Raw genomic sequence first — 63,671 nt, forward strand, 5'->3', positions numbered from 1 at the left:
GCCTGTAGTTACTGTTTTTCTCTTAGCAGAGCCTCCCTTGTGTTGTAGACTGGGTCCAGCTGCCCCGGGCCCTCAGCCAGTCGGGAGAAGTGAAGAGATGACAAGATTTGCCTCAGCTCTAGAAGATGGACACACACATGTTGGAGAGTGTCCCGGGGGAACCAAGAGCCTCACAAAACACAGTGCAGTTCTTGGCAACAAACTGTTTTTCTACCGGTTCCACCCTCAGCTCGTGCTGACCCAGGTCTCCTTCAGCTTCCACTGAAGCCTGTTCTTCTGAGGAGAAGGGGATGTATACTCAGGGTGTAGCTTTGAGCAGAAAGATTGTGTAGGGCTACAGTTACATGTGATTTCTCTGCTTTGAAGACTTCCAAAAAGTCTCAAGGATTCACCTAGGACAGTGGTTGGCAAACTCATTAGTCAACAGAGCCAAATATTAACAGTACGATTGAAATTTTTTAAAAAATACATTTCATTTTATTTTTTAATATATTTTATTGATTTTGCACAGAGAGGAAGGGAGAGAGATAGAGAGTTAGAAACATCAATGAGAGAGAGTCATCGATCAGCTGCGTCTTGCACACCCCCCACTGGGGATATGCCTGCAACCAAGGTACATGCCCTTGACCGGAATCGAACCCAAGACCCTTCAGTCCCCAAGCCGATGCTCTATCCATTGAGCCAAACCGGTTTCGGCTGAAATTTCTTTTGAGACCAAAATTTTTAAACGTAAACTTTTAACGCCACTTCTTCAACATAGACTCGCCCATTTTGTGGAAGAGCCACAGTTAAGGGGCCAAAAAGCTGCATGTGGCTCGAGAGCCGCAGTTTTCCAACCACTGCCCTAAGATGTGGTACAAGGTGTACCTCAGTCATCTTGACTGACGTAGAGCTTAAACTCTATTTTCACTGGGTTACATCAATCTCAGCGAGGCTCTCATTGTATTTATTTTGCTAAGTTATTGGTGTTTTTGCTTATATCTCACAACTGATTCAGTAACTGAGCTCTACAGCCTTCTCTTGTGCTGCTTGGATTGCCTCGACACTGGGAAAAGTGTCCCCACTGGACTTCATTGTTATAAATCTTCTCTTTCCTCTACCGGCTTCTTGTCTTTCTCCTCCACACCTGATCGGTACCTAGGGAACGCAAGTATGTTTGCCCCGAGACATCAGGTCTGGATGTATATTTGGGGGAAGAGGGTGATCAGGACTCTTGGGGAGGAATCAAATTCTTCCCGGATCCCCTCCACACCCCTGTGCTTCCTGTGGGTCTGTTGTCCTCCTGGCTCTGAGCGACCCTGCCATTCTAGTGTTTTGGTTAGGGCTCCTCCTGTAGCACCAAGAGGGAGAAAAGCCTCAGTGGTACGATAGGGCACAGAAAAACAAAAAATAAATGAGGATGAAGTCTTTAGGTTCTCTTTGGTTCAAGACCAGAGCCTAAGTCTGGGTGGAAATTTGAGTTGTTTCCAACTTTTTGGCTATTATGAACAATGCTGCTATGAACATTCATGTACAAATATTTGTGTGGACATAAGTTTTCATTTCTTTTGGGTATAGATCTAGCAGAGGAATTGTTGGGTCATATGGTAATTCTATGTTTAAACTTTTTGGGGAACTGAAAAAGTTTTCCAAAGCGGCTGTTCTATTTTTGCATTCCTACCAACAATGTCGGAGTGTTCCAGTTTCTCCACATTCTTGTCCACATTTTATTTGCATTGCAGCTATCCTAGGGGCTGTGAAATGGTATCTCATTATGCTATTGATTTGCATTTCCACAAAATGATGTTCTGTGTTTTTTCATGTATTTATTGGCCATTTATACATCTTCTTTGGGGAAAAAATGTCTCTTTAAATCCTTTTCCCATTTAAGCCCTGCCAGGTAGCTCAGTGATTAGAGCATCATCCTGATACACCAAGGTTGCATTTTGATCTCCTATCAGGGCACTTACAAGAATCAACCAATGAATGTGTAAACAAGTGGAACAACAAATCAATGTTTCTCTCCTCTCTTTTCCTCTCTAAAAAAATAACCAATCAATAAATGCTGGAAACTAAATCAGTATCACTGAAAAAGAGATGTTGACAGGAAGCCAGGAAGGCTGGTCAACAACCTTAATTGCTCTAACCTTTAGTTGAGATTTTGTTACCTGAAGCAGAATCTACCTTGTCCATGAAAGTTTCTGTTATTTCCTGCCTAAGGGCTACATGTAAATTTCTATTTATGTTGCCTAAAATGTCTTCCCCAAAGCCTCAATAAAAGGGATGGCAGGGCCAGAGCAGGAGTAGTTCTACCACTAGAGTTGGACTACCGCCTGGCCCCCCAAATCGCCAAATTGAATTTCTTCAAGTCTCTTTTCATTTGTGTGCGGCCCTTCTCCAGAACCTGAACCCTGAATTGGAACTCTTTCTACGCGGGCTGTGAAAGAGAGTCCTATAAATAAAAAATAATTTAAAAATCCTTTTTTCTATTAAAATAGATTGTTTTTATTATTTTAATTATTGAGTTCTAATAAATAAATAAATAGATTAAAATCACTGTGTGACCTTAAGGAAGTGTTCTCTGGGCCTCAATTTTCTCACCAAGAAAATAAAGGGACCCTTCCTAGCCATGGAGGAGCATTTTTTTTATTTATTGGCAAAGCTGTCACCATTTAATTGGTATCAGATTCTGACTTGCACAAGTAACATTCTTCACTTTTAAAACCCTGGAGGGTGCCGGGTTATTGCACAAAGTTCTATTTCTCAAATGTTTCTGCTAAGTTTAACTAATTGTTTCAATCGGTGATGGAAAACAAGGGATCGAGAAATCCATGATGTGGGTGAAGTCTCCTGGAGCTTCCTGCAGTGCACAGGACAAACGTGATTTCAAGTCAGCTGCTCCAGGATTGAGTGGGAAATGTGATGGGAATAAGACAATGTTCTGGAAACTACAGAGGAAGTATTTTCAGTATAGACCTGAATTTTTTTTTAAAGTAGCAAATGAATGTGTGGTTATAATTAAATAAAGTGCTTGATTCATCTGGGGGGAAAAGGGGGGGGGGGGAGAAGAAATAAGTCCCTTCCCAGAAGAAAATTTCACTGTTTTCTTTTGCACTTATTGTCCCGAATGAACAGAAGGCCTATATTAGGGAAACAGCTTTCTCTGCCCAGCATCTGAGGTTTATTGGGGAAGGAAACTAACATGTCAGAGTTTACATGTGTTAGATCTTATACCACATTTATGCAAATTGCCTCATTTAATCTTCACAATAACTCTTTGGAGGAGATATATTTTCCTTGCCCTCATTTTACCAGAAAAACCTTGCTCTTTGTGTAGAAAGAGATAATTAAGAAGCAATAAAACGTTTTCATTATTTGTTTCCCATTGTTACTTGTTCAAATTATATTTGTTGAGCAACTACTGTGAATACAAATCATGGATCCATGAGACCCAAAAAGTATGCAAGACACAGTCCCATAAAGGATCAATGGGAGCTGAAACTGGTTTGGCTCAGTGGTAGAGCATCGGTCTGCGGACTGAAAGGCCCCAGGTTCAATTCTGGTCAAGGGCATGTACACTGGTTGCGGGCACATCCCTGGTAGGGGGTGTGCAAAAGGCAGCTGGTCGATGTTTCTCTCTCATCAACGTTTCTAGCTCTCTATCCCTCTCTCCTCCACTCTGTAAAAAATCAATAAAATATATTTAATTAAAAAAAAGGATCAATGGGAGAAAAAAAGGGGACATATATAATACTTTCAACAATAAAGATTTATTTTATTTTTTAAAACATACACACACACACTCCCAGCCTTCCTGGAGTGGAAAATCAGCCCAGCTCAGGGGAGAAAGTTCAGTACCTCATCACATTTGCAAACACAGTGCTGACTTAATGTTCCTCTTTCCTGTTATGCTGGGAGCCCCTAGAAGGTAGGACTTAAGCCTTTGCTGATCAATGTCATTAACTCACTGCCTAGTACAGTGCTGGGCATAGAGCAGATTCTCCCAGAGTATTTGATGAATAAATTAAATGACACAATAAGTGACTGAATAAATACCAAGATGAATGGGAGAGTTGTGAGGGCCCAGTGAGTTCAGAAAAGGTCTCTGGAAAAGGGAGATTGTGAGCTACACCTTGAGGGATTCAAGTCAATTGTACACACTCATCTGGGCTAGAGTCCACATTCTACCTGTTCAGACTTTAGACCTCCCTAAAGATAGCATTCCTGTCCCCCAGAGAACTCAGCCCTAAAGTGCCTCAGAAGGAAAGGACATCTCAGAATTCCTACTACATTTGGATCTGCTGACACCAGGGGTGTCAGTGACTTGGATGGAGGGTTGTCACCTTAGCATATCGCATTAGGGAAAACAAGAATCTTGTGTGGTCCAGGTTCAGGAGGGCTGACACTTTAGAAAGGCATAGGCCTTTGGGGGTAAACTGGGGAGGGGAGGCAGTTTAGGGTTGAGTTTTATGGGGGACAAGAATGTCATCACTTGAAGTGTTTGAAGAAGGTAGGCATACAAAGTAATGGAGTTCCCCTCAGAGTCAGGCCCAGGGTTGGGTTCCCTAATGTGCTCTGCTATTTAACTCCCTCAGCAACTCTATGAGACAGCTAGAATCATCTGTCTAACAGTAAGAAGATAGTTAACTCCACCGTCAAGGAGAATATTATGATATTCCCAATGAAATTTTATACTCAGAAAACTTGGCAAAATATCTCAAGAGTCTTAAAATATTTAAGCCTCTTTGTTCACTAATTTCTCTCATAGGACCCTATCCCAGGAAAATAATTAGAAATATGAACAAAGACTTACAGTTTATAGAAGAAAATGCACCAAAATGTTCACAGTGGTTAACTCTAGATGAGGACATTATAGCTGACCTTATTTTCCTCCTTATAATTGTGTACACTGTCTTAAAAATGCAAAATATTTGTAATAAGAGGGGAAGAAACATTAAAAACCAACCATTAGCCAAGGAACACTAGTTCCCTTCGGTTTGTGGAGCTGGTGGTCATCACGCCTTTTCTAAGGCGCCTCTGAGACGATTCAATGACCCTCTGGTTGTGCACCATCTCCAGGTGCTTATAATGTGAAAACTTCAGAAGTATTGAACGAACCAGTATCCTTTCAGAAGTCACAAAGACTTAAAAACCAAAAAGAATCTCAACAAAATCTTACTGTTGATAAAGATACTACCTTGCCTGCTTCAGCAAAAAAAGTTAAGACTTGGAATTAAAGATGGAATTTCAAAAGAATGATAGAGACTTGAAGCTGTTGGAAAAAGAGAAACGTGTCCTCTTGCAGGAATGCGGTACTCAGGATCTGGAAGCTGAGCTGAAGATGAAAGCAAGGCTCAGCGCTGCAGTCAAGGGGAAAAATTCTGTCTGCAAGCAATGCTACGCTGGAAAAGCAGCTTACTGAATTAACCAGGACTAACCAGCTACTCCAATCTAAGTTTTCTGAAGCTAGTAACCAGAAGAACACGAGAATTGTAAGCCTTGAGCTGATGAAGCTTAGAAACAAAAAGAGAAACTAAGATGAGAAGTATGATGGCTAAACAACAAGGCATGGAGGTGAAAGTGCAGGTTGCCCAGAAGAATCTGGAAGAGTCCCAAGGGAAAGTGGCACAGCTTGAGGGGTTTTACTCTGGTCGGTGATGTCACTGCCTCGGCTAACCCTGATTGGCTTCTTAGGACAAAGAACTGGCTGTCCTTATCTGTTCCTAAATCCTAAAGACTAAATTCTAAAGACTGGGGGGAGCCTGCAGGGTTGGTTCCCAGTCACACCTTGCTGGACATTGGAATGTGGCCCTATCTTGCCCATAATACAAAAGCAGAACTAAAGGTTATCTATAGTTTCTACCCCTGAAGCTATTGAGTCAGTGGGAGTCAATCTCCTGTAACTACCCTATTGTTTAAGCAAGTAAAGTAGTCGAAGTCAGATAGCAAGGTTAAAATTCAAACAGCAGTTTTTACCCAAGTATGATTGCTACCATATTTCAACCTCCTGGTTCATAGGTTGATGGTCAACCACTGAGCCATGCCAGCCCAGCTTAAAAAATTTTTTTTAAAAACAATCCAAACAAAAGTCTTTTTAAAATGAAAATATAATTGATTTTTTACAGAGAGGAAGGGAGAAGGATAGAGAGTTAGAAACATCAATGAGAGAGAAACATCGATCAGCTGCCTCCTGCACGCTCCCTACTGGTGATGCGCCTGAAACCAAGGTAGATGTCCTTCACCAAAATCGAACCTGCGACCCTTGAGTACAAAGGCCAATGCTCTCTTCACTGAGCCAAACCAATTAGGGCCAAACAAAAGTCTTTATGGAAAAACTATAAAGATTTACTAAGCATTTAAAGTGGTTAAGATTGCCCAGCCTAGCATGGCTCAGTGATTGAGCATTGACCTATGAACCAGAAGGTCACCATTTGATTCTTGGTCACAGCACTTTCCTAGACAGGGTACATGCCTGGGTTGCAGGCTTAATCCCCAATGGGGGCATGCAGGAAGTAGTCTATCAATGATTCTCTTTTATCACTGATGTTTCTATCTCTCTCCATCTTCCTTCCTCTCTGAAATCAATAAAAATATATTTAAAAAAATAAAGTGGTTAAGATTTATTAAGTGAAAATAACTTGTAGCTCTGTTTTGATGGTGACCCAAAATATCTATATCTATATCTATATCTATATCTATATCTATATCTATATCTATATCTATATCTATATCATCTATATCTATATCTATATCTATATCTATATCTATATCTATATCAATATCTATATCAATATCTATATCTATCTATATCTATATCTATATCTATATAGCTATATCTACATCTATATATCTATATCTATATATCTATATCTACACCTACATCTACATATCTATGTAGATGTAGATATAGATATAGATGTAGATAGAGATAGAGATAGAGAAGAGATACATAGATATAAAAGCCAAGTGACCGGAATGACGAAATGAACAGTGACCAGCACACTTCAGCAGCCAACCAGCCAGATTGGGGCCCCAGTAGGCCCCCACCAACCTCCCACAGCCCTTCCCCTGGCCAGCCCAGCCCCTATTAGCCCCCATCTGGATGGGTGGCTGGACCCCACCTGTGCACAAATTTATGCAGCAGGCCTCTAGTTTATTTATAAATTGACAGTGCTTATTCTTGGGGTGAAATAGAACTAAGAGTGACTTTCATTTTCTATCGTCACATTTCTGTGATTTTTGTTTATAACAAACATATATTACTTTCATAAACATAAAAATATTTTAAAATTATAGTTACTTACAGGAGTGGGCAAAAGTAGGTTTACAGCTGTCAGTATGTGAAACAGAGTTTATTTTTATATTTTATTAATTATTGTATTACTTATTTGTAGTACAACTATAAACCTACTTTTACCCACCTAGTATATGCAAGGGCTAGCAGCCAGCACAGAAAGGTTCAAAGATGATGTGTTACAGTGATGGTTGTTAAATCAAATTATTATTAAGGCTGATTGTGTCAAAAGAAAATTTCTAAAATTTCAATGTGTTTTTTTCTGTTAATCCTCACCCGATAATATTTTCTTCATTGATTTTCAGAGAGAATGGAACAGAGGAAATAGAGACAGAAATATCAATAGAGTGAGATATCAATTGGTTGATTGCCCTGACCCAGGCCAGAGATTGAGCCTGCAACTGTGGTATGTGCCCTTGATCAGAATTAAACCTGAGATCCTTCAGTCCCCATACTGATGTTCTATCCACTGAGCCAAACCAGCTAGGGATCAATGTTTCTGTTTTAACTAACTAAATGTATGTTGGTTTTTATCCAGCAATAGAAAACTGTAACATCCTCTAACATGTTATCTGTTTATTTTATTGATTTTAGAGAGAAGGGAGAGAGAGAAATATTGATGTGAGAGAGAAACATTGATGGATTGCCTTCTGTATATGTGGTTTTACTTCATGTAACATTACAACTGGCAAGGGTCAAGTTTATCATCTTTTTTTTAAATATATATATTTTATTGATTTTGTACAGAGAGGAAGGGAGAGAGAGATAGAGAGTTAGAAACATCAATGAGAGAAAGCATCGATCAGCTGCCTCTTGCACACCCCCTACTGGGAATATGCCCGCAACCAAGGTACATGCCCTTGACCAGAATCGAACCCGGGACCCTTCAGTCCCCAAGCCGATGCTCTATCCATTGAGCCAAACCGATCTCGGCAAGTTTATCATCTCTTTCCTCCAAGTCAGCACCCTCAATTAAATATAACATCCATGTCTATCTTACCTATTTATATGAAAGATTCCTGGGATAGATGAAGGTTAGTTAAAAAAAAAAAATTACCAGAAGGGAAAAGGTGCTTACAAGGAACCCAAAGAAGGAAGAAACAATGGGAGACATGCTGAAGAGCTACAGATATCCTATTGATTAAGCAGTATTTATTCTGAAAGGAAAGAGGAATGTTTGCCTCCCTAAGGAAGCATATTGGTGATGCTTAAAAATTGTGGCAATATCCTTCTGTATGGAAACATTACTTTTAAGGATCCTACAGGGCTGACGGAAGCCAAGGCTGTAGGTTCCACCCTGAACCTCTGCCCCATACAAGCAGAACACAGAGACTTTTAAGGCTACCAACTCAGGGAAGCTGCGGAAATGCCGAGACAAGGAAATAGATCACAAACAAGAGTGCCCATTGGAGGAGAAGCCAAGATGGTGGTGTGGGTGAGCGACTGGTCTGCCGCTCCCACAACAATTTAAAAATATGAAGGACATCTGTCATCCAGAGCCGAGGGGGGAGGTACTGGGTAGTTAATAGTCAACAATTAACATGATAATAAGAGCAATGAGGGACCAATGGGACTCTTGGGGTGTGACCGGCTGGAAAAATGGAAGAATGGCAGGCCCTGAGCAGCCAGGCCCGGAACAGCCAGGCCTGGAGCAGCAGCAGCCAGGCCCAGAACAGCAGCATCCAGGCCTGGCGCAACCAGGCCCAGAGCAGCAGCAGCCAGGCCCAGAACAGCAGCATCCAGGCCCAGAACAGCCAGGCCCAGAGTGTTGTGGGGTCGAACCCTGGGTTCAAAATGAAAGGAATGAAGGAGCAATGCAGCCAATTCGGGTACCAGAGTGTTATGTCCATCATCATAATGGACTCAGAGAAGGTCCTGTGTCCCTTCACCCAAAAGGACTGAGAGTTGCCCAGATGATAGCAAAGTGGGAGAAGAAAACTGAAGGCTACACAAGGGACTGAGGTGCCAACATAGAATCATCTGAAGAAATTAAAGACTGAAGTGGAAGCTACTTCTTTAATCATGTTCCTACTCATGCTAGCATTTGTTAGCTTCCAGTCTTCTGCAAAGTCCTGTGCAGCAAGTCCAAGGACTCTGAATAAATCTACACCAGCAACAAAAGAGACTCATTTAGTAGCTAAAAATATTAATATGTCCATAACTCTGAGTTCTCATTTGGTTGTTATGCATTGGCATTGTTGTATAATAGCCAGAGTTTTGCTCTTGACATTCAAGTTTTGAAAATTCATGTATGTGGTTTAGTTTTTGCATTGGCATTGTTTGCAATTGTTTTTAATTTTAGAGCCCTATTATTGATGTTTAAATTTTATTTTAATTAGTAAAAAAGGGTGGGATGTGGAGAGCCGCCTGGGAAGGCACATGGACATTCTTTTAATTCTTATCAGCTGAGCCCGAGAGCACTGGCAGAATCCTCTTATTAGTACTGATTTCTTAATCCATGTGCTTGAAATGAGGAACAAATGGGATCTTGACTCACCCAGGTCTTGATATGCTAAATATTTTACCAAGGAATGGGGAGCTTACCCAGATTTGGATGAGTGGGATGTGGGCACACCCGAAGCTCCTTTTGACCTTAAACTCCCCTTTGGAAACCAATTTAAAAAAAACAAGGGAATTAAAAAACTGATGAACAATATTAACTGTTGAATATAATATAATCAGAGGTATGAAAGGGGAGTGGACTGATGATTCTCAGGGAAAAGAGGAGTGGGGGGTGCGGGAAGAGACTGAACATAAACTGTGCACCTATGGATGAGGACAATGGGGGGTGGGGAAAGGGCAGAGGGTGAGGTAGGAACCTGGTGGAGGGGGAAAAAATGAGGAACTTTTGTAATAATATGAACAATAAAGGTTTATTAAAAAAATAGCCGAACCCGGTTGGGCTCAATGGTAGAGCGTCGGTCTGCGGACTGAAAGGTCCCAGGTTCGATTCCAGTCAAGGGCATGTACGTTGGTTGCAGGCACATCCCCGGTGGGGGGTGTGCAAGAGGCAGCTGGTCGATGTTTCTCTCTCATTGACGTTTCTAGCTCTCTATCTCTCTCCCTTCCTCTCTGTGAAAAATCAATAAAATATGTTTAATAAATAAATAAATAAATAAATAAATAAATAAATAAATAAAATAAAAAGAATGAATATAATCCACATGTACTGACATTGAAATATATGTAAACCAAGATGTGATCCACTTTTGTAAAATTAAATCCATGTGTGTGTAATATATATATATATATATATATATATATATATATAGAGAGAGAGAGAGAGAGAGAGAGAGAGAGAGAGAGAGAGAGAGAGAGAGAGTCTGTGTGTGTGTGTGCGTGTGTGTGTGTGTGTCTGCAAGGATAAACTCCAAATCATTAAAAAGGGAGGCTTCTAGGAAAATTGGAGTTTGGTATGGTAGGGATTGTAGGGACATCTGTTTATCAGCTGAGTTGAATCTCTATTACACAAGAGAATAAATAATCAGCAATGCCAAGAAAACTAGCATAGAAACCCTACATACAGCCAAATTAACAACCGGTTGACCAGCTTAGCAACTAAACAAAGAAAATAACGAGGTACAAGGGCCACAGGGTGATGGAGAATATCATGAAGAAAATGCGGCATCACTGTGGTTAGGGTATAATTGCCTTTGGCGCTCAACCCCCATGTGTCAGTTATCTGCATTCAGGTTCCATCACTGCCCTGAGTCTCCTTTCCTGCCAAGTGTGATGTGAAATGAGATAATGTGGTAAAGCTCGGAGTAATATGATTCTTCATGACATTTCGCTGACTAACGACTTGCCAACCCTGTAATTTCAGAGATGAGATCAAATAGGACCATACTGTTACTCCCAGATTTCGTGCTCCCCAAAGGCCACCAGGGAGCCGAGTCCGATGCAATAGCTGGAAGCCTGTGTTCCATGCTAGCATGGGCTCTGTCCCACTTACATCGACTGTGGCGGGGCGGAAGAGAGCGAGCTTCAACAGATCCAGGGGTTATAGGGGTGGTGATGTCACTGCTTTGGCTGACCCTGATTGGTTGGGTGAGGGCTAGGGTCCAGTTACACAAAATGGAGGATCAGGAATTCTGCCCTGCCCCACAGTACAAAATGGAGTTAGGAGTTAGCCCCACCCTGCCCTGCCCTTTCAATACCAATGTGAATGCAGAACTTGAGGAATAGTTAGGGGACTCTGAAAAAGATTTGTTTTTAAGTATATTTTTATTGATTTCAGAGAGGAAGGGAGAGGGGAGAGATAAAAACATATATGATGAGAGAGACTCATTGATTGGCTGCATCCTGCACACACCCTACTGGGAATTGAATCTGCAACCTTGGCATGTGCCCTTGATGGGATTGAACCTGGGACCCTTCAGTCTGCAGGCTGATGCTCTATCCACTGAGCTGAACTAGCTAGGGCTGGGGAAAAGATTTTTTTTTTTTTTTTTACACAGAGGAGGAGAGAGGGATAGAGAGCTAGAAACGTCGATGAGAGAGAAACATCGACCAGCTGCCTCTTGCACACCCCCTACCAGGGATGTGCCCGCAACCAATGTACATGCTCTTGACCGGAATTGAACCCGGGACCTTTCAGTCCACAGACCGATGCTATACCACTGAGCTAAACCGGTTTCGGCTGGGAAAAGATTTTTAAAAGAAGCTGACATGAAAAATTTTTGAACTTTTAAAGCCTGGGAAAAAAGAAGAGAGTAAAGGAAAGGACTCATACCCTGAAGGAAAGGGAATTAGCAATTTAAGGTAAGGATCTTAATTGATTTTCCCCTTTGGTAGAAAACTTCAAGATATGAATGCCAGCATGGCTCAGTAGTTGAATGTCGACCTATGAACCAGGAGGTCACAGTTCCATTCCCTGTCAGAGCACATGCTCAGGTTGCAGGCCTGATTCCCAGTGTGGGATATGCAGGAGGCAGCTGATCAACGATTCTCATCATTGATGTTTCTATCTTTCTCTTCCTCTCTGAAATCAATAAAAACATTTTAAAAAGAAAGAAATGGATGCTTTAAAAGGATTCATCAAGAGAGGTGGTCAGTTGTAGAAGCAATAATTAAAAACAGTGAGACTGGAAGAGAAGTGATCTGGAAGAGGTCACATCTAATGGCATGAGGTCTAATTAAACCAGGCATTAGATAAAGTATTGTGAGAATTACTAGGGGGTGAGTATTTGACAGGGTTTTTAGATAGCAATATACTACCAAAGGCTGAGTAAGGCCGGAAGGAAATACTTAAATCCACATTTTTCTTTAATTTTTAAAATAAATCTTCATTGTTCATATTATTACAAAAGTTTCTCATTTCCCCCCCCCCCCACCAGGTTCCCATCCCACCCTCTGCCCTTTCCCTACCCCCATTGTCCTCATCCATAGGTGCACAGTTTATGTTCAGTTCTTTCCTCACCCCCCACTCCCCTTTTCTGTAAGGTCTGAGGGGCAGGAAACTGACCACTAAGGAGTTTTAAAGTAAAGTTTATTCCCTAGTAATGAACGGGACTCATTACGGAGGTAGAGAAATCAGAATTGAAGGAGTTGGGAGGGGGGATGGACCCAGCCAGGCTGCCACCTGGACATGGAGGATCAGCAGCATGTGGCTGGTCTGGGGGTCTTTTTAAAGGGAGGAACAGGAGAGGATTGGACCCAGGGCAGAACAGGAAGGGGTGGGCTCCAGGACACTTTGGCACGCGCTGATTGATGGCTCAATGTCTTGGAGATGTCTCTGTGACAGATGCCAGTAATGTCATAACTCTACCCACCAGTTGGGAGGAGGGAGAACCTTATATTCCCTCCCCCCCTCCCCCCCGCGAAAATCATCAGTCCACACTCCTTCCATACCTCTGATTCTATTATATTCACCAGTTAATATTGTTCACCAGGTTTTTTAATTCCCTTGGTTTTTAGATACACTTGTTGATAGTTATATATTTGTTGTTCATAATTTTTATCTTTATTTTCTTCCTCTTCCTAAAGAACCCTCTTCAGCCGAAACCGGTTTGGCTCAATGGATAGAGCGTCGGCTTGGGGACTGAAAGGTCCTGGGTTCGATTCCGGTCAAGGGCATGTACCTTGGTTTCGGGCATATCCCCAGTAGGGGGTGTGCAAGAGGCAGCTGATCGATAACTCCCTTTCATCTGACTCTCTCTCATCGATGTTTCTAACTCTCTATCTCTCTCCCTTCCTCTCTGTACAAAAATCAATAAAATATATTAAAAAGAAAGAAAAAGAAAAAAAAAAGAACCCTCTTCAGCAATTCATATAATTCTGGTTTGGTGGTGATGAACTCCTTTAGCTTTTTTTTTTTTATTATTATTATTTGTGAAGCTCTTTATCTGGCCTTCGATTCTGAGTGATAGCTTTGCTGGGTAGAGTTAAATCCACATTTTTTCAAAAGCAAGGTTAAAATAGGACTTAATTGTTCATAGAAACTACCAGGAATGATAAAAAAATATATATATATATATATTGTTAGAACTTCTTACAGTAAAAAATCAGTTAAAAGAACTAGAAACAGCTCTAGCCCGTTTGGCTCAGTAGATAGAGCAGCGGCCTGTGGACTGAAGAGCTCCATTCCGGTCAGGAGCACCTGCCTGGGTGCAGGCTCCATCTCCAGTGGGGGGGGCGTGGGGAGGTGCAGGAAGCAGCTGATCAACGATTCTCTCTCATCATTGATGTTTCTATCTCTCTCTCCATCTCCCTTCCTCCCTGAAATCAATAAAAATATGTTTTTTAAAAAGAATTTAAAAAAATAACTAGAAACATGAGGTAATGCTGTAAAAGGACTGGCCTAATTTAAAAGGACTCAGGAAACCCAAAGTCCTCTGCAAGGCAAGGGAGCAGAAGAAGGAAGTAACCAAGGTAAGCCTGAGGGATGAAGAAAGCACAGATAAGAGCATTCAATTCCTTTGAAAAACAGGGAGGGTCATTGACTCAATTCAAGAATAAAACCCAGTTCCTGGGAAACCACAAACATAGATAAGAACAAAGATGCGAACACAAAAGAATTAAGGAGAGGTGCCAAAGACTGCCCTTTGACATTAGATAAAGAAAAAGACTAATTGAAAAGACCCAAAGCATGCAAACAGCTGACTTCTCAGAACCACTGGTTTCACCCCACAGTTTTTCAGGCCTCACAAGTGACCCCTGGGCCCATGAGGTAACACACACCCTGCCCAGGCTGCCCAGGGGTCTTCTAAGGGCAAAGGGTGGGATTATAATTGCTTGGAAGTGGCCAGCCCTTCCCTCTCCTTATTCCTGGGAATAAGCTGCAGCCAAAGTCTTTCTGCGGAGGCTCTGACCCCTGAGGATCCCCACAGCTCCACCCCAGTCAGTCTTGGTGAAGCCCCCTTGGGGGCATGCTCCGCAGCTCCACCCAAGTAAGACTCCAGTTTTAACCAGATACTGAACCACCGTGTTTCCCCGAAAATAAGACCTAGCGCATGGAAAGATAAGACATCCCCTGAAAATAAGACCTAGCGCAACTTTGGGAGAAAAAATTAATCTAAGACACTGTCTTATTTTCGGGGAAACAGGGTAGGTGGCAAGCCCTCCCTCCCTGCTCCCGCCCTCCCACCAACCCCCCCCCCCCCCCCATTTTCCTTTTCGATCCCACTGGCCTCTTCCTTTACCACCGTTTCCAAATGCAAGAGAGCTTTTCCTCTAGTCTGGCCCACCACAAGACACGGACAGGATGACAGAAACTCTGCAGCCCACCATCCCAGCAAGATCTGTCTTCCCCTTGGAAGCTTAAAGCCCTCTGGAGCCTGTTCTGGGAAAAGGCAAGATGACTTTAGAGGACCACTGAGCAGGTGCTACTCATGGTTCTCATTTCAGGTGTACAGCAAAATGTGGGACTTTTAAAAATAGATAAGTGTTTATTGATTTGGGAGAGAGAGAGAGAAACATTGATTGGTTGCTACCCACACCCCAGGCATGTGCCCTGACCAGGAATCAAAGTGGTGACTTTTTGGTGTGTGGGACAATGCTCAACCAACTGAGCCACAGCGGCCATTGTAAGATGTGGGATTTTTTTTTTTTTAATACATTTTATTGATTTTTTTTACAAAGAGGAAGGGAGAGGGATAGAGAGTTAGAAACATGGATGAGGGAGTCATTCTAATATGGCTGACAGGTAAACACCCAGCCACAGCCGCACACAACAATTTCAACAAAATACAACTAAAATATAAATGGACATTACCCAGAACTACAGGGAAGTCGACTGACTGGAAATTCTACACGAGAAGTAAAGAGAAAACCAAAAGGAAGCTTGGAGGAGCTGTAAAAGCCTAAGGTACGGAGACACGCGGCACGCGTGAAGAGGATGAAGCTGGAGAGGACGGAGCCGGAAAGGAGGGAGGCTGAGTGCCTGGCTGGCGTTCCCTAGCAGGAAGGAGATAAACGCTCCGACTGTGCTGGGCCCCAGTTCTGACTGCTCTGAACCCTAGTTCTAGGTCAGACCCAGGGACCCAGGGAGCTGGGCTGTAAGGCGAAACCCCAGGGGAGCGGCAAAAGGAGATCCTGGAGGCGGGCACACTGCGCGCAGAGAAGGGATGGTTGGCTGTGCCATGGAATTGCCCTGGCAAGAAGGAGATAGGGGCTCCAGACTGCTCTGAACGCCACCTCCAATCCTACTACCAACTGAACTGAACCCCAATACCGGGCTCATTGGGGGAGAGCATAGACCAGGGGTCCTCAAACTTTTTAAAGTGGGGGCCAGATCACGGTCCCTCAGAGAGCTGGAGGGCCGGACTATATGAACTACTAATTCCTACTGTAACACCTCGGCTGCGCTCACTGCCCAAAAAACCTGGCGGGCCGGATCAGACTCCTCTGCGGGCCGCATGTGGCCCAGGGGCCGTAGTTTGAAGATGCCTGGCATAGACTGTTTGGCAGCAGGCAAAAATTGAGGGCACCTTTCTCTCAGAGGTGCTGGCAGCGAGTACTGAAGGACCCGCCTAGGGAGGGGCTGACAGAAGCCAAAGCTGCAGGCTCCACCCTGAAACCCCGCCCCATCCAAGCAGAACACAGAGACTTTTAAGGCTACCAACTCAGGAAAGCTGTGAAAATGCCGAGACAAAATAGATCACAAACGAAAGAAATGGAGGACAAAAAGCGACTGGATATAGAGTTCAAATCTACGCTTATAAGGTTTTTCAAGAATTTCCTAGAAAAGATGGATAAGACCTATGAGGATATGAAAAGGGGTCAACTAGAATTATTAAGGAATCAACAAGAAATGATAAGGGACCAACAAGAAATAAAGAATATATTGACTGAAATAAAAAAATATTATACAGAGTCCTAAAATCAGAATGGAAGATTGCAAGAATCAAGACAAAGATCTAGAACACAAAGAGCCAGAAGACACTCCTCCGCAGAAGCTAGAAGGCAAGAGAATCCAGAAAATTGAAGATAATGTAAGAAACCTCTGGGACAACTTCAAGCGAACCAATATCAGAATTATGGGGGGCCCAGAAGAAGAGAGAGAGCAAGATATCAAAAACATACTGAAAGAAATAGTGACAGAAAACTTCCCCCACCTGGTGAAAAAATTAGACTTACAAGTCCAGGAAGTGCACAGAACTCCAAACAAAAGGAATCCAAAGAGGACCACACCAAGACAAATCATAATTAAAATTCCAAGAGCAAAAGACAAAGAGAGAATATTAAAAGCAGCAAGAGCAAAGAAGGTAGTTACCTATAAAGGAGCACCCATATGATTGTCAGCTGATTTCTCAACAGAAACCATGCAGGCCAGACGGGAATGGCAAGAAATATTCAAGGTGATGAACAGTAAGAACCTACAGCCAAAGATAATCTATCCAGCAAAGCTATCACTCAGAATCGAAGGTCAGATAAAGAGCTTCACTAATAAAAAAAGCTAAAGGAGTTCATCAACACCAAACCAGAATTATATGAATTGCTGAAGGGGGTTCTTTCAGAAGAGAAAGTACCGTATTTTTCGGACCATAAGACGCTCCGGACCATAAGATGCACCAGTTTTTAGAGAAGGGAAATGAAGAAAAAAAGATTCTGAAACAAATAGTGTCCTAAAATATTTTATGTGCATTAAAACCCAACATCACAGTCATAAACACATGTAATCAACCCTGTAAAGTAAACAGCAGCATTTAGAACCATTTTAGAGCCGGGCAAGCACACAGAGACCACACAGAGCCGGGCAAGTAAAAAAACTTTTTTTTTTAAAGTATATTTGTAGGCTATATTTGGACCATAAGACGCAGGGACTTTTCCCTCCCACTTCTGGGGGGAAAAAAGTGCATCTTATGGTCCGAAAAATACGGTAAATAAAGATAAAAATTATGAACAACAAATATGTAACTATCAACAAGTGAATCTAAAAACCAAGGAAATTAAAAAAAATCTGATGAACAATATTAACTGTTGAATATAATAGAATCAGAGGTATGGAAGGGGAGTGAACTGACGATTCTTGGGGAAAAGGGGAGAGGGGGATGTGGGAAGAGACTGAACATAAACTGTGCACCTATGGATGAGGACAATGGGGAGTCAGGAAAGGGCAGAGGGTGGGGTGGGAACCTGGTGGAGGAGAGCAATGGGGGGGGGGGGGAGGAACATTTGTAATAATATAAACAATAAAAATTTATTAAAAAAAAAAAAAAAAGAAACATGGATGAGAGAGAAACATCAACCAGCTGCCTCTTACACACCTCCCACTGGGCATGTGCCTGCAACCAAGGTACATGCCCTTGACCTGAATCAAACCCAGGACCCCTCAGTCCGCAGGCCAACACTCCATCCACTGAGCCAAACTGGTCAGGACAGATGTGGGACTTTGGTATGTGGCAGCAGGGAAGCCACGTCTGGAGTAGCTCCTAAGAGCTCTGGTGAAGCCTGTGCTGAAGTCCCAGCTGCTTCCCTGAACTTGTCTCCACTCCCCAAAGGCCCCAGCTGAGTCACTTCTTCACTGTGCCCCAATACACTACTAGTGCCTTTTCTTCTTAGCCTTTTCCTCATTCTGTTCCCTCAGGTTATCTGTTGTCCTTCATTCTGCTTACTAATAGCTTTCCGGAAAGTTCTTTGGAATCATCAATCCTTGATGCTATCAATGCTGGCAGTCTCACTCCCTCCCACCGTATAGGTGACAAAGGAGATGATTGACATTAGCATTCCTGAAAGCACACGGCAAAAACATGCAAACACACTCTAAACTATATTGTTAGGCCACGGAAGCACAGCATTAATATATGTGTGACAAGAGATTAAAAAAGTAATCTGGCAATTATATTTGAATCACTCACTCAGAAGACCAAGTTCCTAAAGAGTCCTAGAAGTTGCTAATCTCTTGAGGTCCAGAGAGTACCAAATCTGTATCTACGGAACTACTCCAGTTTATTCTATGCCACATGGATTTGCATCTACTTGAGAGCCCAGAGCTGAAAAAGGAACACTCTATATACACCACCTTCACTTCCTCTTATCGATAGTTATTGAAGTTTGGTGAATGGTACAGAGTCCCCTGGCGTTGAGGCTTGGCAGAGTGGGCAGAGTCTTCCAGGACAGACTCATTGATGGAGTTCACAGCTCCACGGTACCCCAGCCACAGTTCCTGTGAACCCCATGCCATCCCTACTGCCTGTCCTGGCAGTAGTCCCGGAGCTGGAAGGGACCACTGAGTTCACCAATAAGGACAAGAGGCCTGAAGAAGTGGTGACCGGTGCAAGATGGTGAGGCCCAAGCCTCCAGCTCTCCGAAGGCTGGCCTGAAGACAGACAGCCTGTGGCCTCATGGCACCCCGGAAAGGGGCCCGGACTCCAGCGTCCTCCCACACTGTACATGTCGTGGGAACCCCCAATCTCTTAGTCTCAATACCAATATTTTGTTTTCTTATCTAAGCAGGTCACTTTTAAGATGTATGTACCCTTCAAACCCAACTATTTTCATTATAAATATAACTTCAGGAAATACATCAGGAGCACAAAAATACATGCACAAGGATAGTCATTACAACTGTATCATAAGACCAAGGCCTATACACTGTCCAAATAACCAAAATATTGTGAATTGCACTGTAAATGATGGTGTATCCGCACAGTGGGATACAGTGGTTATAAACGATGTTGTGTAGCCCTGGCCAGTGGTCAGAGTAGCAGCCCAAGCACCTAAGTGTCGAAGGTTCCATTTCCAGGCAAGAGCACTGCCTGGGTTTCGGGTTCACCCCCCATCCCTTGGTCTCCCCTGGTTGGGGACAGTGCAGGAGGCAATCAGTCTATGTCTTTCACATCAATCTTTCTCTCTCTCTCTGTCCCTCTCTCCCTTCCACTCTGAGAAGCAATGGGGGAAATATCCTCTGGTGAGGATTAAAAAATCAAACAAACAAAAAGTCGCTTTTGCCTAAGCCAGTTTGGCTCAGTGGATAGAGCCCCGCATACCTGTCAATCCAAAGAGGTCCTCAGTCCCCCGTAAAACGTCAGTGCTGGAAGGCCAGCGATTTTTGACCTTTTTCATCTCACGGCACACAAAAACGAATGACTAAAATTCTGTAGTACACCAAAAACATATTTTTTGTCAAGCAGGTATATTTTTTATTCATACGTGGTTATTGTTGTGTTGGCTGTTATCATTTTTTTTTTTAAATTTGGCAATTTAAGGGAAAAGAGTTCAGTGCTCCTGACTAGTCAAGTTATTGCATATTTAAAAAATTCTTGCAGCACATTGGTTGAAAGTTGCTAATAATAGCCCAACACTGCCATTGAGGGAGATAACCAAGGCTTGGATTGAAGTGACTTGGCAAATCACACAGTGAGTTGGTGGTGGGCCCAGGTCAGATAGGCCTAGGAATCCTGGCATTGAATCCTTTAAAAAATATATATATATTTTATTTTAAAAATATTTTTTATTGATTTCAGAGAGGAAGGGATAGGGAGAGGTAAATAGAAACATCAGTGATAAGAATCATTGATTGGCTGCCTCCTGCACCCCCCCTCCCCGCCCCACACACACTGGAGATCGAGCCTGCAATCTGGGTATGTGCCCTGAGCAGGAATCAAACTGTGACCTCCTGATTCATAGGCAGACGCTCAACCAGAGCCACTGACTGGGCTGGCATTGAAGCCTTTACATCTGCCTCTCACAGGCCTCATGGGTCCAAGACCAGAGGACAGAGGCTTCTTCCCACCCAGCAACCACAAGAAGCTCCCCCAGAGGGTAAGATTCAGTGAGCAATCTCTTGGCAAGAACATCATCCACATATCTCATGCCACTGTCAGCGGCCCAAGGAAGTGCCTCAATATCTGACACCGTCGGGGCTTTAAGGGGAGGGAAGGGGGATGAGGGAGGCTGCGGGAGCATCACTGTGCAGTTCCAACATGGCAGTGGCTGCACCAGAAAACACCTGCTGCTGTTTTGAAGGCACTTCCCTCCAGCCTCCTTCTGCATCCTGTTTTTCCGGAGCCCTGGAGGACCTGGGTGTGTGGAGGGGGACAGGACCATGGAGACCTGCCTGCCACCAAGGGATGTGGGCCCTGCCCTTTGGTTTCTGTACTCTAAGCCTAGGCTGAGATCATGTGCACAGTTCTGGGAAAAGGTGAATATCCAATCCTATCTGCTTCCCCACTCCTAACTCGGGACCAAGTAGCTTCCCGTGGCCCCCTTTGTTCTCCCAAAGGGAGCAAAGCAGGAGCCAGGAAGGAAGAGGCAGGACTGTGCTGTACTGTCAGTCTGGAAAGGCCCTAGAACGGGGGACTGGGAGGCCAGAGGGACTTCACGTCAGCATCTGCTGTAGCAAAGGTGGACAGCAAGTAGGAGTTTCCAGAGCCAAGCCCGCTTTTTCCTTTGACATCCATAGTGCAACCTTCCCCTTCCACCCTTTTGTCCGAGGGGACTGGGGTGGGGCCTTCTTTCCAGCTCTCCACCCTTACACCCTACCCAGTGCTGGGAGTGTCGGCTGGGTGGGGTCCTCAGTGTTGACTGGAAGTGAACCAGGTGTCAGGCACCTGCGACAGAGCACACAGAGGCTGGCTGGGCCACCCAAGCTCGGGGAGTTCATGGGAAATTTGTGTTTTGGTTCCGGGACTGATTCAGAGTCCAACAGTGTTTATTGAACACTTAGGGGTGGTGTGAGGAATGAGCTCTCTGTGACCATGGCTTTTCCCCCGCCAGGTAAGTGTTGGGATGAGTTCTTTGGCTTCCTGCAGCCGCTTTGAAGCAGAGGATGTGGTCCAGGGAGCCTGGCAGCACCGACTCAGGCCCTCTCACCATCCCAAGGACGGACTTGGTGGCCCATCCACACCATCTCTTGCCACCCTCTCTGCCCCTGCTTGGGAAGCTGTGAAATCACAGCAGCTTAGAGCCCCTCGGGAGATTTGGAAACGGAAAAGTATTCTTTTACCTGCAGTTTCATTTTCCACTTGCCTGTGTGGCTATTCACCTTGCAAACACAATTAAAATCAATAAAAACCAGGAAACGGAGGCTCCCAAGACATTGACGTAGAAGACCCAGCCCAGTTATTGTGTAATAAGTGACATCTTCATCCTGGTACTCCTGGCTTTCCAGGGTCCCCTCTGAAGCTCCTGAGTCCCTTTCAGGTTGAGTGGCCCCTGGCTCCACCAAATCAGGGGGAAAGTGGCTGCTTGTGAGCTTAACACGGTGAGCCACCTCCTCCAGGAGCATTTCTGTTGGAGGCCTCTGGGCACCAGAGCTGGAGGGAGAGTTGTGTTTGTTTTATTTTGTATATATTTTTATTGATTTTGGAGAGAGAGAAGGAAACATCAACGATGAGAATCATTGATGGCTGCCTCCTGCATACCCCACACTGAGGATGGAACCTGCTACCCGGGCATGCGCCCCGACCAGGAATCAAACCGAGACCTCCTGGTTCATAGGTCAGCGCTCAACCACTGAGCCATGCTGGCTGGGCTGGAAGGAGTTTTTGTTGTTGTTGTTGTTTTTAAATATATTTTATTGATTTTGTACAGAGAGGAAGCGAGAGAGATAGTTAGAAACATCGATCAGCTGCCTCTTGCACACCCCCTACTGGGGATATGCCCGCAACCAAGGTACATGCCTTTGACCAGAATCGAACCCGGGACTTTTCAGTCCCCAAGCCGACGCTCTATCCATTGAGCCAAACCGGTCTCGGCATGGAAGGAGAGTTTTGATAGAAGGCAGCGGGCAAGTCTGGCCCTAGAGCTAAACAGGACTAAAGCAGGCGTAGTGGGAGATGTGACTACTGAGTGTGTGCTTGTATGGTGTGTAGGTGGAAGTCTCGGATTCTACCCTCCTCCAGAGATGACATAGAAAAGTAGTGTGTGCCCGTCAGTGAGGCTCAGTGGTTGAACACTGACCCATGCACCAAGGGGTCAGAGCACAGGCCCAGGTTATGGGCTCAGTCGCCAGTAGGGGCCATGTAGGAGGCAGCCCATCATTGTTTCTCCCTCGTTGCCGTTTCTCTCTCTCTCCCTCCCTCTCCCTTTGTCTCTATCTAAAATCAATAAAAACATACATATTTTTTAAAAGCTCTAAAAAAAAAAAAAAAAAAAAAGTTAGTGCGTGACCTGAGCAAATTATCTGATTTCTCCATTTCCTTAGCTGTAAAAGTATCACATGAATTTGGCTTACTGTAAGAGAGCATTAATGTTATTTTTTAACATTCAATGAAATTATATTTGATGCACAAAATATGTGGCTTTCAAAATCTTGGAACTTCCCCTTTGTCAAAGGATAAACCCACGCCCTTTCTTCCTTGAACAGAGGCAGAAATTATGACAGTAGCCTGGCACTACAAGCAGTATTTATTACCCAAAGCAGTCTGAGGAATTCCAGGTCACAGCTTTACATGTCGTGAGAAAACCAGAACCCCTTCGAAGTCACCCTCCACCCCCATCTGGAGTGAGGGCTTAATGGCTTCAATCCAAGTTAAGTCACAGCTACTATAGCCTCATTCCTGACTAATAATCTTAAAGTCACGAATGGGCATAATGGGATTGACTCTTACACAGTAAACTTAAAATAAGGTCACAATTTTAGAGAGATTATTCAGACAGAAAGACATCAAGAGTCTTAACTGGCTATGAGAAGGGGACGGTTTTGTTCATAGTTAATAGAATTACATGGAATTGTAAAATAATCCTGTGTGAGTTTGAGCCTGGAAGGGGATGCTGTTCCTGTGGTGCACAAAGGCATGATTTAAGGTCTCCCATGAGGACCCCCTGTGACTCTCAGGTAGGCATTGCCCCGTTGCCTGTGACAACGAAGCCAGCAATGGCTGGGATTGGGGGGTTAGGAAGGTGGCTATTCACCTTGCAAACACAATTCTCAGGGTTGAAAAAAAGGCAGGCTTCAGTGTTGAGAAGTTCCCTGACTGTTTCTACATTTGAGGAATACAAGTTGGTCTGATCTCATGTGGGGTTTGGGGTTCATTTGTTTGATTGGTTTTATAATTACCCTTGACTCAGCAAAAACAGATCATTCTGAGTTTTTAAGACATAACACCCGTTCTGTTTAAGGCTCTCTGCTTGTAATGAATTATTTTAATCACCCTTACTACTTAAGAGAAACTTTTGCCTTCAAGCCCACCCTTGCCTAGCCATTTAGCCCTGAGATGCTAAGAGGGTGGGAATGAGGGCAGAGCCCAAATAACATCAGGGATTCTGATCGTTGGGGTCACACTTGATCATGACTTTCAATCCCAAACCCTTTTTGGATGTTTCAAAGGCCTCCAGTGCCTTCTCCAGAGGAAACCTATGGGTCACTAAAGACTTTACATTCACAGCCTTGGATGCAAGCATTGAAATCGCCATCGGCCATCTGTGAAAAAATCACAAACATCACATTCAGCCTTCAGGAGCAAAGAGCCAGGCCCGCAAATGTACCAAGCACATCAATTTGGCCATAATCACTGACAGCACTATGGTTCTGCCAGGTCAATTCTACAGACAAAAAAATGGAGGGAATGATTTTAGAACTTATAATTTGGGAGTTCAGAGGCTGTTTCCAAATGTCCACTGACCCCTCTGCAATGTCCACCGTGAAGCCTAGAATTCTTTTGGCATGAAGGCCTGAGGCATATGGAGGCCGCTGTGAAAAGGCAGATAAGCTGTAGGGAGGCAGGCAGGCCAGGGTAATCCAATCACACCCCCGAGCAGCTCACCTTGAGAGAACTTACTGGCACTCTGGTGAGGGAATGGTTAAACTCTAAAAGTGTGAATAAGGGACACTGTGGGGATTATGGTCCTAGACAGAGCTCCCCAAGGGAGAGAGAGTGAGGCCACAGAATGTGGGCTGAGGCACATTAAGACCCTCTCACTTCCCAGAGTGGGCCCTGGGGCTCTGGAGTAGGAGGCAAGGAACTTGAAGAGCTCGTCATGAATAAATAGGCAGAGACTCAGTCCCAGAGGCCTACCCTGGTCTTGTAGGCCACTCGCCACCCCACTCACCCACAGCATACTCACGTGTTGCAGTATCGAAACACGCCCTTGATATCCACTTCTCGGATGGCTGCCTGAACGAGGGGCACATTGATCATCTCAGCACCCAGTCCCACAAGCATCAGGGTCCCACCAGAACAAGTGGCCTGAAGAGGAAGAACAAGAGAACCTGAAAGATAAGAAAATACAGACTTCCTGCTCATACCGTTTCCTTTAAAATAAGACAGTGTCTTATATTAATTTTTGCTCCCAGAGATGTGCTAGGTCTTATTTTCAGGGGATGTCTTATTTTTCCATGAAGAAGAATACGGTACACATTTATTGTTAAATGAAAATAAAAGAAATTTATTACCTGTATACGGTACGGTAGTACGGTAGTTGTCAACACAAACCAGACAAACTGTGAATCCTACAGTATCAAGAATTTACTTATTTATTCAATGAAAATCATGTCATCATCTTCTGGAACATCATCAGAACAATCTAATTCCTGAATTTCCTGGTGAATTTCTTGTGACTCCATTTCTTTCAGAATCAGTGGACCAAATCTCTCATGTTTAGCAATAGCATTCTTAGACAGAGCCTAAGGGGGGCCTTATTTTCGGGGGGATGCCTTATATTTCACTCAGAAGGAAACCTGTAAGTAGGTCTTATTTTCAGAGGATGTCTTATTTTCGGGGAAACACGGTAGCAGTGTTACAGATATCTTCTGATTGCATCAGGCGAGTATCCAGAAATTCCAGGAATGATTCTTTTTATACTGCTGAACTCTTTAACATGGAGACCAAACTCAACAGAGCAGCCGAGTAAATATTATCTTCCTTAAAGATCCTGAAATAATACACTCCACCACGGGAGGACAAGCAAATTGGGAGCATCTTTCGCTGCCCACAACATCCAGTGACATAGCCAAGGTCCTCCAGACTCCAGTGAGAATCTCCCCTACAAACATTGATCTTCAGCAATCCTGGCACGTCTTTCAATGCTTTACTAACTCATACCAGATGTTGGCTCCAGCTACTTCCTCATTTCAGCACCTGCTCCTCCTCCAGTGGGAACACCCATAGGACAGGACATTTGTCAGACCTCTAAGGAACCACCCTCTTGTGGGGAAAACTATTGGTAAGCACTATAGAAACGAAGTTTGTGGTTTAAAAACTATCTCATACATGCAAGCTGGCATCCTATCTAATAAAAGAGTAATATGCAGATTGACCACCATTCCAACACACAATATGGCTGCCCCCATGTAGTCAAAGATCCTGCCCCTATGTGGATACAAGATGGCCACCACAAGATGGCCAGCAGGGGAGGGCAGTTGGGAGGGAACAGGCCTGCAAGGGAGGGCAATTGTGGGTGATCAGGCAAGTAGGGGAGGGCAGTTGGGAGGCACCAGGCCTGCAAGGGAGGGCAATAGAAGGCAATCAACCCTGCAGGGGAGGGCAGTTAGGGGTAAGGGCAGTTAGGCAGTTTGGCAGAGGAGGGAAGTTGGGGGCAAACAGGCTGGCAGGGGAGCAGTTAGACCTATCAATCAGGCTGGCATGGGAGTGGTTAGGGGGTGATCAGGATGGCAGGCAGAAGTGGTTAGGGGCAATCAGGAAGGCAGGCAGCCAGCAATAGTTGGCAGCCAGCAATCCTGGATTGTGAGAGGGATGTCTGACTGCTGGGCAGTCAGACATCCCTCAAGGAGTCCCAGATTGGAGAGACTGCAGGCTGGGCTAAGGGACAACTCCTTTCCCCTCACCCCTGCCCCGGTGCACAAATTTTGTGCACCAGGCCTTTAGTTTATAAATATCTCTATTCTAGAAATATTCATCCTGATAGTATTGGCCATAATGGATTTTGTCGTCATTGAACATCTATCTGCCTCATCAGTTCCTGCCAGAGAGTGCAGTTTCTCTTGACAATCTCCACATAGCTCCTGTGTTGTGCCTGCTCCAGAGAAGCAGGAAAATGCTGCTGTACCCACTGGAAAAGTGGGGTCGAGAAGTCAAAGATGTGAGTGAGCCACAGAAAACTGAGAAATGTTCTAAGAAAACTGCTTCCCCCACTGGTGTTTCCTCTCCAACTTGTGAGGAGGGAGAACACCTTCACACTGGCCACCCCAAACAGCCACCAGGTAGCCCAGGCGAATGCTCTGTTCCCTGGGTGCGACCTCTGCATGGAGGAGATGACATCAATTCTACCCTAAGCATTTGCCACTTCTCCTCACGAACATGACCTAGTCATGACGGGCAGGAAAAGAACTCTCAGGTATGCCCATACAAGGTGCCTCTGCCTAAGCTGCCTGCTGATGGGGCAGCCTGTAGCATTCTACAGCTCCCGTCATGCATGATGGCTCCACCTCCACTCAGGAGAGGCACAGGCCTCAGGCCTCGTGAGGCTCTTGGGTCACATTTACCTCCACACTCACCTCAGGTAGGCTGGTAACTGGGCCCCCACTGTTAACAGCTGGAGATGCCAGCTGTTTCTATAGGCTCCTCAGGCAGGAGAAAAGAGGAAGGAAAGCCTCGAGTTGAGAAGCCATGTCTTTTACTGCATCTCTGTGCATTGGGGGATTGTGGTGTGTGTGTGTGTGTGTGTGTGTGTGTGTGTGTGTGTGTGTGTGTGAGTACAGTGTGCCTGATCTGCCAGCAACTTGAAGACAACAGACTTACCTCACACATTGTCACAGACCTCGAAGTGCCCAAGCCATGTCATGAACTGACTGATCATACCCATCACCTCTCTGAGTTTTAGTTTCTCTTGGTCCCAGAGGGTGCCATCTATTCCTTCCTCCTGTCACCATTAAATTTATCCCTGATGCTATGGGCATCTTGGTAGGGGGAGGGCTTGGCAGCTCTGCCAGGTACCAGGCCGGAGGGCCATGCCACACTCACCTCAGGGGTCAGCTTTCCCTGGGGTGTTTGCGGGATCCAAAGTGCCCTTGTGTGTGACCCAGCTATGACTCAGAAGGAAGGAGGAAGCCCAGCTGCTGCGGGGAAGCAGTCTGGAAGGCGGGGCAGCAGTCCCAGTGGTGGCAGGTGCAGCCGGCACTCTCCCCAGCCCCAGCCCCACCCCTCCTACCGTAGCAGGATTGCCCTTTTTCTTTCCCTCCCCCTCCTGAGCTGTGCACAGAGCAAGGAAAGCACAGGCATTGGGGAAGTGTGCTCCAGGCAAGCACACAATGGACCTCTCATTGTAAAACGGTGACTCATTTCACGGCTTCTGTGCAGATGGGGCTATCACAATTATAAAACACCTAGCAGAGGACCTGGTACACGGTGAGGCTTGGAGCCTGGAACGTATTCTTTCTCTCCTCTCTTCCTCATACTTTGACTGTCAATGCAACTTGCCCTCTCCACCTCCCTGCCAACTTCTCATAAATCACAGGTAAGCCCATGAGGGACCTATCAGGTACTGACAGCTTATCCCCTCCTAATTCTGGGAGAGGACAACAGTAGCCGACCCTGGCCCTGAAAACTTACCTTTGTGGTTAACTGAACTACTGGCTGTGCCTTTCTTTAAATGACTTAAAGACCACAGTTTTTCTCAATAAAACAGGATAAGGGTTTCCCACACTTAAGACATGCTTCCCCATACCTCCTATGGATCCTTTATCAAGAGCTCAACTTTTATGATCACAGATATGGTCGGGACAGAAAACCCATCCTAAACGTGTGGGTCACTTATCTTTCAAGGACCGTGTATATTTGTTACCTTGTTTAACCCTCACAAATGTCCAATAAGAATGTTAGGCAAGTGCTGTTATCTCCTCAAGAGAGATCACTTAATTTTGATGGGGGACCACAGAGCACGTCAGTGGAGAAGCTGACTTCTCGGTTCACTACCCCCATGGGTTCCCAGCCCTGCCCACACCCCACTCACGTAGATGCCGGCCTGGATGGCGGACTCCGCCCCCGTGCACTCGATGGTGATGTCCGGCTTGCACCCCAGCAGACCCTCCACTTTGCTGGCGATTTCCTGCGGGCTCTCCTTGGTGATCTGGAGGACAAAGTCAGCCCCAACTTCCTTGGCTTTAGACAACCGAGAGGCAGACAGATCTAAAGTTGAAAAAAGGTTTCCTTCAAACTGAGAAACTGGATGGTGGATTAGGGAGAAAATAAAAACGGAGGGGTACCCTGGCTCGGTTGGTTGAGTGCAGTCCCGTGCCCTGGGCTCCATCCCAGTAGAGGCGTGCAGGAGGCAGCCAATTGATGTTTCTCTCCCTCTTTCTCTAAAAGCAGTAAAAACATATATTATATATTTTTTTAAATGGAGGTGCAGGTAATAATTCCAATGAAGCTCTGGTATAGTGGATGGTGTTGCTGAGCCCAACAAACATACTGTCTAAACCACATGTGTCAAACACAAGGCCCGCGGGCCAAATCCGTCCCGCCAGGCCTTGCAATGTGGCCTGCACCGCGCTGTCATCACTGCACTCTGCTGTGTTTCCATCACAATGACAGTTTATGACTGTTCAGTAAACCATGCGGCTCGCGATTTAGGCTGGATTTTAGATTTTGGCCCCTTCTCTGATTGAGTTCGACACCCCTAGAACCTTCACACACTCCCATACAAACACATATCTACTTACACGCATACAGACTGCCTTCAAACATACACACACTTTCACAGATACCTTCAATACACTGATAGCTTCTCCTCACACCCTTCTGCATTCCCACTACCCTACTCATCCACACATCTGCACACCACACAACTCTACACTAATCCACACATACTCAGTAATAACATCTTCTCACTCATATGCGTACTCTCAGATACCTTACACACACACAAATATTCTCCCTAACAGATGCCTTCTCCACATACACACCCTTTGATACCCCATGTGCTTCCAAACATACTCACACATGCTGTTGGATACCCTCACCTCACACATATACCCTCATATCTCTCACTCATAGTACACACCTCACACACAAACATCCTTATAAATATACTAGAGGCCCGATGCATGAAGATTTGTGCAAGAATGGGCCTTTCTTTCCGTAGCTGCTGGCACCGCCTTTCCACTCCAGCCCCACCTTCCCTTGCTGCCCAGAGGCCCTGTCGGGGCAGTGTAGAAGGCCTGCATCGTCATCATGGCCCCACCCATGGCCATCTGCATATGCAAATTAACCCACCATATTTGTTGAGTTAATTTGCATACTCACTCCTGACTGGCTGGTGGGCATCACAAATGTATGGTCAATTTGCATCTTGATCTTTTATTAGTGTAGAGCACATGTGTCAAACACAAGGCCCGCGGGCCAAATCCGTCCCGCCAGGCCTTGCAATGTGGCCCGCACCGCGCTGTCATCACTGCACTCCGCTGCGTTTCCATCACAATGACAGTTTATGACTGTTCAGTAAACCATTCGGCCCGCGATTTAGGCTGGATTTTAGATTTTGGCTCCTTCTCTGATTGAGTTCGACACCCCTAGTGTAGAGTATACTTCCCTCTAACCTCACATCACATACATACATACATACAAACAAACACACCCTCTGTTTCCTGGGCTTAGGCAAATGAACCAAGGGCTGAGCCTCATTTTAGGACTCAGTAGGCAGTATGGGCATCTCAGGTTCATAAATAAAGAGCCAGGTCGCCTTCTCCCAGCAGCTTCAAAGAAGAGTGTCCTCCTGAGCTCTGACTTGGTCACCCCCTGAGTTGCTTCTCAAGCTTGGAACCCAGAGAAAAGGGGAGAAACCCCTTTAGAAACCCAGTACCCCCTGAAGGTAACAGGTCTTATGCTTCTGCCTCAATCTATAGGCCCAACTGTTTGCCGCTCAAGAATATTTTTAAAAAGAAAACCTTACCAGTCACCACCACCTGAGCTGCACCCATTGCCTTGGCCACCAGCAAATTGACCAATCCAATTGGCCCTAAATAAAGGAGGAAATGGAAGATATTTATGAAATATGAAGCATCAGTTCTTCCCCCTGTATAGGCCACAAACAACAGCCAGATCTTTTGTATACCCCTAGCATCTATCCTAGTGCCTGACACATAGTGAGATCTTAACAGCAGTTTACTGAATGCATGAGTAAATAAGTACATGAGGGATTGCTTGCTCATAGGGCTGGATTCTGCTTGGTACTCTGCTAAACAGAGTTATAAACCTCCCACTTACTCTTTTGTACTGTGTGAAGATAATGTCAAAGAACCAGAGGGTTCAAGAAAGCATATATTTTCTTAGAGGTTATCTCAGAAGGTCTGGATACATTTTCCTGTTTTCTCTTTGATCCCTACCATCTTAGAACCCACCACACCTGCCCAAGGAGAGACATATTGTTTTGTGTGCCCTCCGAGGACCAGCCTGGAGTATCCTTAAGTGAGTTCGCTCCCTGAGTGGATGCAGCTGTTCAGGCAGCCTCAGGATGTGCAGGTGACTAAGAATCAGCCTGGAGACGTGCTTCCCCACAGTATCTACCTGCTAGATGGCATGATAGTTTTAATACAAAATCCCACAAATATAAGGCTTTTCAGAAAATCTTTGGGGATTTTTTTTGGACACTCCCCTGGAAAATAATTTTGTGAGTTCATCTAGAAAGCAAAACACTGGGAAGTACCTGAAATGACCAGCAAAGGGATTAATTAGTTAAATAAACTACCGTGGGGTACCACACAGTTAATTAAAAAATTAAGTCATAACTCTTTTATATCTGACATTAAAAAATGTTAATATATTTTTTAAAAAGAGTAGGTTTAAAAAAAAAAAAGCATATTTAACATGATCCCATTGAAAAGACAAGAAAAGAAGAGAAAAGAAAGGCTCTACACCAAAATGTTAATAGTGATTCTCTTGGGCTGATGGGTCTATTGATAAATTTCTGTGAATGCCATGTGGTATGTATGACTTGTCTTTTTTTCCCTTTAATTCTCTCCTGAGGACATGTTTAGAGAGAGAGGGTGAGAGAGAGAAAGAAATGATTGGTTGCCCTCCATATATGCCCCAACCAGGGGTTGAACCAGGTATGTGCTCTGACTGAGAATTAAACTGGCAACTTTTGATGTACAGGATAAGGTTCCAAATCAACATGAGCCACTCCAGCTGTGCAGACTTCTTTTCTGCCTATGACAAAAAGGTACCGTATTTTAAAAATCTGTCACCTGAATCCGACGGCCTGCTCGCATACTGAGGCAAGTCTACTCTATACCCATCACTCTACTTAGGAAGCCCTGTGGTCACTTTTTTGGCTCTGCCAAAGAAAAATCAGTTCCCAGCTGGTGTGGCTCAGTGGTTGAGCATCGACATATGAACCAGGTCATGGTTAGATTCCCGGTTGGGGCACATGTCTGGGTTTCAGGCTTGGTCCCAGTTTGGGGGGTGCAGGAGGCAGCTGATGAATGATTCTCTCTCAACATTGATGCTTCTATCTCTTTCTCCCCCTCCCTTTCTCTCTGAAATGAATATATTTTAAAAAAGAAAAGAAAAACCATTCACAAAATTGTATGAGGATTAAAACTCCTAGAAGGAAATATAAGTAGTAAGCTCCTTGACATCAGTCTTGGTAAAGATTTTTTTTTTTGGACTTGATGCCAAAAGCAAAGGCAATAAAAGCAAAAATAAATAGGTAGGACTATATCAAACTAAAAAGCTTCTACAAGCAAAAGAAACCATCAATAATGAAAAAGGCAATCTACCAAATAGGAGAAAATATTTGCAAACGGCATATGTGTTAAGGGGTTAATATCCAAAAGATATAAAGAACTCATACAACTCAATAACATAAATAAATAAATAATTCCATTATTTCCTGGTCAAGGGCACATACCTGGGTTTAGGTTCAATCCCTGGCCTGGGAATGTATGGGAGGCAACCAATTAATGTGTCTCTCTCGCATCAGTCTATCTGTCTCTCTCTGTCCCCCCACTACTTCCCTTCCCATCTCCCTAAAAATCAACAGAAAAAAATTTCCTCAAGTGAGGATAAACAATAACAACAAAAAGTGGGCAGAAGATCTGAATAAACATTTCTTCAAAGAAGACATACAAGTGGCCAACAGGTACATGGAAGAAGGTGTTTAACATCACTAATTATTAGGGAAATGCAAATAATAAAATAAAATAAAAATAAGCTATCACCTCAGACCTGTTACAAAGGCTGCCATTGTAAAAAACAGAAATAGCAGGTGCTGGGAAGATGTGGGAAAAGGGAATCCTCGTACACTGTCGGTGGTATTGTAGATTGGTGTAGCCACTATGGAAAACAGTATGGAAGTTCCTTAAAAAAATTAAAAACACAACTAATTAAGTGATCCAGCGATTCCACTTCTGAGTATTTATCTGAAGAGAAAAGAAAAACACTAACTCAAAAGATGTGTGTGCCACATGTTCACTGCAGCTTTGTTTACAATAGCCAAGACATCGAAACGACTTAAGTGTCCATCGATGGATGAACGGATAAAGACGATGTGGTATATATACAATGAAATATTACTCAGTCATAAAAAGAAGGAAATCTTGCTATTTGTGACAACATGGATGGCCTTTGAGGGCATTATGCTAAGTAAAATAAGTCAGACAGAGAAAAACAAATACCATATGGAGAAAGATAAATACCAGCCGAAACCGGTTTGGCTCAGTGGTAGAGCGTCGGTCTGCGGACTGAAAGGTCCCAGGTTCGATTCCGGGCAAGGGCATGTACCTGGGTTGCGGGCACATCCCCAGTAGGGGGTGTGCAAGAGGCAGCTGGTTGATGCTTCTCCCTCATTGACGTTTCTAGCTCTCTATCTCTCTCCCTTCCTCTCTGTAAAAAATCAATAAAATATATTAAAAAAAAAGAAAAAAGAAAAGAAAGAAAGATAAATACCATGATTTTGCCTTTATGTGGACTCTAATACAAACAAAAAATCCCAAGCTAAAAGATACAGAGAACAGACTGGTTGTTAGAGGAAGGGGGTAAGAGGGCCAGTGAGATGGGTAAAAGGGGTCAAAAAGTACAACCTTCCAGTTATAAATCAGTCATGCGTTTATAATGTGTAGCATGGTGACTATAGTTAATGAGACTGAATTGCATATTTTAAAGTTGCTAAAAGAATCAATCTTAAAAGTTCTCATCCCAAGTAAAGGAAACTTGGTAACCATCTAGTGACAGATGTTAACTAGACTTATTGTGGTCATCATTTTGCAATACTGTTGACCCTTGAACAACAAAGGTTTGAACCACACAGGTCCAACTTATATGTGGATTTTTTTTCAATAAACACCTACAGTACTATAAATGTGTTTTCTCTACCTTATGATTTTTATTAGATTTGCTTTTCTCTAGTTTACTTTATTGTAATACATATAGCATGCAAAATATGCTTTAATAGACTGTTTACGTTATCGGTGAAGCTTCCAGTCAACCGTAAGCTATTAGTAAAGTTCTTGAGAGTCAAAACTTATATATGGATTTTCAACCATATAGGAGTGGGTGTCCCTAACCCCAGTGTCGTTCACAAATCATCTGAATATGCAAGTATCAAATAATTAGGTTGTACACCTAAACTAATGTTATATGTCAATTATACACCCTTGCTCCCAAAGTGTATGAGCAACACCAGGTCATACCCATGAGGAGTGAGCATGCTGAGTCATGGCAGTGAGAAGTCTAGAATGGATCTGCCTGAGGCTGCTAGGGTTTGTTTGGGTGGAGGAGAGAAGGCAGCTTCCCAGTGCAAGCAGAGTGCTGGCTCACAGCCGGGCTGGGCTCTGCTCCTTTCCCTGGCGGTGAGCAGGCCCACCTCACTCCTGGATGGACCGGAGGCCGCTTTTCTGGTATGATTTGGAAGTTCCAAAGTAGTTCTTCCCTTTACTCTCAAAAATATTTCCCTAGCCTTAGCCGGTTTGGCTCAGTGAATAGAGTGTCGGCCTGCGGACTGAAGGGTCCCAGGCTCAGTTCCGATCAAGGGCATGTACCTAGGTTGCAGGTTCGGTCCCTGGGCCTGGATGGAGTGCATGCAGGAGGCAACCGAACAATATGACTCTCATGATTGATGTTTCTCTCTCTCTCTCTCCCTCTCCTTCCTTTCTGAAATCAATAAAACTATTTCCCTAGTTTCCTGTCAAGGTTTGAAATGTAATCCCAGGTTGCATTCTTTTTAAAAAAATATACTTTATTGATTTTTTACAGAGAGGAAGAGATAGGGATAGAAAGTTAGAAACATCGATGAAAGAGAATCATCAATCAGCTGCCCCCTGCATATCCACTACTGGGGATTGTGCCCGCAACCAAGGTACATGCCCTTGACCGGAATCAAACCCGGGACCTTTCAGTCCACAGGCCAATGCTCTATCCATTGAGCCAAACTGGTTTCGGCTCAGGTTGCATTCTTTAAACAAATAAAAGTGTCCTGTTGCCTAGGAAATAACATCATTTCTGTAGATATTCACGTATTTGGCAAAGTGCTAGTCACCGAGGGGATGGGACATTGTAATCATTTCCTACCCAGAAAGATCCCAGGACCAAATTCAAATTTCACCCTTTGGAGGGGGAATGAGATGGGCACAGGTGCCCCCACGTTCTCCCTTAATGAACGCATAACTCGGGCATTGTCTTTTCCTTACCGGCTCCGCACACAAAGACCTTGTTCCCCAGGGTGACTCCAGCTCGCCGGCAGGTATGGATCCCCACAGACAGCGGCTCAATCAGGGCCCCTTCCTCAAAGGTGACATTGTCGGGAAGCCTGGGGAGTCAGTCATTCAACAAACTTTGTTAGTCCCTCTGGGCTGACAATCATTCATTGAGCATTTATTTATGTGCCGGGCAACGTGCTAAGCAATTTATATAAATTCACTCGTGTACGTCCTCAGATTACACATAGCAGGTAGTATTATTCCTTATTTTACAGACAAAGAAACTGAGGCTTGGAGGATTAAATAACTTGCTCTAAACGTTCAAAACTAGTGAGAGGTTCAAAGGATTTGAAATTGAAATCAGATATAAGCTACAGCCCAGCATCTCTTTTTCCCCCCTCAAGCAATCCCGACTATCAGCAGATTTGAAAAACAGTGACTTAGAAGCTGGCGTCACTCTGCTCATTGTCTCCCCATCACCCGTTCCAGAAGAGCCACATCGGAATGGGATGGCGGCAGCTGTCCCGGGCCTGGGTAAGGCAGGGAAAGTGCCTGTCTGCACGCAGCTGGTTAAATGCTGCGTCACCTTCTCTCACCACGGGGTTCTCGGTTTTCACCTCCAAGCCCACTGGTTTCTTGATCCTTTTAACCATCCCACTGAGGATGACAGCAAACATTTGCCTAAGGCTTTACAGGTTAGCTAGCTTTCTCATCCATTATCTCATTTAATCCTCACCATGACCTTGTCAAGTGAGAAAGACAGGCTTTATTTTTTTTACCTTTATTTTACACAAGAGAACACTGAAGCTCCATGACATTAAGGGACTTGCCCAAGGTCAAAATGCTAGCGAGTGGAAAAGCAAGGTTTGAACCCAGGGCTCCTGATTCCACATTCTCTGCCAGTCCCATTATTAGCGGACTCGGGGTACAAACAGCTCTGTAGTTAATATTTAATTTCTGCTAGTTCTTAACCCTCCAGTATTTATTTAGTCAGTGTCCAAAAAAACTCCATATAAAAACCCTCAAGTTAAAAAAATAAAAATAAATTTAAAAAAACACCCCCCCCAAAAAAACAAAACAAAACAAAACAAAACACAAACCCCTCAAGTCCCAGCCCTGGCTGGTGTGGTTCAGTTGGTTGGGCATTGTCCCATGCACAGAAAAGTTGCTAGTTCTATTCTCGATCAGGGCACATGGTCAGGTTGTGGGTTCAATCCCAGTAGTGGGTAAGCAGGAGGCAGCTAATTGACATTGCACTATCACATCAATGCTTCTCTCCCTCTCCTTTCCTCTCTCTGTAAAAATAAGTAAAAAATCTTAAGAAAAGAAAACCCTCAAGTTCCAAAAAGAAATAATAGCCGCAGCCAAACCATGTGCTCATCCCCACGACCTTCTGTCATTGTTTACGATCCCCAAAGAATAAATAGCAAGGCCTGCAGGTGGCCTGGCTGCCACTCACCACCCTTCCTTTCTCTTGCCTCCCCTCTGCTTCTCTCACTTCATTTCCTATCCCACTCCTATCCACCCTCTTGCTCTGAATGTTGTCATCGCCCCTTCTACTCACCCATCAACTCTATATGAAGAAGAAGAAAAAAAAAGAGCTTCAAATGGAATAATGAAAATTCCCAAACTCTCACGGACTGCCGACCACACTCCCTCAGACACACCTGCCTTTCCCATTTTGGCCTTCTCAAAACTTGTATTGGAGCTAAGCTGAGGGTGGCCTTTGGTCAGGAGCTGTGTGCTTCTCCTCTCCTCTTCACTCTGACTTCCCTTTGGAATGAGAACACCGAGGAGAGGGGCTGGGGACAGTGCTAAGAGAGGACTGCTGTCTGGGCGACATCACGCATGTACCCATACCCAGCAGCGTGGAGGCAGAAGCACCAGGCGGAGTCCTGGGGCTCAGCCCCTTTGTCACCGACCTTGAGAGAGTTACCGGGTCATCCTTCCCCAATCTTTCATGACTATAAACACCAGAGAATGACAAGGCAATTGGTGGTTCTCACAATAGGGTTCAAGGAACAGGCAAAGGGTTAAAGAATAATTTAGAAGCCAAGGAGGAAGCAGGAAGATAAGCTGAACAAGGTGGGTAGGAAAATAAAGAGACTGGTAGAGAAACCAGAGAGAAGGGCTTGGGCCCACGGGCTGGGGACACGGCCAGAACTTACCCTGGGAGGAGAGGAGAGGCAGGGGCTGCATATCCCCTGGAAGCCCTCCTCCCTCCGCCAGCCAGAACGTCCTCCCACAGCTTTCCCTACAAAGCACTCCTCACCCCTCCCCAGCCCAAGGCTCTCTTTCAGGCTAACCCCGTCCTAACCCCTGGATTCAAGGCCATGGCTATGACAAGTGATGGCACCATTTATTGAGCAATTCCTTTATGCCAGGACTCATGCTGAGCACTCTATCTGCCTTTCTCATTAAATCCTGTCAATAATTCTATGCATTTTATTGGTTCAATTATCGTCTCCATTTTACAGGCAAGGATATCGGAGTTTACAAAGTTTAAGTAACTTGTTCAAGGTCACGCTGTTGGTAAACGGCAGAGATTAGTGGTTAGTTTCGAGCTTTACCTCTTTGTTCTTCTGCCTTCGACAAGAACGTTGTCTGGCGCCCTGAGTTGGAAAGGGCCCAGGAAAGGTGGTTCTGGAACCACTTGCTGAGAGGTGGACTCTGCCCACAAAGCCTGCTTTTTCTTCTAGAGCAGGTTTGCATGTTGACTTAATTAAACTCGTCGTGAGGTCTCCAGCCTGTGACTCCCCTCAAGGTTTCCAGTGGGCACTTGAAAACTCAGATCTGTCAGACTGCCCTTGTGAGTGGCATCAGGCCTCCACTGGACAAGCCCCATCCTGGCTGACAGAGCCACCGCTGGGGCCGGGCTGGGGCGGGAGGAATCGGAAGGAAAGTGGCACATCAGCACCCCAGAGCTCCACGGGCTGGGGGCCAGGTAGGAGGTACAGCACTCTGCTTCTGCCAGCCAATCACGGCTTCTCACCCCAAAGCCATATTGAATGCTGGGGTCATGCAGTGAGCACAGGGCAGGAGGAGTTCAAGCATCACAGCTTGATTCCTGGTTCTGCTCTGTGCCAAGTCTGTTCGCCTCCTCCTGCCTCTGCTAACCCTTGCAATAGACCGCACAACTGGGCCCTCGCTGGTTTGCCTCAGTGGAGTAGGGGTTTTGAACTCAATCAGAGAAGGGGCCAAAATCTAAAATCCAGCCTAAATCGAGGGCCGAATGGTTTACTGAACAGTCATAAACTGTCATTGTGATGGAAACGCAGCGGAGTGCAGTGATGACAGCGGGTGCGGGCCACATCGCAAGGCCTGGCGGGATGGATTTGGCCCGCGGGCCTTGTGTTTGACACATGTGGGATAGAGCATCAGCCTATGGACCGAAGGGTCTCGAGTTCCTTGGTTGCAGGCTCCTCCCTGGCCAGGGGCCCTGGTTGGGGTGCGAGCAAGAGGCAACCAATGGATGTGTTTCTCTGTCTTTCCCTCTATCTTCCACTCTCTCTGAAAGATCAATGGGAAAATATCCTCGGGTGAGGATTAACAAAAAAAATAAAAATAAATAAATAAACCTGACCAAACATCTGCTGCCACCTTATCACTGCCCTCGCAGAGGTATGATAGGTATGCAAAGCACTTACTAACACTGAGGCACAAGTTAATAATAGTGACTTTATGTGCATTGTTTTATTTAATCACCTAATCAGCAGAGGAAAGTTAAATCATTTCCCCGAAGTTACTCACTAGGCAGGAGTGAATCAGGGCCCCAAAGTCATGTGCCGGCTCCTTGCCAGGCCTCCTCAGTAAGCCCCCTACAAGGCCATTGATGTTAACAGTTCTCCCTCCTGCACCGAAACCGGTTTGGCTCAGTAGATAAAGTATCAGCCTGTGGACTGAAAGGTCCCAGGTTCTGGTCAAGGGCATGTACCTTGGTTTCGGGCACATTCCCAGTAGGGGGTGTGCAGGAGGTAGCTCATCTATGTCTCTAACTCTCTATCCCTCTCTCTTTCTCTCTGTAAAAACTCAATAAAATATATTTTAAAAGAAAAAAAAAAAAAAGTACTCCCTTCTGCAGCCGCAGTGGAAACCAATAACGGAAGATAAACCACAACAAGTTATCACCAGGATGGCTGGGAAGCAGTGAATGACCATTTTCTATTGCTGCTCTGGGTGAGGGAAGGTTAGACTGAGAGGCTAAAACCAAGCACTGAGAGTCAGTCTCAGTGCTAGTCAGGCTGCCCTCCCTCCATGCCCCCAGGAGAGAGGCCCAGCATAGAGATGCCTCCTGCCTGGAATTAAGAGCTAAAAAGAAAAAAGTCACCACGGGAAAGTGGGAGAAAGAACACAAACAAATGAAGGGAGAGAGGTCCCAGGTGGCAAGGCTGGGTTGGGCACTAACTTGTAGCAGAAGCTGGCATTGTGCTTATAGAAGCGGCAGAGGTTCCCATCATCGGGGGGCGTGGCACAGAAGAAGATGGTTGGTGACAGGTTGTACCGGCCAATCTTGCAGAATTCATCAATTTCTCGGGGAGCTCCAGGCTCGATGGCAACACGATCACCTGGAGAGGAAAACAGGAGCAGGCACAGAGGTGCTGTGGGGGGGCAAACCAGCTCCACTTCCTGTCTCACACTGCTGCAAAAGAGGTAGTGTGAGTTTGCAGACATTTTTTTTTCTTGGCCTGTTTTGAAAACGTGGGGCAAGGCCTTTACAAAAGTCGTACAGTCTGGTTGTGTTTAGACAGTAACTAGGAACCAACTGATTCCTGGTTAGCAGAAGCATTAAGGCAAACGGCCCGCAGAGGCCTCCGCCTCAGGCACAGCGGAGAGTGGCACTCAGGCTTGTGAACCGCCCGCTCTATCCTACTTCCTCTCTGTGTCTTCCTGCGTCTTCTTGGAAGCCAAGCATTAGAATTGCTCTTCTCTCTCATTAGGAAAAATTTCAAGCACATAGCGAAGTTGAAAGACCTGCGCAGTGAACACCCAGATATCTTTCACCCAGATTCTTCAATTTACATTGAGCAACATTCACTTTATCACATACCCATCCATCCATCCCATCTATCCATCTTTTCTGGTGCATTTCGAAATAGGATGCAGACATTCGTACACTTCACCTTTAAATACTTCAGCCTGCATAGCATTAACTACGTAGAGTTCAATACTTGTTTATGGCTCTTTCTTAAGATAAAATTTTGATATAGATGAAATGCACAAATGTTAAGTGGACCGCTAGATAAATTTTGATAGATGCATTCACCTGTGTGATGTGAACCCCTGTCAAGATACAGAACGTCACTGTCTTGGACATGCCATTCCTTTGTGTTCCTTCCCAGTCAATCCCCAGTCCCACCCCAAGAGGGGTGCCCTGGTGGTATTAGGACCCTCCTGAGCCTGAACAATGTGTTGTTAGCAGACAGAAGAGCCCTGGAGGTTTGCCTTTTGCTAAGCGGTGATACTTAGGCCATTTCTTCTATCTTTGTGTTAAAAGTACCCAGAGAACAGTGTAGAGTCCATGTATGTAGTTAGTGCTCATTAAAATAGTGTTGGTGGCCAGGCTGGGGTGCTCAGTGGTTGAGCATCAACCTATGAACCAGGAGGCTGAGGTTCGATTCTCAGTCAGGACACATGCCCGGGTTTCAGGCTCGATCCCCAGTGGGGGGGCATGCAAGAGGCAGTCGATCAGTGATTCTCTCTCATCATTGATGTTTCTGTCTGTCTCTCTCTCTCCCCATCTCTGAAACCAATAAAATAATACACTTTTTAAAAAAGAGAGATGGCCTGATTGTATATAAATTAGGAATTCTTCCATGCCTTAGATTTACTGATTCTTTAATATGTATGTTTAAATTTTTAAATAAGTATATCAAGAACTTCTCAATGAGTGATTTTATTCTTTCTAGATTAGTTGATTAGAGCTTTAAATCAAAGTTAGCAAATGAAACAATTAAATAAAAATTTTTATTCTAAAAAAACGGTACCCCCAGCAATCCCTGTGACCACTAAGATGTGATCTACCTATATCTCTCTTCCTTCTATGCCCTCTACTTTCTCTGCTGCCCAATGAAATTTCTGCAGACTATGCTTCTAGCACTGACAATGAATTTTTCAACTTAGTATTCAAGATCTTCCATAATTAGGTGAAGTTTATATTATTCAGTTTTGTTTTGTAATTATTATTATATAATAACAATACAACTCACAGTTGTATGGTGCCTTTTAAAGAGGAACTTTTGTATAGATTATGAAAATTATCATCCCTACTAACTATCCAAGACAGAACCTTTGCTCTGAGTAGCACAGAGATTATTAATAATTGCCTCTGCAATTTTATTATGCTGCTCTTCTTAACTGGAACATTAGCTTCTGATCTCTTTAGAAATTCAAATGCAAAACCTTGCTCAAGTCTCCGCATTCTGGGCATCCCAGTGACTGTACACTTTTTCTAGAGTCAGAAAGACCAAGGCAGGCACCCTAGCTCTAAGACTAACTACTGTATGACCTAGGCAATTACCATGCTTCACTTTCTTCATCTGTTAATGAGGAAAATAATGCCTATCTTGTAGAGTTGTTTAAAGAACAAAGTAAGTAATTTTATGGGTATTTAACATGGAGAATAACAATATTAAATCAATAAATGTTATCTGTCTTCTTATAATTATTATTATGGGTTTTTTTGTTGTTGTTTTTATTTTTTGTTTTTTGTTAATCCTCACCCAAGGATATGCTCCCATTGGTTTTTAGAGAGTGGGAGAGAGAGGGAAAGACAGAGAGAAACATATCAGCTGGTTGTCTCCTGTACCCGCCCCAAACAGGGCCTGGCTCAGGGAGGAACCTGTAGCCAAGGTACGTGCCCTTGACAGGAATCAAACCTGGGGCCCTTTGGTTGCAGGCCAATGCTCTATCCACTGAGCCAAACCAGCTAGGGTTCATAATATTTTTATTAAATGTCTGGCTCAAAGAAAGACCTATCTCCCCCATGAGCTTTCTTGACACAACTGTGTCCATGACAAATGCCCTTTCTTTGAACTTCTAGAGCCCATTCTTTACTGATTTCACCACTTCACCCTATGTCTTGTTCTCTAACTGTTGTTATATGTATATGTGTGTGTATGTATATATATATATATATAGATATATAGATATATAGATATATATTAGATATATATATAACTGTTGTTATATATATATTATATATATATATATATATATATATATATATATATATATATTATATATATATATGTATATCTCGTGATGTCTGGTCTTCCCAGGTAGATCAAAGCATCCAAGGATCTTATCTTCTCCTTTTTCTATAGCCCTCAAAGCACCTGGTACAGGCTGGATCTATTGTGGACACTGACTAAGCACCTGCTATAACTTAAATTTAGAGACGACAACCCCTGCCTCCCTCCTCCTCCCCCCCCCCCCCCCCCCCCCCCCCCCCCACAATTCTTGTTATGACATATATTCATAAGAACCAATCAGTGACTGCTAGAAGCTATGCACCTTGCACACTGGAAGAATCCTGAAAAAATCCAGGGGGTTTCTCAGCTTTACCGATGATGGAGGGCCTGACTTAACTTTCCTGAATGAGACACAAGTCTAGCTTCTTCAGAGCCGGTCTATCTCTCTGCATGTAACTGGGCTCAGAGAGCTTTCTAACTAACATAGGACGGCACCTCTACCAACCTCCTCTTCCTCCAAATAATCTGACAGCATCTCCAGACTATACAGTGGCCTCTTCAAAAAAGGAAGGTTAAAGCCAATAAATAGCTTGGATTTATTTCACTGTGTTGGGGAACATATCATAGTCTACTACAGCCGAGAATTCCTCCCGTTGAGAGCATGAATTAAGCAAATCTAGAAACATACTGGTGGTTTCCTAGCCATCCAATAAAATCAAAGACTGCTCTGCAGGCCCTGGTTCTTAGTTGTGGAGGCATATTGTGGTTCGTGGGCCAGGAACACTTCCCCCACCCTGGTTGGCTTATTTCTGACTTGCCTGATTGGCTTAATTATCCATTTCTCAGATAAGCCAGGGTCTGAGTAAGACACCAATTACACCCTGTGTTCTTCTCTGCTGTCCTCAACACAATTGTAATTAAGTAACTATCTGTGTGTCCCAGCTCTGTCTCCCACTGTGGAAGGTTAAGGAACACGTGTTTCGGGACCAAGGCTGTCTTGTTGACTGTTGCATCCCGGTGTTTAATGGAGAGCCTGACCCTGAGAAAGCATGCACAGACATTGATGTTGAATGAATAAATTGATCCATTAGCTGAAGGGCTTTGCTCACCTGGTTGTAGGTGCCTTACCGATGACCCCACTTTTACGACTGTTCCTGAAGCTTCATGACCCAGAACCATTGGCTTTGTCACAATAAAGTCCCCAATTCGACCATGCTGCCAGTAGTGGACATCTGAGCCGCAGATTCCAACAGAATGCATCTTCAGCAGCACCTCTGATAAGAAAAAGGAGAAGGAGAAAGCAAGTGAGGGAGGGAACAACCCTTCTATCACCCTGAGGCACCCTGGCGATTCTCCAGATCAGTGTTTCCCAAAGTGCGGTACGCGTACCCCCAGGGGTACGGGAAGAGTTTGGTGGGGATATACACTGCACTGTGCTTAGCTGCGCCTAATTCTACGTTCTCATGAGTACAAGGGGTACTCAGCATTACGAAAATTATAGAAGGGGTACACAGATGTCAAAAGTTTGGGAAACACTGCTCTAGATGAAGGAGAGAGCTTGGCTTCAAAGGCCAGGTACAAAATTTAGGCCACAGAGGAGGGCAAGCTTAATAGCAACCCAGATTGAGTCTTGCAAGACAAGGAAGCTTCCACAGAGTGAAATAACTGCATGAGGGTTAACTCTATGTGTCAAGTTAGCTAGGCTATGGTGCCCAGTTGTTGGGTCAATCACTAGATGTTGCTGTAAAGGTATTTTTCAGACGTGATCAATATTTAAGATATGGAAACAACCTAAGTGTCCATCAATGGGCAAATGGATAAAGAAAATGTAGTACATTTACATAATAGACTATTATTCAGCCATATAGAAGGACATGTTGCCATTTGCGACAACATGGATGGATCGTCAGGGCGTTATGCTAAGTGAAGTAAGTCAGACAGAAAAAGGCAAATATCAAATGATCTCACTAATATGATATTGTAGAATTAAAAACAAAACAAAACAGAAACAACAAGAAGAAAGAAAACAAGCTCACAGATACACAGAACAGATTGGTGGTTGCCAGAGGCGGGGGGTGGAGGTGGGTGGGGGAATAGATGAAATGGGTGAAGAAAGTCAAAAGGCACAAATTTTCAGTTGTGAAATAAGTCATGAGGATCTAATGTACGGCACAGCAACTGCAATTAATAATCCAGTGTTATCTGAAAGATGCCAAGAGATTACATCATAAAAGTTTTCATCATAAGAAAAAACTGTAACTACATGAAGTGATGAATGTTAACTAGACATTGTGATCACTTCACAATAGACCCAAATACTGAATCATTATGTTGATCACCCAAAACTAACATAATGTTGTATATCAATTAGACCTCAACTTTAAAAAACAAATACTCAAATCATTAGACTTTGGGTAAAGCAGACTACTCTCCATAATGTGGATATGCCTCATTCAATCCGTTGAAGTCCTTAAAACGAAAAGACAAGATTGAGGTTTTCTGAAGCTCAAGACTGACATTTTACCTGAATTTCCAGTTTGCTGGTCAGCCCTATAAACTTCTGATTTTCCAGCTCCAATAATCATGTGAGCCGATTCTTTAAAAAAGATCTTCCCCCTGCCCTCTGTATACATATATAATAAATCTATGTAACAAACCTCTCTCAGTTCAGTTTCTCGGGAGAACGTCAATACACTGCATAATTGAGATATTATTAGGAGGAAGAAATTCATTAATCATATGAGAGAAAAAAAAACTGTTTTCTAGGACATAACTGTTACGAGACAATTAATAGACTGGGCCTCTCACGAAAGGGAGGCTGGCAGAATCTAGGCGTGGCAACACTTCAGGAGCTGCCAAGCCATGTTTTCACGCCTGTTGTTTTGTTAACAGCAGGTAGTGTTAATTTAAGCCACTCAAATATTTCAACTGGCGTTTCAGCCTTCACAGGTTTGACCATAGTGAGATTTGGTGGTATTGTTGTTGTCCGTTTTCCAAGTTTAAAATAACGATGCTACTGCGCCCCTTTGCTAAAACAACTCCTAAAGGATTACTGGTTTAGTCTGAGATGACCATGTTACAAGTATCTCCCTGAGAAAAACAAAGAGACCCAAAGCTGCGCTGTGTACCCAGGTGTCTCACGCTGTCCTTGCCACCCACCTAGGGTGACCCACCAGGTGTGACCTTGTAGAACTTTCGCCACTTTTAGTTTGGGTGAACATAGTAAGAAATGGCGGGGTGAATTCTGAAATCTAAGGAAGGGAAAAGTCATTTGAGTTAGGAAAATTATCTCAGAATTTCCTCTCTTTAAGTTACCAACTTGTAATAAGAGGTTAAATTGGACTTGCTAGCCTGGCTGGCTGGTGTGGCTGGTGGTTAAGCATCAATCCATGAACCAGGAGGTTACGTTTGATTCCCAATCAGGGCTCAATCCACAGTAGAGGTGTGCAGGAGGCAGCCAATCAATGATTCTCATCATTAATGTTTCTATCTCTCTCTTCCTCTCTCTCTCAAACCAATAAAAACATTTTTTTAAAAAACTGACTTGCTAGAACTCTAGGTGAAATGTACCACTGATTTACTTTCCAATTCAAGGATAGCAAAAGGCAAGAAAGTGAGAGCAGAATGCTGCCTCCAGGAGAAAAGCAGTCCCAGGATCCTTTGAGTCAAAGGCAGCCCTTGTTTGGCCACCTCTAGAATCAACACCAACTTTTCAGGACACAGCGAGTTGTCTCTTTCACTCCTCTAACACTGATATCTTGGAGAAAACACCTAAGTCCTAAATATACATTACTTGCTAAATACTGCTAGAAATGGCTCTTGTCTGTAAACCAATAACCTAACTGACCTTTAAAGAGCAAAGTTCTAGGAACGCCAGGAAAGCTTCCTTCAATCTGATGCTCTCCCAGAAGCTACAGGTGTGGGGTAAGGTGGGACAGCATAACCCATCAAGGACAGGAAGGGGACCTGACCGGCTGGATGTGAGATAAGCTATCTGCAGACGCCCTGTGCCTTGCTCTCAGCCTTACTGGCAGATCACGAAATGGAAACTCCAGGGACGGGAGGGATTGAAAAACTGTCAACAGGGATCTACCTTAGTCAATAGGGTGGCATGCCTTGCCCAGGTAGACACCACCCAGGAAACATGTGTCATCTCGGTCACTGGCTGGCACAGTGAGAGGCTAGCTAGAGTGAAACAGAGCTGGTGGAACCCTGCCCCAGCGTGCACACCCACTTGTGGCACCCGGATGGTTAAGGGCAGTGGGGCAGGGTTCCATGCAGCCCCTCCCATCCCCAATGGACAGATCCTGGCCTTCCTGGCAGGATACTCCCTTTTCTGACCAAAACATTAAGTTCTGCAGTCTCACTCCTTTTCAACATTTGGATTCAGCCACCCAAATAGTGGCTTATCCCAAAGTCAAAAGAACAATTCTGCTTTTGGTCCATGTGTTACGCCCAACACTCTTTGGGACAAGCCAGCAGTCTGACATGGTAGCTCTTCTTATTCTATCACTGTCTGTTTTATTGCATCGGCCAAGTGGCGTGTATCCAGTCATGCTGTGGACGGTGGAGGAGGTGGAGCCTAACAAGAGCATAGCTTTAAATAGAGGCAAAACTGTCAATTGTAGCAGGAGAGGGTGAGGAAGCAATGCCCATGTGTCTCCAGGGGAAATAAGAAGATATGTTGAATATCCCAAGGACCTACCATTTGGGCCTGGCTCAGGAACAGGATAGTTCTCCTAAAGAAAAGAAAACAGAAAAACCAGTTAGCATGCATAATAAATTTACCTTATGAACATTCTCATTAAAAAAAAAAAAAAATTTAAATTGGAGTTTCATTCAAATGTTCCTTTTTGGAGTTAACGCAGGCTCAGGCCAGACTGTTGCTGGGTAGCTGCCAGGGGGCTACACGGAATAGCGCTGCCCTCACATCACTCAGCGCTGGCTTGCCTGGGACTCAAAGAAGAGCATACTGTGTGCGTCCCCAGGTGAAAGGATGTTTGGGCTGCCACCTACAGCTGCATTCCTTATCACATCCTTCTCTCCTGAAAACACACAGATACAGATTTGTTTGGCCTGGCTAACTTGGGCAGGGAAAGTTTGAAGGCGTTTCTAGCTGCTACATGAGAGCAGCTCCCAGAATGAAAAAGTGTGTGGCTGCTCTTTTCCCTGTACACAGGGCCCAGACCAACACGTGGCCCAGAGTGTGAGAGGTCCTTGGGAAAACATGGGACCTGTTCACAGATTCAAAAAGCAATCTGAATTTTTCTGTGTTCACGGCTATTATTTATTTCTTTTAGAGAAAGGAAGGGAAAAAGAGAAAAACTGATTTGTTGTCCCATTTATGTATGTATTTATTAACCAATAAATCCTTGTATGTGTCCTGACTGGAGATCAAATCCACAAACTTGGCAGATTGGGACGATGCTTCAACCAACTGAGCCGCCCACCTTGGATACAGCTATTATTATTATTATTATTATTTTCCCTCAATGTCAACTGGCTAGGAAATTCCTAGTGATGAGGAAGGACAGCGAGTGGGCAAGTCCAAGTGGTTATTTTATTAACTAGAGGCCCAATACATGAAATTCGTGCAAGGGTAGGCCTCCGAGGCCCCGTCCCCTACCCACTGGTCATTCCGGAAGGTTGTTCTGCCATCCGTGTAGTTAACATATTAGCTCTTTCTGCCGAGACCGGTTTGGCTCAATGGATAGAGCGTCGGCTTGGGGAACTGAAGGGTCCCGGGTTCGATTCTGGTCAGGGGCATGTACCTTGGTTGTGGGCATATCCCCGGTGGGGGGTGTGCAAGAGGCAGCTGATCGATGACTCTCTCTCGTCGATGTTTCTAACTCTGTCTCTCTCCCTTCCTCTCTGTGCAAAATCAATAGAATATATTGAAAAAAGAAAAGAAAGAAAAAAAAAAAAGAAGAAAAATCCTAAGAACTGAAATTTGGTTTAGGTAATGCGAAATAAAAATTTAAAAAAAAAACAAAACAAAAAACAAAACAAAAAAAACATATTAGCTCTTTCTTATAAAGGAGTCTTTGAATGCAGCCTAAAAGAGGAAGAAGGGATATGAAATGTTCACAGCACCTACTATGTGCCAGACAGTGTTCTGGGCTTTACACACATCATGGCACATGGTCCTCACCAAAGCCCATCTCATTTGCAGATGAGAAACCTGAGGCTGGGAAGTTCAATAACTCAGTCAAAACCATACTGCCGGAGCGGACAGGTTAGGGCTAGCCCCAGGTGTGTCTGATTCCCAAGCTGCTTCAGTGCATCCCACTGCACCCCAGGGTGAAATACGCCTTTTCTCCTTCAGGGGTGGTGGTGCAAGGAGCCATCTATTGGGTGATGAGATGGGCACTGGGCCACACGCAGAGCACTCTGGGAGGGACACTACTCAAAGCTTTCCTGCTGAAAGCTTCCCCAGGATGCTTTTATAGGCAGCAATACACAACATGGGGTTTATTTAGCTAACAAGATGATATCCTTAATGCCAAAGACAGTGCCTTCAGTCTCTTCGGAACCAGTTAGTGTTCTGCCCCAAACCTGGTTTCTTATACTGGTTACATATCTATTCTCTGTAACGGTGTTTCCATGGGAGGTCCGAGGTTCTCGCTCATCTCAGATTACCAGCCCTTTCTGTTGAAGTAGCTCAGTGCTAATTTGAACTCCTTGCCTCCAGGGAAACAAAGTCCCAAGTGATCATGCTAATGCTGACCAACTGCTTTGTATCAGGCTCTGTGCTAAGTGCTGTACACGTATCACCTTGTATAACCATCAGGACAGCCTGTGTGGTACCTTCTGTTATTATCTCATTTTCCATATGCTGAGACTGAGAAGGGTGAGATTTAGCAAACTGCCCATGGGAACGCTAAGGTAGTAACTGGTGGGGCTGCATCCAAAGCAGCCTGATGTGGGCAGAGGGGCTCAAGGCAGTTTTTCATCTCCTAATAATTTAAACTGGCTACATCTGCAAGGAAGGAAGACAGATGTGAGGGAGGGAGGGAGGGAGAGAGGGAGGAAAGGAGGGTAAGAAGGGGATAGAGAATCCATTTAGAAATGGGCAACTCAGGATAGCGATCACCAAAATCTTTTTCAAAGAATTTGCTGGTCCCACACCTGATATTACACAACACCAGGGACTGCTGTATAGCTGTTTCTGTGATACGGAGTGAAATTTTAAACCGTAGGTTAAAACAAGCTTTTATTTCAAACGTGGAAATGCATCCTATTCTGCCCCCTAAAGGCACTAGTAGGCAACTTCTCAGGCCCAGAGAAAATTCCTCAGCCACACTCCTAGTAGCTTGCCTCCAGCCAGGCTAGACCTGAACACCCATTTGAGCGTGGAGGGGGGCAGGGGGGGGGGCGGGGTAAGATTCCAGCAATTGTTGGGCACACGGAGCAGGCCCTAAGTGTCACTAGACACCACTATTGTAAATATTGACTGCTACAGACCAGCTTTGACCTTCCCAGAGGAGCAAGGCTGAGTGACCTTCCCAGACACTAGGGGGTGCTGCGCCAATAGCCTGGATTTTCCTTCTCAGCAGAACACACTTTCTGGAGACAAGGCGATTATTATTCTTTAAATATATTTTCCATATCCCTGTGGGAACATGGAATCATCTCAGGTGCCTCTAGCATCCTAAATGTTATCTTACCTTCCCTAAATATATTTTCTCAAATTAGCCTAAATATGTTCTTAAATATATTTTTTCTTGATTTCAGAAATGAAGGGAGATTCAGACATCAACAATGAGAAAGAATCATTGATTGGCTGCCTCTTCCACATCCCACACTGGGAATTGAGCCCGCCACCCTGGCATGTGCCCTGACAGGGAATCAAATCATGACCTCCTGGTTCATAAGTTGATGCTCAACCACTGAACCATGTCAGTTGGGCTTTGAGAATTTAAATACCTTTCCCCATAAACCAACTTTCCTTTTATGCCCTTTTCTTGATGACTCTCATCACCCTTACAACTCAGCTTGGCTCCTGACTCCCCTCTCAGCAGGAGACATGCCACCTGAGCACAAGACCATGCTAAAGACCTGCCCATAAGTCGGTAAGTATCATCCCAAGCCTAGCTGTGGAGCTCGGTGTATTAGAAAGTTATCACAGCATGGTCACTAACAAAACCTTGCTTTTTGGTCATGGTTCCTTGCTTTTTGTTGGTGATGTTGGCTACAATCCTGTTTACTCAATCTCCTTTTCTTTTCTCAGGATTTAATGGTGATATTCTCTCATTTGTCCTGTTTCTCATTTATCAAAGTTCCTTAGTTCCTCTGATATCTGGAACTTTAACTCTTATTCCCACGGCCCAATCAGGCACAGTCAAGGTTTCCTAAACCCAATTTCTTACCTGTGAGTGATAGTAACAAGGAGATGAACTGAGTAACTAACTGTTCTTTATTGTAGTTATGTCAGTTTTTCAGCATTTTTTCACTTTTAGTCATGGTTTACATACATATTCTCCCTTCTATCCCCTTGAGGTCTTCCCATTTACTCCACCCCCACCCTCACCCCCATCCACCCACCACCACTACCACCACCACCACCAATACCTGAATAAATCATGGAAATATTGTGGGAACATGGAATCATCTCAGGTGCCTCTAGCATCCTAAATGTTATCTTGCCTTCCCTAAATACATTTTCTCAAATTAGCCTAAATATGTTTCCAGATATATATTTTTTTGTTTTTTGTTTTAAATATATTTTATTGATTTTGTACAGAGAGGAAGGGAGAGAGACAGAGTTAGAAACATCGATGAGAGAGTCATCAGTCAGCTGCCTCTTGCACACCCCCTACTGGGGACATGCCCGCAACCAAGGTACGTGCCCTTGACCAGAATAGAACCCGGGACCTTTCAGTCCCCAAGCCGACGCTCTATTCATTGAGCCAAACCGGTTTCAGCCTCAAGATATATTTTAATAGTCCCCTTTCCTCTGCTTCCACCTGCGCATCTGAGTTCACACCCTCAGTATAGTATTTTGCATGGCTTGTAGCACTGGCCTCCACATGAGAAGAAATCGGAGGAAGATGCCAACCTGAGTGGCGCAGTGCAGGCCCTCGAGCCGCCTGTCCATGTTCAAACCCAGGCTCCCTGCCACCAGCTGTGACCTCAGGGTCATTACATAACCTCTTCATGCCCTCACTTTCATCCTCTGTTTAATTAAGATAATCATAAAAGGGTACCCTTTTATGATTATCTTAATTAAACAGAGGATGAAAGTGAGGGCACTAAGAGTAAATAAGATAGCTTATTACAAAAGAACGAAAATCAAAGTTCTTTTCCTATAATTAGCTCCCAGTATGGTTGAACCAGCTATGGACAACCTTCCTTGTCCTTTTCCTTTTGAAAGGGTAAAGATGTTGTTTTGGAGGAAAGTTGTATTTCACTTGTTTTCTTTCTTTTTTTGTTTTTGTATTTTGTTTGTTTTATTTATTAAAAAAAAATTTTTTTTATTGATTTCAGAAAGGGAGAGGGAATGATAGAAACATCAATGATGAGGAAGAATCATTGACCAGAGAAGGCCCCCACTGGGGGGTCGAGCCCACAACCAGGGCATGTGCCTCGACCAGAAATTAAACCACGATCTCCTGGATCATAGGTCTGCGCACACTGAGCCATGCCTAGTTGGACTGTATTTCCCTTGATTCCATGTCATGACTAGAGAACTTGACTGCTCCTTTCAAGGCTGGGATAGGGATATGAGGCAAGATGCCAGCAATGTTTTAGGCTTCATTCTATCAATTGTATTATAGATAAGACGTAAAGCTACACCCCCTGCCTCAGAGTGAGGGGCAGCGGGCATGGCTGGAAGGAGGTCACCTGCCCCAAGTCCTCAAAGTCCACCTTCTCCCGCCCGCCAGGTCTCCTGTCAACCAGTTGGCTGGCTGTCCTGCACACTCAGGGAAAGCAGAGCAGGAGGCCTTATTTTTGCTCTCTTGCCTCGTCAATTTTCCTCCCTTAGAATGCCTAAGGGGTGTGTTGAGGGTGGGAGGAAAATCCAAAGGTTTCCTGTTGGCCATTTTGTCATAAGAGGCTTTGTTCTTGGCATTGGTCCTGGCAAAAGGGGTCAAAGTAGAAGGGTCAGACACTCTCCCAAAGTCCACTCAGCCAGGCTCCAGTCCAGCTGTCAGTGCTCCAAGCCTTCTGAATTCTCAAACTCACTCTCTGCTCATTTGCTTACCTCCCAGGAACCATTTCACCCTGGTTGATTAACCCTAACCCTCTCCTTCTTCGAGATTCCACATGAGGAGGGAAGTGAGGGGAAAAGAGGCATTTGGGATGACTTCCTAATTCCTGTGGGAATTGGGGGAGATATAGGTTTGGAAGTGTTAGGATTGTGGTGTTTGGGGACATCCAGGTCCAACAGGCATGAATCATGAACTCAGAATGAAACAAAAACCTGCGAGGCTTCTCTATCCTCACTAGCTGGGAAGGTAACCCCTTCCTCTCTGAAATTCCCCAGCACCTAGAACTGAATCCATGCAGGATGGTGAAAGGATTATTTAATTCTCAGCTATGATAAATGAATAGGCTTGAAAAATAATTTCCTCCTAATTCAAAATGTGTGAACATAACCATACATGAACTTACTAGACAATTATTTTTTCTTTTAGGTACAAAACTGATTATTTATTTAGAATGAAAAATAAAACGACAATGACTAACAAATGTTAAGAAATGATAGTGCCGAAACCGGTTTGGCTCAATGGATAGAGCATCGGCCTGTGGACTGAAAGGTCCCAGATTCAATTCCAGTCAAGGGCATGTACATTGGTTGTGGGCACATCCCCAGTAGGGGGTGTGGTGTGCAGGAGGCAGCTGGTCGATGTTTCTCTCTCATCAATTTTCTAGCTCTCTATCCCTCTCCCTTCCTCTCTGTAAAAAGTCAATAAAATATATCAAAAGAAAAAAAGAAAGCTGATAGTATGACAAAATTCAAAAGACAGAAATAATAACTCAAATCTTCATGGAACTCATTAATGTTTAAACTTGATCCTGACACATAACTGTCTCTGCTCTTTATAATTAAGATCAACCCATAATCCTCAAATTATTTCCCCTTCAACTTGTTCTCTTCACATACAGCTAATTATAAAACATTCAGGTGTACATCAATGCCTGGAGAGATATATGTAAATTCTATAGATAACTCTCCATGGCATTCAGCTCCCTGGACATGAGGACTGTGTTGTTCCTATTCTCCCTACCCAGATGCTTGTGCCTAAAACCTGGTAGAGCTGGCTATCAGGAATTAGGAGATGAACTTTTACTGGTATGTGATGCAATGTGGACATAAACTAAGAGGAGCTTTAGAAATGTTTGCAGCATTTTGATATTAATGTAACATCCAAAGGTAGCAATATAAATAAATTGGTCCATCTCAGAAAGTTTGTGAAGCACCCAGCCAGCATGGCTCAGTGGTTGAGCATCGACCCATGAACCAGGTCATGATTTGATTCCTGGTCAGGGAATATGCCCAGGTTTCTGGCTTGATCCCCAGTGGGGGGCATTTAGGAGGCATCCGATCAACGATTCTCTCACATCTTTGATGTTTCTCTCTCTCTCCCTCCCTCTATCTCTCTATAAAATCAATAAAATCATATTAGGACCCCTTGGCAATGGGCAAGGAGACACCTGACTGACTGGTGGTGTTTCTCTTATGTCAATCGGGGGCAAAGCAGAAGTATAGTCCTTAGTTCATCCTAGCTTGATACCTGTGTTGGTGGCCAGGGCTGTTTCATGCCTGAGGCACATTTAAACAAATAAATGTTTCATCCACAATTTAAAAAAAAAAAAACATCTTGAGAAAAAATAACAGTTTGTGAAGCATTGTGAGGATTGAGTATTCTGAATTCTCATAAATATAGAATCTAACTCATGCTTTGAAGTTCAGGTGATCTGAGATTAATCCTTAGTAAATAAGAGTTAGCCTAACTTACTTGATTTAAGTAAAACAGATATGTCTTTATTTTATTTGGGTTTTTAAAAAATAAGTTCATATTAATAACTGACTTTGATGTCTATGAAATATTTCTAGAGTTTAAATGATTTTTTAAAAAGAATAAAGGATGCATAAATGATTGCTTGCTGACAGACAGCTGAAGGCATTTCAATCTACATGTTATTGCCTCCTCATGGCCAAACACCTGAACAGCCAGAGGTAGTGGTGGGCAAACTCATTAGTCAACAGAGCCAAATATCAACAGTACAAGGATTGAAATTTCTTTTGAGAGCCAAATTTTTTAAACTTAAACTATATAGGTAGGTACACTGTTAACTTAATTAGGATACTCCTTCAATTGCATTGTACATGCGCACCCACACATGGTATTTTGTGGAAGAGCCACACTCAAGAGGCCAAAGAACCACATGTGGTTCAGGAGCCGTGGTTTGTGGACCACTGCCTTAGGACAATTTGTGTTAATAAAAAGCAAGGGGTCCTGAGACAAGGGAGAACTTAGTTTCTTTAGCCAAGCTCCTCTGGCCCCGCAAATGCCTTCCAAAATTGTTTATCTCTGGATCCTTGATTAATTTACACACAGCACCTTCTCCAGATTCCTGAACCCCTTCTAGATGCTGAGAAACACACACTGGCATTAATAGGGGACATTAAAGACTTCTCCAGAATGAGAAGCTGCAGACATTAGAGGTAGACAGCTGTCCCAAGATGACTAATGGTGTATAACTATGGGTTGTCACTGAACTCTGAATTATTTGATTTTTTTTTTTATCTGTTTGCTAATGATGTTATTCATACAAATACCTATACTTGTTCCTTGGATTTTTCTACATAGTCCCACTGCTTATGATTACTGAACATGTGTAAAATAACTGTAAATACTCTTTTCATGGCATATGTAAATGTGATACTACATGCCAAATATATATATATATATATATATATATATATATACACACACAGAAGGCAAACCTTGGGTCATAATGGTTCAGAAGATAGCAATAATCTAGAGTGCTTTTTTTTTTTTTCCACAATGAAGGCCATAAGACTTGACTGCTTTCCATTGACCTACCTTTCCCTTTTTGGGAAAATTCCACTCCAATCCGTATCCCATGGTTATGGTATTGCCCCATCCCCAGTGCTCAAGATAATGTAGATTCTGAGACTTCCTAGGAACAAGCCTTCCTAGCTCTGGGAGTCTGACCACACAATCAGAACAAAAGTTTGGCCGAAACCAGCTTGGCTCAGTGGTTAGTGTCGGCCTCCGGACTAAAAGGTCCCAGGTTCGATTCCGGTCAAGGGTATGTACCTTGGTTGCAAGCAGATCCTCAGTAGGGGGTGTGCAGGAGGCAGCTGGTCTATGTTTCTTGCTCATTGATGTTTCTAACTCCCTCTCCCTCTCCCTTCCTCTCTGTAAAAAATCAATAAAATATATATATTTTTTAAATCTTAAAAAAGAAATAAAAAGTTTGGTCATTGATATATGACCAAAAGGGGAAATTGTAAATGAAAAAGGACTTCTATGGGAAGTAACCTCACAGGGTGATGTGATCCTAAATTCAGAACTGGGAAAGTCATGGTGAATAGTCACACCGTAGGCATATAACTTTTAAAATTACGTTTTTGTTGATTTTAGCAAGAGAAGGAGAGAGAGAGAAACATTGGTGTAAGAAACATCAGACGGCCTCTTGCACACCCCCACCAGGGATGGAGCCCACAACCTGGGCATGTGCCCCACATTGAACCGGGGCCCGCTGGTGCCCGGGACTTCACTCAACCAACTGAGCCACACCAGCCAGGACTATAACGTTAGTAAAAAGCTTATCTTTGCCTTAAGTAAGCCCTGGCCATTCATTCTTCCTCTTCATCTCGGTTAACACACCTTTGAAAAACACTCTTTCAGACCCCTTCTTCTAATAGATAAAACACCCCTTTCAGACCTCTCCTAAAGCAGGCCAACCTCAAGAGAGCACAAAATCTCATTTCCTGTTCCCTGGCACACGTTTTCTCGGATGTTTCTTACATCAACAGCTTCAACAATCAGCTCAAGCAGCGTCCATCTCTCGGACCTCCTTCCTGGGCCAGGGGGCCTTCACTCTCTCTGACCGCCATCAAAGCCCTCACACTTGTATTGTTACTGCACCTCTCTATCTCCCTGGGGCAGACAGGTGGCTCGGTTAGGGGCAGCGTCCTCCTCTCTGGGCACCCAGCGGAGTAACCTGCTGGGTCTCTCCAATCCGGATCCTGGCGATGCGTGTTCTCTTTGAGGGGGAAGGATGTGTTAGGGAGCAAAAGGGATGGCTGGCACCTGTCCCACTTACCCACTGCCACCCCAAGCCCATCTGGATGGACTTTGTCCGGGAGCCCTGGCACACTCCCAGAGCTGACTTTGCAGCTCCCTAAACTCCTAAACTTTGGCCTCAGGAGCCAGGGGCAGAGGCAGGGTCTGGGTGGAGGAGAAAAATACACTAGTACACCATGCTTCTAAAGGTACAGGGAGCGGGGTCAGAAAGGGAAAAGGCTGGAAAGCGAACCAGACGTGGACCACGGGAGGTGAGGCAGAAAGGAGCTTTATAGACATGGAGCCTCTCAAGACCCAGGAGCCTGGCAGGGGCACAGGGAACACCAGGAGTCCTGGGGGTGCAGGCGGAGCTGTTAGGAAAGCAGGAAGGAGCAGAGCACCTAGTTCAGAAAGAGCTGGGCGCTCTCCTGATCACAATAATCATGCAAAGGAGGCTTTATCAGCTGCAAGCAAGAGGGATTAAATACGAGTTCTGCAGCTTTGAAACATCCCTCCGGCCCTGCTTTCTGCCCTGCACTGTCTGCCCAGAGAAATTTTGGGGGGGCACGTTCTAAGCCAGGCAGCCTCCCCGGTAGGTAGCCCTTCTGAAAAGTGCAATGACAGAGGCGAACTAGCAGTCACCCCGCCACCTTCCCGGGCTCCAGCCACGTGCCGGCCTCGGGCTCCGTTCCGGGAGGGGAGGCGCGCGACACCAACCCGGCTCCTCGCATCACATGCCAACCGCCTCCCTCCCTCCCTCCCTCCCCAACAAGGTAACGAACGAACTGGGATCGGAGCGACCGGGACCGAGCGGAGCGGGGCCGGGCCGCGCAGGGACGGGCGAGCTGGGCCGGCCGGGCTCCGAGGCCGGAGGGCAGGGTCGGGCTGGGCTCCCCACTCCCCTCCCCGCCTCACCAGGCGCAGGTCCCCGGGGCCGTGCACCACCAGGGACAGGTTCTCGGACTTGGCCGCCGCCATGTCGCTCTGCCCTCCGGGGTGGAAGCTGCGCTCCGCAGGACGCCTGGAGGTTGTGGCGGCTGCCTGGCCGGGGGGTCGAGGGCAGGAGGCTGGAGGCCGGGCTTGGACTTGGGCGAGGCGGGGGCGGGGCTTCCTGGTCGCTGACAGCGGGGGCGGGGCTAGTGAGCGGGGCCAGGCTCCGCCCCCTTTCCCCACCCCCCCTTCCTGCTTCCTCCCCTGCTGGAGCCCCTAAGGACGGATGAGGTCTCTGGGAGAGGAAGCAGATCCCCATCCTCCGTCTGCTGCACACCTGTCAGCCTCACATCCAATCAAACATTGCTGCCTCGAAAGCAGCTGGCACAGTCAACAGCCACCGGACCAGTGTTTGCAAACTTCGGCTGCAGAAGATCGGGGATGCTCCATGTGAGGCAGGTTCTGGGGATCCGCGGGATCAGCGGGATCAGCGCTGAGACACTGATAGCCCAAGCTAGGTCTGAGGAGAGGCCTGTGGGTCTGTATGGTTAGCGCCGGGAATGCTGAGGCCCAGGAACAGGAGCCTCGCTGGTGTTGGCCTGGTGCCTCCAGCATCCAGCAAAGCACCTGGCACCAGAAGGCGTGAATGAGTGGACGGGTGCATCAGGGTAGAGAGGCTGTGAAGTGGAGAGCATGTGAGGTCTTGCTCCCTGGCATGTGTCCTCCGTTTGACTCAAACGCATAAAAATTCTCCAAAAGGAAGAAACAGCTGTGAAAGGAATCTGTGAGCCTCTTTCTCCTCACTGGCTCCACTTCTTATGATAGAAGCCGGGGTTCTGCTTAGTAACTTATTCCTTCAAGCCTCTCTCCCCTTAGAGACAGTGAAGTTTTCTTCTAACGGGAGAGAGCTGCCCCACGGAGAGGCCTAACTCCATGAAGGCCCCTCCCTTTCAGAGCAGCGCACAGGATTTCATTCCCTATAACCCCTTTTCCAGACACTCAGCCAGCTCCTTGTACCTCCTCCCGGGGACCTTCCTCCAGCCCTTCAAGATGCCTGTTTGGCACTTTGTATGCCCACATATAGGACACAGCCTGTGCTTTTGTGGACGGAAGGGGCCACATGCTGACCTGACAAGCTCAGGGGAGGCCTACATGGCAGTCTTGCAAACTCAGAGACCTAAAGGAACCACAAAGGATGGTCTGAAATTAAACTTTAACTAAAAGCAGTGACGGTGGGCAGTTACGTCCTAGGCCGGTATCTTCACAGACAAGGTCAACCTTGACCTGAACTGAGCCTATCTGTCCTTTTGCATCTGTGATAACCTACCCTTTGAAAGGTCTGGGTAACTTGTTACTTCCCTTTTTCTGGAGCCCCTGAGGCACAACCAAATGTGGTGGGTGCCAGGACAGATACCACAAACTCCTTCATTATCATGTTAATTGTTCCTGCACCCACCTAAGTATGTGTCCATCATTTTTACTTTTTATCCAATCCCAGGAGTTCCCTACCTGCCCCCCCCTCCCCACTCCCCGCTTTGCTTTATCCTTCCTCCTTAATCCATCACCAAAGAATTTCATGTAACCCACCTACATCCCTCCTTTGATTGCAATGTATAAATCCAAATGTAACCCATTATCTGGAGCATTCTCTCAGTTCATTGAGGTTCTGCTTCCCAGCTTCTGTGCACAGTTTGACTCAAATAAATTCACAAAAATTCTTTACAAGTTTTAATGTTTTGTGTGTGTGTGTGTGTGTGTGTGTGTGTGTGTGTTTAATGTTAACACTTTCAATCCTTCCCCAAGGCACTGGAAGCCTCATTTCTTAAATAGAACCTGGTAAGATGTTCTGTACAGTATAGGGACTCAAAACATTTTTATTGATGAATGTGGATCAAGCTCTAGAACCTCAAAGGGCAAGTTGATAGATTTCTTGGAAAACTGACATTTTTAATATAAAAAATGTAAGTTATTTCTATAGTATTTAAACAATTTGTTGTGACATTTCTACATAATTTCCTAACAGAGACCAGCATTGACAGTGGTGAGGAACACTAGGCATTCTCCTGAGTAAGGGACAAAATGCTGGCTTTGCCTTTGCTGGTGGCCTGTGGGGCACAGCTTTGGGTTGCTGCCTGAGTTTCCCCAAACAGCACAGCGCTATGAGGCATGTTACGCCCAGACTTCGTGATCCCCAAAGACCACCAGGGAGCCGAGTCCGATGCAATAAACAAAAGAGCCTTTTCCATGCTAGCATGGGCTCTGTCCCACGCACGCCGGCAGCATGGCAGAAGAGAGCAAATTTCGCCCAGTCCAGAGGTTTTACTCCGGTCGGTGGTGATGTCACTGCCTCGGCTAACCCTGATTGGTTGGGTGAGGACTAGGGTTCAATTACAGACTGGAGGATAACTTCGCCCTGCCCCACAGTGGAGTCCCGCCCTGCCCTCTCATTCCCCCCTTGTCTAATGTGCCTGAGTCAAATCATTGACTCAGCCTACTTCCTTTCAGCATAAACAACAAATACAGTTACCAAGACCCTTAGTACCACAGTTCCCATCAGTATTGTCCTCACTGAAGTCCAGTTCCCCTCCTGCAGGCATCAGTTCTCCTCCTGGCCTGCATGGAGCCCAGGCTGGGGATCTCACAGGTGAGGCTGCTAGTTGCCAGAATCCAGGCCATGCAGGAGCTGGCAATCATGTAGTGAGGTCTGGGTGCCATCTACTTCAACAGCAGTGGGCGTGCTCAGGATAACAGTGTAGCGTCCCTTTGAGTCCTTGTGCAGTGAATTTCTTTACCCACATTGAATTCCTGGGCTACAGGGTCTGTGGTGGGCACTGGCAGTGCATCTGGAACAAGCAAACTACAGAGCCTGTAAGGACTTGAGCAAGGGAATGGTTACCATGCATGATCCCCTCCCAAAAGAGGGGAAACTTGTCCCAGTAAGGGGTACACCTGGCCATTAAGAGGGCAAGGGACAGGAGGTTGGTCCAATTTTCACCGATTCTAGTACACATTTAGTTAAACCCTTTTTCCAGAGTCTCACTTTACCTGTCCTAAGGCTAGAGCTATACTCTGAGATACCTTAGCTACCAAGGTGGGGCTGTTATCTGATACTGGCAGCCTGAATCTAGGTATAATCTCCTGGAGTAATCTCTTGACTACTATAGAGGCAGTTTTTGTCTTAGTGGGGTATACTTCAACCTAATCTGAAGTGTCTACAGAAACTAGACCTTAATGCTGGTGGTTTAATCTCTGAAATCCACCTACCAATGCTCTCTTGGGGAAGTTCCCTGGGACCCGAATTCCCAGGGGGACCCCCTTACCTTGCTTGGCATTTACCTGTGCGCAGACAGTACTTCTAGCAACTCTGCCTCACAGAAGTTTAGAAGTCTTGGTGACACTTAAGTGGGTAATCTGGTGTCACTGGGCACTCTGACCTAGAGCCTCTGGGACCAACAGTCTTGTCATCTGGAGGGTCCACCAATCATCTGGTCTGTCAGGGGCTTGCTTCTGTTCAGCCAATTCCTTCCGGCTGCAGTTGGTAACCCTCTTTTCTCTGTGGATGGCACAGTGTCTCCATCAAAGGGCCTGGATTAAGGCCAAAAGTTTTGGAGCTGTGCCCAAATGGTGTGGTCCAGGGTGACTACCACTGCCCTTGCATATCAGGTCTCATCCTGAACGTAACTGCTCCCATCCGTGAATAGTACCTTGTTGTCTGTTACCTCTGTGCAGTCATGAATGGGTTCCTCCATCATCCTCAGGAAGCAGGCTGGCAGGGTTGATGGCCAGAGTCTTATGTATCCGGACACAGGGCTGGTCCAGGAGAAAAGCCTGGCCCATCCAGGTTAGCTCCTGGCCCAGAGTCTGCTTATCTGCCTCCTTCACCAGCAGTGCTTTGGTGGCCAGTGCCTGGAAGCATGCTGGCCACCCTGCTGCCACAGGGTCCAGTCTCTTAGACAGATAGGCAACAGGTCTCTTCCAGGGACCTAGAGTCTGAGTGAGAACCCCTTTGGAATGCCCCTTACCTCACTCACGTAAAGGTGGAAGGGCTCCGCAATGTTTGGCAAGGCTAGGGCAGCTGCTGAGATGAGAGCCTTTTTTAGCTCCTCAGAGGCCCGTTGTTCCACTTTGGACCAGTTCAACAGCTGCATCCCCCCAGTATGTGTTCCTTCCCAAGACCACAGTCCTTCTTGATGTCCAAGGAAAACAGGCAGTTTGTCCGGTGGCTTCCTGGGCTGATGTACGAGTCCTATCGGCTCTCTCAAGACTAAATAGGCTGCCCCAATGCCCATCAGGAAACTAACAGGCTTGCCTCTCCTAGCTAACCTGTCAGGACATTCTCTTTATAACTTTTATAAAAATCTTATCTTCTCAAAAATACCATGCCTCAAATTTTAAAGAAAAGGCAAGGGAGGAGGGAGCAGGTCTAGTACCTGTTCCCAGGCCTCTAACCGCTTGAAATTTAAAATGCCACATTTTTCCTACAGATACAGATTTATCTGCATTTCTAAGCCCCCCTATACTCCTCCCCCGCCCCCAGAACATCGGTGAAAATTGTCCAAGCAGTCGTGGGGGGTTAAATCATACAAATAATTATTTTAACATTGTTTTAACACAATTCTAAATAAATTATAAACCTTTGTGATGAAGTCTACTTAAATCTATAAAGTAGACACACATGACTGAAACAAAAAATGATTCCCAAAGTTTAAACAAAATACAAGATGCAGGTACAAGCCCAAATTCAAACTTACAATGCAAAGCAAAACAAAACAGATCAAATATAAAAGTTTCATATGTTACATTAAACATTACTTCAGAAAAACCGACTTCAAAAAATATTGCATACTGCTTATTCTTAACACATGTTTTACAGTTTAGCCTGCCATATTCTAGGCATTTAGTTACTGCAATTAACTTTTCCTATTCAATTTATACTTGGAACTTTTAAAGCTGGCAAGTCAAATATATTTGGCATTTTTTAGATTAATAACATTACATTTCTAATACATCCTGCTTACTTAGGGTAAAGTTTCAGCAACAGATCTCGTCACACATTTTTTTCAGATCTCAAATTTTTTTCTGAAGTTCAGACAAAGCACTGAATAATCTCTTTGCAGGAGAGCTAATAGTTTTGAGCTCTCTGGCCTCCCCTAGACCTCTCCACACCAGAGGCAGTTTACTAAGATTTAAGACAGAAAAAAGAATGAATTTTGTTCATAGGTCAATCACAATTCATACTTAAGTAGCTATATGACTCTGCTTAGCTGATACTAATGACAAGGAAGACTAAACATTGTAAGCAGGGCCATCTGGGCAGCTTCACCACGGAATCACCTGCCACTCCCTTCAGACCACTGGAGTAGCATTCAAATGCAAATGAACATATTCTTTAGCTGAAGACTCCTGGCCATTCATGTAAACTTGTTACCATCACCATCTAGTTTCCGCCTCATGGCAGGGAATTTCAAAAGCTGCTTACAATGACTTGGGAAACCAGTTTTAATTTATCTCCCAGTTAATCTCCACCATTTTTAAAACTCATTCTGTACACATAAAAGAGTTTTAAGCACAGCTCAAAACTATGCGCACTCTTTTTGAACTGGCCTTTTCCCTTTACTGAGCACAGAGATTCGCCCTTGAGCTCTTCTCCCGTACCCGAAGCCACCATGGACCCGAGGCCTCCACACCGGCCCAGGCCCCCTGGACTCAGGCCCCCAGAGAAAGGCTGCTGCCGCCACCCCAGCCACACTACTCAGGCGGCCCTAAGGAAAAAGTGCGGGTCGCCCCAGAGGCTTCCTGGCTGCACCTCCTCTTCTCCAGGCAGCCAGCAAATTAACCCAGATGCCTGCTCCCCGAGCGAGGCCACCACTGCCCAGCCGCACTCCAACGCACAGACTGAGCCCCACAGAAGCCCCACCTCTGACCCAACGCGACCAAGGGGCCCCACAGCACCACACCGGCCACACTTCGCCGGCTCCATCCTGGAGCGCCATGTCGCCCACAGATACCAAACTCAGACCTGGGAAAGGTTTCCGCAGGTC

General features: G+C 44.9%; 1 protein-coding gene, 1 long non-coding RNA gene, 1 other non-coding gene and 2 pseudogenes across 3 annotated transcripts; 3 read left to right on the plus strand and 2 right to left on the minus strand.

The window, feature by feature from the left end:
* The window catches only part of LOC118722128, a 1,786-nt pseudogene extending 1,423 nt beyond the window's left edge, over positions 1-363 (plus strand).
* A 2,214-nt stretch (positions 364-2,577) lies between these two features.
* Positions 2,578-2,690, plus strand: LOC118710424. The gene has a single exon (XR_004985409.1). It is a non-coding gene; the product is annotated as a small nucleolar RNA SNORA24 (small nucleolar RNA).
* A 3,391-nt stretch (positions 2,691-6,081) lies between these two features.
* LOC118722149 lies at positions 6,082-11,720 on the minus strand. The gene is made up of 2 exons (XR_004988910.1): positions 11,639-11,720; positions 6,082-6,232 (listed from the first exon to the last, which is right to left on the minus strand). It is a non-coding gene; the product is annotated as an uncharacterized LOC118722149 (long non-coding RNA).
* A 12,001-nt stretch (positions 11,721-23,721) lies between these two features.
* On the minus strand, positions 23,722-57,790 carry SORD (sorbitol dehydrogenase). Its single transcript, XM_036443523.2, has 9 exons — positions 57,616-57,790; positions 47,142-47,175; positions 43,546-43,710; positions 39,652-39,811; positions 35,238-35,356; positions 30,503-30,568; positions 28,565-28,740; positions 24,722-24,843; positions 23,722-24,077 (listed from the first exon to the last, which is right to left on the minus strand). Exons 1-9 carry the CDS (start codon positions 57,676-57,678, stop codon positions 23,912-23,914), a joined length of 1,071 nt encoding a protein of 356 aa, XP_036299416.1. The 5' UTR covers positions 57,679-57,790; the 3' UTR covers positions 23,722-23,911.
* Positions 54,068-54,216, plus strand: LOC118710692 (annotated as a pseudogene).
* Positions 57,791-63,671: the final 5,881 nt, after the last annotated feature.

This window comes from Pipistrellus kuhlii, unplaced genomic scaffold (genome assembly GCF_014108245.1).
Source record: "Pipistrellus kuhlii isolate mPipKuh1 unplaced genomic scaffold, mPipKuh1.p scaffold_m20_p_1, whole genome shotgun sequence".
Classification (NCBI taxonomy): domain Eukaryota; kingdom Metazoa; phylum Chordata; class Mammalia; order Chiroptera; family Vespertilionidae; genus Pipistrellus; species Pipistrellus kuhlii.

What these genes read in the sequence shown, in the direction of transcription:
- SORD (XM_036443523.2), bottom strand. Translation starts at nt 57,678, where the DNA reads ATGGCGGCGGCCAAGTCCGAGAACCTGTCCCTGGTGGTGCACGGCCCC. An exon ending in TCCTGAGCCAGGCCCAAATG is followed by an intron (nt 43,711 to 47,141) that starts GTAGGTCCTTGG and finishes TTTTCTTATCAG; the next exon opens with AGGTGCTGCTGAAGATGCAT. An exon ending in GGTCTTTGTGTGCGGAGCCG is followed by an intron (nt 30,569 to 35,237) that starts GTAAGGAAAAGA and finishes TCCTTTATTTAG; the next exon opens with GGCCAATTGGATTGGTCAAT.